Source organism: Blennius ocellaris, assembly GCF_963422515.1.
Source record: "Blennius ocellaris genome assembly, chromosome: 5".
Classification (NCBI taxonomy): domain Eukaryota; kingdom Metazoa; phylum Chordata; class Actinopteri; order Blenniiformes; family Blenniidae; genus Blennius; species Blennius ocellaris.
Genome location: NC_137654.1, coordinates 20843162 through 20915250, shown reverse-complemented (window position 1 = coordinate 20915250; position 72089 = coordinate 20843162). Strand labels below are relative to the sequence as shown.

Here is a 72089-nt window from a genome sequence, read left to right as displayed (position 1 = left end):
CTTTAGGCGTTATGCTGCACCAGCCGCATGATGATTTTTTTTTTTTTTTTTTTGCGCAGATGACACAAAATGGAGAGAAGATGGAGCCACAGTATGGTGGATAGCTGGAGGATGCCAGCAACGACGAGAGTAAGACACTTGAACAAAGGATTTTCAGTCCAAGCCGGCATGGAATTATCAGTATAGGCTATATTTGGACAGAGGACGCATCTCCTGTAGCAGCTTGGGCTATTACATTTTTCACATTTCTGGCAGCAGGGAGCCACACAGACGCGCAGGCCTGACAAGCATTAGTGGATAAACGCAGGAAGCTCGTTTTGAGATGCAGATTGAGACGGGAGGGCATTAGTTCAAGCAATACGCAATGCTTGTTAAAATAGTTAATAATTGCATTTGTTTTGAGGGGGAGAAAGAGCGCATTTGCGATTCTATAGGCTCAGTTAACGAGAGCTGGGCTGCGGTTTCACTCTAAACACCGCTGACTGTTCCTCCTCTCAATCTCTTTGTTCAGCCAACAGTGGGAGGTATACACACAAGCCACGGAGGAAGGCAGAAACATTTCAGAAATCCACTGACATTTTCTTCCGGGATAGAAATCGATATATTCCTGAAGGATTTCACGAGCAGGTTGTTTAACCCTATGCTAGGGATACATGCAGATATCTGGCAACCTTAAAATGTCTTTATTGTTTAAGAAAAAGGTCACAAAGCAAACTAATAGTTTCAACAGAGCTTGTAGACAGCACGTAAAACGAATCAATCAGCTTGCCTGAACCCATGATCAGTTAAGGGAATTTGTTTATTTATTTATTTATTAATTTATTAATTTATTTCGCACATGTAGAAAATACAAACAGCAATTGCACACCTTTCAATCTACAACCACATAAATTAGCAATAATTTCTAACAACGTATTATAAATAATAGAAATTCGTTATGTTGATTAAAAAGTTAGTAGTTCAGACAAAACATTTCAATGCAATAATGCAAACAGAAAAAAAGGGGGAATGCAAATATGGATGCGGGTTTTTATTGATCAGTTCTTTGCTAGTACATCATTTACATGCTGCAATAGCATGTGGTGACAGTGCTGCTCATCCAGGATAATAGGCCACAGGCTTTGAAATTATACTGGGGAACACAGTCACTGTAGCCTTTCACAGACTGGAAGAAATAGCGTGTGAGAAACATGTTTCGATTCTTATAAGAAAAAACAAAAACATGCATTTCACAATATGGGCCTGTTCCAAAATGGACTGATGAGTTTGAAGGGTTAATGAATTTGGAAAAGTCTGATCAGAAAACTCATATTTAGAAATGGACGTCTGACTTTAGTTTTTACAGTACACGTAACCATAGGTTATGTGTAAAAGGCAAATGAGCTCTATGCTTGTTTCTCGTCATGCCATTGAACTTTATGTATAGTGCGTATAAAACATAACTCCATTCACAGTCGCAGCAAATCTTAACTGGACAGTGGAGCCTGTTTGTGCACCTCGTTATTGACCAGAAATCTGAGATACATTTTAAGCCTCGTTCAACAGATACACCTCCATCACTGCAGGTAAAAGCGTCAAGGTGCAGCCAGTGAAACGATGCCGGAGCTCCCATGGTTGCGTTTGGTTTCTTCTGCTTGCTGGCGACGTTGCATGCGTTGGTGAATTCCGGCCGTCAGGTACAACCAGCTTATTATCTGAAGGCATAAACAGGAATCTTCACCGATGCATGCATGACGCGCTGCAAAAAGTCGGGTCGGTGGTTTCAAGGACATTTGGGGCTGATGAGGATTTGATTTTAATGTGTGTGTGTGAGGGGGGGGGGGGGCAGAAGCTTGGGCCCCGGGCCATGACGTCATTGTGCGCCCATGTAATCCTCTTGCGCTGAAGTCCAATCAGCAGAGACTCGCAATTGTCTAGGATGGGAAGAGAGGGGCGCTCTAATCCGGGAGACAGTGGATCACAGTGCCCGGGAGAGAGAGAGAGAGGGAGAGAGAGAGAGGGGGGAGAGCGAAAGAGGGGGCATGCATCCAGGGCTGGATTGTGCCTGAAATGGGTCAGATTAAAAAGACACGATCCGAAAAGGAACCGACTGCTTGGTGGGGAGGGAGAGAGAGAGAGAGAGAGAGAGAGAGAGAGAGAGAGAGAGAGAGAGAGAGAGAGAGAGAGAGAGAGAGAGAGAGAGAGAGAGAAGACATTTGTGGAGACGAAGAAGCCATTTTCCCAACCGCAAAGGAGAGAGAGAAAACGCCTCCCGGCTGCTCCTGCTTTAGGGATCCGCTAGAGAGCTGTAGATGAACGACGCGGGGGGGGGTGGGGGTGGGGGGTTCAAGATATTCTGTAGTCTGATGTAGGAGCTCGTCTTCTGTAGTTTGTCAGCTCGGTGAAAGGAGAGAGGAAGCATCGCGCGTTTTGTCCGAGGGCGTTGATCGTGGACAAGTCAAGGAACTGCATTCAAGCCAAGTAAACTGGAACATACAGTACTCTTCGCAGTGGGATGTATGGCTTCACGCAAATAGCCCTCTGACATATCATCATCATTGCTTTTCTGTGTGTCACCGTTGTCTCTGTGCTTTGGGTAAGGCTACTGTCAATGGAGCGGTTTTGAGTCAGGACAAAGCGAGAGGCTGCGTAGCTCGAGCTGTCATTTGTGAGCGGTAACCTGCCAGCAGATGCGCAAAGACGCACAGCCAACGGCTTGCATCTTTCTGAAAAAAAGTGACATGTCGGGGTGCATCTGGCGGTATTTTGGTTTTAAGTCGTTTGATAAAGAGTCTCATTCATTTGGGGTTTGGTGCCGAGCTGTGGCGCAGTGATATCAATGTTGCGTGGAATTCAAAGAGGCGCACGAGACGAGTGAGGCGGCGCGCGTAATTGCTGGTGTAGGCTTTTCAATCGGCTTTAGGTTTGAGTGTCCAACGACATGCAGGTGTGTGTGTGTGTGTGTGTGTGTGTGTGTGTGTGTGTGTGTGGGTGTATGTGTGTGTGCGTGTGTGTGTGCGTGCGTGATTGTGTTACAAATCAGCTTTAGTTTTGTTTGCGCATGTGTGTGTGCGTTCGCTCGATCGCGCGCACGAAACGGGAGCCGCACTTGAATCGCAGTCTTGCGGTCCTGCGTCCTGTTTGGAGGAAGATGCTCAAGGCTTTGAGCGTGTGGAAGTCAGACAAGGTGCTCGCTTTTGCATCGTTTTTCACCCATCAGTCTGGTGAAAAGGCGTCTATTACTACAAAAAAAAAAGGGGTTGTCACTCTGCGTGTTCACAGCGGACCTTGATTTAATGTCCATACAATTAAGGCACGCGGTGAATGCCAAGAGAGGAATCTACACATCAACATCACGCTTTGCATTTTACCCCTTCGTCGTCTCATCAGGCCGCAGGCTTTTGTTTGACCCTGAATGCTAAAAAAAAAAAAAAAAAAAATTCAGGCCCAGGCTGCCAACCAGGATGGATCTGACTACCGTACTGTCACTCAGCCTCGCGCGTGCGCGTATCGACATGCGTGCGTGGAAATGTGTGCATGTGTATGGCTTTGACTATATGGACGCAGTGCGTAATTTAATAGGCTATCATGGTGTAACATGAGTTTACTCCATTCCTGAGGCGTCTGTCGTTGGATTTTAAATGGTTTGAATGTAAAATGTATCACGCAGATACCGACAGGTTTACAAAAAAAAAAAAAAAAAAAAAAAAAAAACATTAAAAAAACCCAATTGATCTGTGTAAAGCGGGGTCAGTGGCCCACTTCGTTGTTTCCACAGGTACAGACGGGGATATCCAAAAAAATATCAAGGCATCTTGAATTTATCTTTTTTATTTTGTGATCATGCGAAAGTTCTCGTTATTGAACAGCACATGGATCAATTCTTGTCAAAATCGATGGATTGGCAATCAAACGGTGAACATATTGATACCAGTCATAGGAGGTGTGCGTATTACATTTTTAAATGAATAAATAACGCTTGTATTTTACCATGCATAGCACATTAAGGCTCCACCTGAAGTATATAGGCTGCTGGTGCACCTGCCGCAGAAACATCAGACCGTTTGAATGTGTGTGATGCTGAAAATGTTCACCGCTTTTGGAGCTCCCACCACTAAATCCTAGTATGAAATGTGTGCGACAGTTTTCTGTGGCGTGTCGACGCCCCACTGTGCCAACTGAAAATGTCCCACACAACGACAAAGAGGCCATCATCAACGTGCAGCGGGATTAATTCACAGGTGCAGCTTCGCTCGAAACTTAGTGAATTCTGTTGTGAAAGTGGGCCACCAGTTCCAGTCCAGCACACCTTCACTGTGCGGCCCACACCTCGGAGAGGAGCCTTCCAGGAATACAAACTGACGGTGGCTGCAGTGTTTATTCAGACGGAGTCAGCATATAGAAATCTAAGCGATCCAATGCCACCTGCAGGCGTCTCTCTCACAGCGCATTACGAGACCACTCGAGGCCCCACAAAGCAAGGCTGCTGGGCTGAGTTCGATCATATCACACAAAATAAGAGTGTCATTATTTGGATTTGCTCAAATTAGATTTTTTTAAATGTATTTATTTGACGTTACAAAGTTCAAAGTCTTGTGTCTTGTGTGTGGAGAGCATTTATACGTTGAGTTGAGAAGAGTCGTTTGAGAGATGCATATTAGGTTTTTAAGAAAAAAAGTATTGAATTAGAATTAAACTATTATGATACATAAATAAAATGATTTTTAAATTGGCCAAAAAAAAAAAGCCCATTTTCATTGATTCACTTATATTACTTGGATAAAGCAACTACAATGTTTGGGCTCTTGGAAACTTGAATGGCGTAAACAAATATCCTCAGGATATTCCATCTCAGCTATAGTTTTGAGTACTTACTTATTTAGGCATGTTTTCCCCTCTTTCATTGATATAAAGCTTGACTGTGATAAGTTTTGTAAAGTTTTTTTTCCCCCTCAGTTTGATGTATGTCTTTTGATTTGTCAAATAAAGTCTAACCTACACTGAGCTTTCTATTCGTTCTTGTGATTATTTGCTGTACAAGGAACTGTACACGATAAAGCCACCTTTGCACGATGACAAGTATTAATGTATTTGATCACGATCATTTCAAAAGAGTAGAAGATTTAGAACTGAGCGCCAATGTTGAATTGCAGATTTGCAGCAGGGAAGAATCATGCTGTGACCTGGAGACGAGCCATTTAAAGAAATGTGTAACACAAAAAGATCATGACATCCAATAACATGGTGATCTCCAGATTCACTTTAAAATGAGTTGTTTTTGCGTATGACCTCCTTTTGTGAGATCATCCCAACAGCAGCTCGCATGAATCAGCACCATGGAGAGCTCCTGCCAAGGAAGTCAAAAGAAAACCCAGTGCTGGTTCTGAAAACAATTCCACTCATTTACTTCATTAACTGAAGAGCAATTTTTCTGCTCTAGAACTCAAAGGTATGGGGGGAAAAAAAATCCTAAACACAAATCTTAAGACCACCTTTCTTCTAAATGCATATTAAATTCCCTCCAAAGGAGTTCAGGTATTTACTTGCCTGTGCCATATTTACAGCTGCTGTCAGGTTTGTGAAAAGAAAAATCCACTGTAGGAAAAAAACCTTCCGAGTGACATTTGAGCTCTGCTGAGCTTCCCCTCAGTGTGTGAGGGCGTTTCAAGTGTTTCTTTAGTCACTATAGAAAAATTCATGACATCGAGACAAAGCAATTTCTGAATGGACAGTTTATTAAGGCTTGATTTCTTCTATAGAGAAAAACCAAGATAGGTCTCTTGAACAAGATACGCCCACTATAGCTGTTGCCTATAAGATAATCAAAAAGGTTATTTATTATTTCATGTTCACTGATCCTTTTTGTGGAGTTGATAAATATACTTTCATGGCTATCTGGACATCGCTCTCGCGGCACACACCTTCGGTTATCGTCAACGTGCACGTATAAGCCCCCCCCCCCCAACTACAATCACACCACGTCATGCTTCCTGAGACAGAGTCGGCTGTGGCTGCGACACAAGTCTTCGGTGACATCCTTCGGCTTCTCGCCTCCTCCTGACAGAGCGGCGGCGAAGGCAAACGTGTGAAGGGCGTTCACCTTATTGCTCGGATCAACCTAGCTATTGATTAGTGCAGGTAAAAAGGAGATGAATAAGAAAGGCTGTAGTTCTAGAGGTTAGTTCTTTAGATTGCAGAGGGTGTGTGTGTGTGCATGTGTGTGTGTGTGTACACTGGCCAGGTTAAAACACACAGCTGCTTCACACGTACAAGTGCATCCTCACTCGAACCAACAACGTCCTCAAAGTGCAGCATTTCTGCCATTTCAGTGTCATAAATCTCAGACAAGAGCCAGCAGATCATAATGCGCATTCATTTCCTTAAACAATACAAAAAAAAAACTGAACTGTTCGGGCCACGTTATTGAATACAGGAGCAAGTGACAATATCATCCTTTTTGATTCAAATCGTCCAAAACGAACTCAACTGGAATCCGCTTATTAGGAGGCCACATCAAATTAAAACTCTTACTTAGGGGGAAAATAACACATTGAAATTGAAAGAGGCAGCCATGTCTGATAGCAGCATTCATTTCTGCATCCACAAAACACTGAAGGGACAACCTCAAAACTTGTCAAGAGGAGAAAACCTGCTGATCTCAACAAAAAAAAAAAGTATCCGATTTGATTCTGAACGTCACATTGTTTTTATAACGGGTCACCGAATGACAGCGCTCCAGCTGAAAGACAAACCGCAGGGAGGAGAATCGCTTCACCATGCATGGCCACTCACAACTATTAAAGATTTCATCTTTTTTTTTTTTTCCTTTTAAAATAACCAATCTTTTTTTTTTTCTGTTAACATACCTCAAAGTATTTTACTGTATCAGAATCAATGGTTTCAGTCTAGAACAAACTTTAGTTGCGACAACCAAAAAACACACAGAAACCACATTTCATTCATATTTTTTCTTACTTGATATTAAATCAGTTACATTAATTTTTAGGTTATACATTTTTAGGCTTTCTCCATGAATATATAGGCTCCTACGTTAAAGCTTAGCATTACGACCAACATGATAGACTTAGCAAAACCAAATTCAAGGGGGGAAAAAACAAAAGAAAACAAAGACGAGGATTAAGACAGAATGACGGTGAATGGACAAACGTGAACCCCCCCCCCCCCCCCTTTTTTTTTTTGTGGAACAAAAATAACTTCAAGCAACAATTCATTCAATGTAGCAGTTACATCACTATATAATTCTCATAAAGCAATTTAAAATGGTGGATGCGACAATTCTCTCAGACTGGGCTGTGTACACAAACAGAATCTCCTGTCGAAACACAGAAAAGACCCCTTCCAGACGAACATCCAAACGAAAGCAAAGCGGAGGGGGTGTGAAAAGGTGTCAATAGTACAATTTTTGATTTTAATGGTGAGAGTTCTGGTTGTGGAGGACACATCCGTTATTTCTTTCCCAGAGGCCTTTGCAATTCCTCCTCTGAAATGTCTCGAGTCCTGTGTGACTTCACACTATCCCTGATTTCTCCAGCAGTGTCACTGTTTGAGCAGTTCTTTTGAGAAGTCACCAATAATTAGAAGAAAGAAAAAAAACAAAACAAAACAAAACAAAAAAACAACAAAACAAAACATTAAGGCTCCAGAAAACAGGATTTCTGAAATGAAAATTGTCAGTAGTAAGCCAAAAAATAGAGATTTTGTCGATTTGAATGAAAAATAGATAAACCATTGAAGTTTTGTTATCAGGCAGTTCCAAGTCTGACATTGCCTTTGGGATCCTCCAACCCTGTTGGCACAGTTAAACCTCTGAAGCATGGCAATGTTGCCCCCAAATGGACAAATAGGGGCAGGACACATCCGTTCCTGATTGTACTGAAATATAAAGTGGCAGGTTTTTTTTTTGTGTTTTGTTTCCTCCATGGTGCAGTCAAACCCTGATTCGATTGGAAAGAGGAGGGGGGGTGAGGGCAAGAGACAGAAAAACCAGTCTGGTGAGAGAGAGAGATGATGGAACGGGAAGGAAAATAGATAAAAAAAAAAAAAAAAAAAAAAAAACGAAATAAAAGACTGAACTTCAAGAGTGTGGCTGCAGCTAGGTAATACATTAAATCAGCTTGTTATCCCTGCACAAGAAGTGGTGGCGGTGGTACATGGGGCAAAAAAAGCACAAGTCTCGACAATGGCAGAGATTCACCGGGATTAAATAGAAAAAAAAAGAGAGAGAAAGAGAGAGAAGGGCTTGGTTGCATTTTCATAATCTTCTGTCTTTTAAATCAAGTCCTAGTGTAACTGTTGATCAAGCCAAGGATAAATGTCTTCTATTGTTTATTCCTGTTTTGGCGCTCCTGTTTGGAAAGGGAACAACAACACAAAATAAATCAATTAGACATGAAAAAGATGTGTGCACTTTGTTTCTTCTTCTTTTGAGAGAGAATCTAAAGCAACTATCAGCAAAGAAAACATCGAGACAGAAGTGAATGACACTAACAAGAAAACATGAACTGTGGTTACCTGATCCAACCGGGAGCGGTTCTGTATCTGTGGAGGTTCAAAGGTCTGTCAAGAAGAGCAAAGAGCAGCAATCAAATTAAAACCGCATCAACCTCAGTGAGGTGGATTATTTCCGTCACAAGATCACGTTTTCACAAATACCACCAGATTAAAACATAAACCAGAACTTAATGACACAGATTGTGCTAAGGGTACAATTTGCCAGTAAAACTGCAAAACACAAACCTTCACATCCATCATCATTGACTTTTTTTTTTTTTTTTTTTTGAGCTACTCTACTTATTCCTCTTGCATATCAACATTGTGATTGGAAGACAAACCAAACCTATTTCATACTACGGTTATCATCAACACAAGGCCAACCAAAGACAATTCCACTTTACTGAAGGTAAAACATGGAGGCGGTTTCACACACCTTGCGCACCTCCTCCTCCTCCTCCTGCCTCTTCTCGTAATGGGAGAAATCATCAAAGATGGAGGTGGTGTGTTTGTAGGTGGTGATGATCTTGAGCACCTGCTTGGCCTTCTCCAGAGGAACCTCCTGGGTGTCGCGGGAGTTGGTCACTGGCTTGTTGTCGTTGTTCTCCAGGCGGATGTGGCGCAGCTGGCTATTAGGCACGTCCTTAACAAACAACCAGTCCACGTCAAACTTGCCCTTCCACTTGTCCTGCGCCCAAACGCCGGCGCTGGTCCCATAGTCCACTGGTGAGCGCATCTCTGCAACGCCGCAGAAATGCCCGCTGCCGTTGACGCTGAACAGCAGGTACACGGGACCTTTGCCGTTCATGGCCCGGAAGGCCGAGTCCAGCCGCTTGTTGCCGTGCTCTGTGCTGCACCAGATGGAGTACTTGATAGAACGATGAATATCGTCCTCGGAGTAACTCTTAATGATGAAAACGCGTCCATTCTTCAGGTTCCATTCAAAGTCCTTGGGGTTGTAGCTATGGGAGGCACGCAGCTTGTCTAGCACCGGGTGGGACTCCCCACCGGGTCCCTGGTTGGCGGATGGATGGGGGCCGTTGTTTCCACCACCAACCATGCCCATCATACCACTGCCGTCATGGCACAGACCGCCCTGCCCATAGCCTTGGTTGCGGTTGCGAGGGGCAACCCAGCGGGTCTGGGGTTGTGGGGGCTGGGTGTGGTTTTGATAGGGTTGAAGTTGCGGCTGGTGGTGCTGGTGATGGGGGGGCTGGGGCTGTAAGGCCATAGGTTGCATTTGGGCTTGCACCAAAGATTGGGGAGGTGGCTGCATGGGTCCTTGCTGCATGGCGGCTTGAGGTGGCATGGCATGAGGCAGGCCGAGAGGCTGCTGCTGTTGCTGCAGTGGAGCTGTGGCTACTTTCGTTACTGGGCCCTTGTCCCAGGTCCCTATGTTCATATTGTGTTTAATGGGCGGTGGGGGAAGGGCCCCACCTGGATTGGGCATCCCGGGCTTCACCTTAGACTTCAGTTGCTGTGGCTTGGCAGGCTTGCTGGCGATGGCAGCCCAGGAGGCGGGTTTGGGCGGGGGCATTCCAATAGGCGTGCCTCCATTTCCAGCGGCTGCCACCGCAGGTCCGCCGATCACAGACCCCACAGCCTTGACCACGGACCCCTGGCCGCCGACGTCCCCACCGATCTTCAAGCCGACCATCCCCTGCTCCAAGCTGTTCATACCAGGGGCTTTGTTCAGGGTGTCGCTGTGAAAGCCCGTCTGACCATCAGGCACCAGAGTGCCCCCCAGGGAGCTGGGAGGATAGCTATAGCTGCCACCGTAGGCTGAACTTTGAGTCTGCTGGCCCTGAGAGCCACTCGTGCCCCAAGCAGAGAAGGCAGGGTTTTCAGGGAAAAAGTTAAACCTATGGGGGTAGATACTGCTTCCAAGGCCCCCTGGCTGGCCAAACACTGTGTCCGGCATGAAGTGATGGTCTCCATTACTCAAGGGTCCATAGGGGGTGAGGTATGGAATAGGGGGGTCTCCACCTGTGGACCAGGGAGCTTCACTGAGGGGGTACGGAAATCCAATTGAAGGGGCGTAATAGCTGGAAATGTAGGGATCGGTGATGGACTGGTAGCTGTTGTTCTATATGAATGAAAGTAAGCAGAGTTACAACAACAGCAAGTAAAAAAAAAAAATCATTCTCCTGTCAAACTACTTCATAACTTTTTGACAACAAGCAATGTGCAACAAGCCAGGACTTTTCAGCCTCATTAGGAAAACTAAACTTGATATGAAGTTTTCCAGATACTTGTAACAGTTGCAAGTCATAATATGTTTTAGCATTTTCAAAAGTTCTCCTCTACAACTAAGTCACTTCGACACCTGCACTTATAATAATACGTGGCCTGTCTTTTCAATTTTGGTCAACCCAATGAACTCTCACATATTGACGCAGATATTTGCCCTTCTCAGATCAGACATTCCCATGTCTTCAGCCCTACTAAAACATGCAACATGGTCTTTCAAAGGTTATTTCCTGAGGCAGGTAAGAGTTTTTCTCATCAGTTTACAATACCATCCAGTACAATGCAAAGAAACTTTCTAAACAATACTGTTTGTGCAACAGCTTGTGGTCAGTCATGTCAATTTGTGCCAATGACATTTGATCGTTTAAATGATTCTGTACATATTTGTAATAAAATGACGTTTTATAATGCACTGTGTGGGATATTACCTGAGTTGATTGACCAGTGAGGTATGGCTCAAAGTCATTGTCATGGACAGTCTCTTTCTGATGCAATGAACCATTTTGCACTGGAAAAAACAAAAGTACATTTACATTAAAAAAAAAAAAACATTTACCTGTAAGTGAGAGAAAGAATGACAGGTTATAAATCAATTATAAATCAAGTTTCTCCACATGGAAGATTCACAGATACTTGTATGATTGGTTGAAGCTGTTCAAGTATTTAAAATGCATCTCATTGTTTAATGACACTCCTATAACCGTGCGATACAGAGACACATCGACTATTGAAGTTTAAAGTCGGTCTCCACACAAACATGAAAACCAACTATAAGAGTCTATCCTGTGGCCGCTGTCTGTCACTCCATCCTCTGACCACCGCAGAGCACCCTCAGATAAATAGAAAAATCACATATCTGATGTATATTTACATAATTCACAATTATGGCATAGCATAAGAGCATAATTCGAGCAACCTTCTTTCCTGTTTATAAGGAAATATCAAAGAATCCCAGACATCCAAGTGCCCCAAAACATCACGCGAACATCAAGGAGCCACTCTCAGACCAAACCAGATATCATGACTCCGGGTGGTCTGACAGGGTCTCATCCTGACCAGGAGGCAATCTGATGAGAAGGACCACCTCAACTGGCTCCTCTTAATGTGGAGAGCTGCTTGTATCCATAATCTCCCCCTTTCGGTCATGGTTCAGGAGCAGAGGTGAGTATGGGGAAGGAGATCAGCAGGTAAACACCTCCTGATCATGATTGCTCCTCCCATCACTCTTAAACAGAGCCCCGATGGTGATAAGACGTCAGCTGTTGCACTTCAAATGCTTGACCAATAGAAAACATTGAGCTCATCATGAAACAAAAATTCCAGAGGACTGCAGAGCTGCTGGAGACCTGCCTCTCACACCCGCCGCCCTGTCTGCTTTCGTCCCTATAGCACACAACTCTAATGATTGAGAGTCCGGCGCTGCCACAACACTTCAAGTGATCTGCATGTTTCAGAAGTTTTAGATAGATGTTTTACTCAGGGAGCCACAACAGTGAGCAAACCTTCAGATACAAGCTGCAAAATGTGTGTAAAATATCTCAGTGCATCATCTGACATGTCTAAGTACAATAACAGGTTAATAAGCATTGCAAATCATTGTAGCACATGCTTTCATGCACCACAGTTGCAACATTTTGGATTGTGGTTATTTTCCAAAAATATGAGGGACCGTGCCAGTAGTGTATGATTGCATGTCTGAGAAACAGCTTTGCCTAACAGCATATTGTTACATTGGACAGGGTGTTTGCTATTGCATTAGAATAGTGTGCTTTACACGGACCTGAATGCAGTTCATTGCAATACTAATGAAAGGCTGAATGAATGCAAACTTGTGGGTTCTTTTCAGTAATATCATACAGATCTATATATAAAAGACAATGTTTATTTGACTTAGAGATGTACAAAGACACTGCGCAGACCTCTGAGTATGTGAGATGGCCTCAATCATCTGACTGACAGTCCAAAACGAGCACTTTGTGTCATCTCAATCCAATCATTTTTATTTAGATAATGTGGCCCCCAATTAAACTCAAAACCAAGATATTGATCCAGAACTCACCTTTAGACGCTTGTCCTTTTGATCTCTGGATCATGGTGAACCACAGCAGAGAGAAGAGAGAGAAAACAGGGTTATTTTCTTTTCTCAGTTTGAAATCTCTCCTGTAGGCAGAGATTGAGTACAATCCGCGTATGTCTATTTACTGCCTCGGAGTTAAGACATGGGACTACTTCCTTAAAGGAGGCAACGCAAAACATTTACGTGACGTCACACTGAAAGTTAAATGCACAAAACCTTTACGACACAGCCCCAGTTCTTCTGATTTCTTTCGTGTAGGAGTCTGATTACAGCAGAAGTCATGGTACTTAGTTTTAGTTTATAGGCTATTGCTAGCATGAAGTTTGCTAACCAACGTAGCCTGTGGGAAATGGCTTTCCTCACCCCCAAGATGGCTCAGGAAGCTTCAAACTTCATTTATATTTTTTTCTCAACAAGCATCAGACACGTCGATATATCCAGACTTTGTAACACTGACAAAGTCAGTGAACACACAAGTTAGCTTTGTGTTAACTAGCATTAGGTTTCACGTTTTGAGCAGCAGGCTGGGGCTTTTTCCCCTTAAAACATCCGTCAAAAAATACACGCTTCACGTTGAAGACGGGTTTGACAACAGACCCTCGCCAAATACACAAATGTCACCCTTCACTCATGCCGATAAAAGCAGTTAATAAACGAACCGAATGCGGCTAAACTCGCCAGCGACGCGCAACCCGGCTACATGCTAACGTGGCTAGCTCGCACTTCCGAGGAATAGCCGGAGCCCCAGTGAGCCGTTAGCGGGCAGCTGGCGAGGCGAAGCGTCCTTCCTACCTGAGGGTCAATGCTTGTGGCAGACATAATTCATTAAGCAAGTCCCTGGATTTTCACAGAGCCCGAGCTTGTGACTGAATTTTCCAGCCCGGTGGTTTTGAGAGCAAGTTCACGGCTCAGTCCCAGTTAGCTCAGTGGGCTAGCTGTGCCGCTTAGCGTGTGTGGCTACTGGCTAGCAGCAGCAGCAGCAGCAGGCTCAGCTGGAGATTTTCCGCTCTGAGGACGGATCCCAACTTCCAAAATTCACCACAGACAGTCACGGTACTGAGTCCCAAAGCAGCCGAGGTCCACGAGCAGGTTCTTGTAACTAGTTGAGTCCTACGTGTCGACGATTGTGGACCTTTCAGGTCTTTCTGCTGTCGGTCGCCTCTTACTTTGGCTTTTTTTTTTCTTTTTTTTTATTCCACACACACACAGAGCGAGAGAGAGAGAGAGAGAGAGAGCGAGAGAGAGAGAGAGAGAGAGAGAGAGAGAGAGATTTTTATTTTACAAAACTACTTTATTTACATTTCATATTCTGTCCAACCATTTAAAGAATAGAAATAGACAGGCAGAAAGAGAAATAACAGAGATACATTTTTTTTTTAAAGTAAATTGCTTAATCAACTAAGAATCCCAACAGCACTGAAGATGGTCCAAAATGTTTTTGAATTGAACATTTTTTTGTGGCTGGTCTGTTTATATGACTGGTATTGAAATATTTCCAGTTACACACGAACAGGACATAGTTTTCAATTGTATCTGGGTTTTTTTTCTACACCAGAGACTTCCTGTCTGGAGTTTGCATGTTCCATTTTTTGTGTTTGTGTCTGTTTGGGTTTTCTCTTGCTATTCTGGCTTCCTCTCACAGTCCACAGACATGCTGCTTCGGTTGAGTGAATTCAGGTCTCTGAATCGTGTGTGTGTGTACATGTAATTCTACAGTGCCTTTTGTTTCTTGCTTGATTCCTTTGTGAAGCAGGTACATAAGGAAACATTTGGAAGATGACATTGACAGTAGTAACAGCTGTGATACTGAGGAGTCATAAAGAATGATTTCTAATCACTGGTGGTGAATGTAGTGCACATATTGCACATGATATTGAACTTAGCACCACTTCAGTTCTTGAACATAATATTGCACCTAAATTAAACTCACTTCTGCTCATAAGAGGAGGAGGAACTTATTAAGTCTGGCAGCCTCTAGTGTAAACGACTTCCAGTGCATTGTATATTGCTCCTCACAGGTCTTTGTCCAATACCAATCTTACGCTAACACGACTCCAGTGTGGTATGTAGGAGGGAAAATAATCGACCATAAAACTGAGTAGTTTCATCTGCGTGCTCCACTTTGATATATTCATCGCCAGCAAATGTGCAGCATCATAATAAAGGATTTATTTTGCAGATGAGCTCTTGGACTTTGTTCAGCTGTCTTCTGCTCCACTTTTGAAGCACAGACGATCACTTTACCAACACCAAGTGATCAAACATTTACTGCTTCCCAAAAGTCTCCTGTGTCTCATAGAATGTGTTTGCAGTCCAACAGATTGTCTCGAATTAAGGTTCAACGGATTGTCTCAAATTAAGGTTTATTTGAGTTTAAGAAAAGAAAAAATGGACATAATCAACGAACAGTGAACTAATGAAAAGAACCGTGTGAATGTAATATAAAATTATATAGAAACAGAATGTTGTTTATACAGTAACTGCCATATAGTATTTAGGAAATACTCCTGTCTGTGCAGTCCTACATTGGATGATAATTGATAGATGGAAATTCATGCATGCAACGAGCATGCAAGATAAATTACCTTCTTCCCATTTAGTTTTCAATTTAGATGTATTTATATCACTAATTACATCATGGTCTTGATGTACTGAACCCTTGCAACACCATGTTATATAATAACTCCACAAAATGTAATACATTGTCACTTCATTATGTAATAGCTCCCACATTTTGTAATATTCTGCCACATTTTGTAGTAAATAGCCTGAATGCAATGTGTGACAACCATCATTCATTCATAGAAATTAATACACATTAGAATTTTACCTTCTTTAATTCATCCATTACATGCCTTCCAACATTGATAATACTACCTCAACTCAGTATGAAACACTTAGCATATTAGTCACTGGTCAAAACTACAGCAGGTATCATTGTATTCCTAAATTTAATAGAAACTTCATAGAGACTCAGCTTCATCTCTCTCTCGCTCTCTCTCTCTCTCCCTCTCTCCCTCTCCCTCCCCCTCTCTCTCTCTCTCCCTCTCTCTCTCTCTCTCTCTCTCTCCCTCCCTCTCTCTCTCTCTCTATCTCTCTCTCTCTCTAATAATACTGTCAGTGTTAGTCCAAGTCCAGACTTTGAGCTGTGATGTGAGGTCTTGAAAAAGATTGGATGTCTCAGTCATGTGGATCCACTAAAGATAGCAAGTAGAGTAAGTAAGCATCAATATTTAAAAAAGAAAAAAGAAAAGAAAAGAAATGGTTTACTCTTCCATGTCTCCAAACTGGTGAGGTCAGTGTGATGTTGGTCCTGTACTTCGTCGGCTCCCGTTGGCTTTGAAAGGAATTTATTTTTCAGGTCCAGTCTCGTGGAGTTGGATGTTTGGAGCTGTCCAGGATTTGTTGAACCGTTGTATTGGCCATTGTGTTGCTAATTCAGCTCCCTTGGCGTGATGAAAAATGTGTGTATTGCTCACCTGTTCATTGATCAGGTGAGCAATGATCAATAATCAGGTTTAAAGAAGAAAAGGTCTAGAATGCATCAACACATGAAAAAGATTGTTTGTTGAATTTTATGAATGAAGACATTGGTTTTGTTTAGTTATTACATTGAGCAACACATGATACTGTTTTCATCATAAAGGGGAGTTTTTTTTAATACCGGTGACAAAATTCCAGAAAAATTGACTTGATTGACTGTTGGGTATTGACTGGGTGTTTAGATGGTAAAGAAGGGAAAGAACAGGACATGAGTGAAGACTGGTCATCTGTCTCCCTGGACTCATTATTTCAGGGATTTGAATGATGTTCAGCTGCCATTTTACATAGAATCTGTCTATATTTGCCCCCCTGGATAACTCCATAACATTTGACAGCAATATCACAAGCATAGACAAAGATATAACCTGAACTATAAATATGTCAACAATGTGCTGGCTTCTGCATGTTTGATTGTTTTATATGTAACATTTACATTATGGGGGGGCGTTTATATTTTCCCTTTTGATTAGTTTCTGATTCAACTTCAAGTCTACAACCTGCAATCGCTTATGTCTTATTGACTGAAATTTAACCTAATTTAACTGAATACTTGGCCATTGTAGAACTTCTGCATATTGTAGTAAACAGTGGGAGTGAGTTTTATATTACATTGCGTCATTTTAAATGGGGGTGCCATCTTTTCCTTTGTACTTGTTATCATTTTAAGCAATAAGTAAGACTACTCAACTGATCATTTGTTGCATTTAGCCAGTGAAAACCTTGATTTAATTGATACATGTCATGTTGAATAGATCTATTTTTATTCATATATTCTTTTCTCGACGAAAGTTTATCTAGTGAACATTTGTTGTAATCTAATGGGTTCCTGGTGGAAACATGCAACATAATCTATGGTATCTTTATGTTTTATAGGTTAGATTTTTTTTTTTGCTCAGTTGTAAGCTTTATATTACACCCCTGTGCTTAAGGCTTGTTTTGTGAACACAATAAAACCTTTTAATAGTCATATTAGTTGCTAGGCAACATGATCAACATGTGAGGCTGGTTCCCAGGAGGCGGAGCGACATGGCATGTTCACCCTGTCATTCATTCAAGCATCAATGAGCACACGTTCTGGCATTTGTGGGATTTTCTGGAAAGCAGTCTCCCGTAGGCTGCTGTGCAGGCCCCCGCAGCTCATCATATTATTTCAGCCAGTGTGCTGCACTTACCTTCAGTGTGCGCTCCACTATGGACCGCAAAAGGGATGACTGGCACAGGACAAGAAGCGGAAGGAAAAACTTCATGCTGCAGAATGATGGATGACAGGAGAACTATGCTGCACATCCTTGAGGAGCCGGGGATGCGAAGGGAAGGGGAAAGGCTTCGAACTTTTTATAACTGGCCAGCAGATGCACCTGTCACATCTGGAGACCTGGCGAAGGCAGGCTTCTTCTATCTTGGGCCGGATGATAAAGTTCAGTGTTTCTGCTGTGGAGGGATTTTACGATGCTGGGTACACGGGGACAACCCGGCAGCTGAGCATAAGAGGCATTTTCCTGCTTGCAGTTTCATTCTGGGTCGAGCTGTGGGAAATATTCCACTCCAAGTTGGCTCATCCGACTCTGTGGATGGCCAGCTGTTGAGTCAGCTCCAGAGAATGACGATGGAGGACCAGGGAACTGCCGGACAAGCTGTGTACCCAGAAATGGAGGGAGAGGACTCTCGGCTCACCACTTTCCACAACTGGCCAAGCGAGGCCTCGGTTCAGCCAGATGTTCTCGCCAGAGCAGGATTCTTTTACACAGGTACTCAATGACTTACTACAAAGCCTAGGAATGTTTCCATTAAAATCCTTTTAAATGTTTATAATATACATATCAATACCATGGGGATGTTTCTGTGTAATTTTCAGCTTTAACCCAGGCACTGGCAGAGTGACCCCCTCTGTGTGAGAGAGTTCATGATACAATTGTCCTGCTGAGTCATGATAATGTGGACAGAACAAGCTGGACAAAGCTGGGGTTGCTAAAGAAGTAGAGCTCTACAGCTTCACAGAGGCGAAGCACAACACTGTGGAAAAACAACTTGAAAATAATGTGGTGGCAATATTGCAGTGACTTTGCAACTTGTGTCAGTCTTGTCATTAATATATGTGAAAATCGCTTTTGAGACAGGAAGTCTCGAGCTCTCCTTTGAAGAAAACAAACATTTTGTTTGTGGAAACAATGTGATTTTAAACTATACAAGCATTCGGGCTAATTATAGACATGATATTATGCATTTGTAAAGCTTAGAAATATGTGGATCAGGTGACTAGACTATGTAGATCAAAAGTTTCTTGTGATTTGTTGGTGACCCCTCTCAAAATGACTCCTGAGAGTATTTTCATTTAATATGCTCCCTAACAATGACTCTGACATTCTGCCCTCTGTGAAAAAAGCTTTGTCTCACCATTGCTGTCATTTTTACAGGTTTGCAGCTTGCGCATGCGATCGATTCCCTGTCCAGTGTCACTCACATAACCACATGATGTGTTTGCATTTAGGACAACACCGGGTTGCGAAGAGACTTTCTGTGTTTACCCGTAAAGCTGCAAAGATTGAGTGGATCTGGATCATTAGACCCTTTTCATGGTATATATTTTCGTTTTTTTATATCCCAGGTCATGGAGACAACGTCAAGTGCTTCTACTGTGATGGAGGACTGAGGAACTGGGAGACGGGCGATGACCCCTGGCAGGAACATGCCAAATGGTTTCCACGGTAACACCAGTTTGACTGCGGATATAAAGACATACGTTGAATGCATAATTTGCCGTTTAAATATCAAGATTTCCTTACATATTGCTGTGCTGTGCAAATGTTTCACACTGTTAATTTTATTGGTTATGCAACCCAATCCGGAATCCGTTCTGCATTGCTTTACAATGGCCTCATAAAGAAGGATCTGTAGTGACAAGAAGTACAGAGATTGCTTTGACAAATGGTCCCAGCAGAGCCCTGATCTTAACATTATGGAGACATAAAGCATAAAAGCACCTGAGATAGCTTAACTTCCAAAAGTGGATGTCAAGGTATATGGTTATAATCTATGTAAATATTAAGCTGGCAGCTCGGTTGAGTAGTGGTTAGCACTGTTGCCTCACTTTTAGTTGCACTCTGGTTCAAGATTGATCTTGATGCCCCTGTCCCTAGGGCTGCTTGGTTTAGGGGTCTCAAACTCAGATCCTGGAGGGCCGCAGCCCCTGCATGTTTTCAATGTCTCCCTGGTTCAGCACAGCTGATTGCAATGAGCAGCTCATTGTCTGGCTTTGTGCTGGAAGTGGTGATAAACTGCCAGGACATTTAGGTGCGCTGAAGAAGGGAGACCTGGAAAACATGCAGAGCTGCGGCCCTCCAGGATCTAAGCTTGAGGCCTCTGGTTTAGGCATTGTTCTTATATCTGGATTTGCTGCAGCTGCCCTCCTAGTTTGGGAGTCATCCCCTGGAGAGCTCCGACTACTACTGGAACCGCGTCTGTTTTAAAATGTGCTTTTGATGTGTTTTTACTTTACAGATGTGAGTTTCTAATTCAGTCCAGAGGGCAGGAGTACATCAGCAACATCCAAGATGCCCATTTCCATCTGGGTGAGACTGTGGTGAGAACATTTTCCTTTCCTATCTGTCAATAAATATTTGGAGTGTCAGAAGCATTATAGCAGAACAACATTAATGGACCATTTGTTATTGCTGCATTTAAATCATTCATAAGGCCAACAATGGTCATTTTAAAATATCATTACTTTTTCCAGGGAGGATCACAGACCCCTACAGGCAGAGATATCGCTTCCAGAAATGGTAAGTCATCTAAAACTGAAACAAGACGGAAAATACTCATTATAGACCAAGAACCTCAACAAACAATCCCTACAAAACACATGTGAATGACAATGTACCAGCTTCCTGCTTTGATGCTAGTGATTATCTCTGTATATCCTGTACTGCAAAGAATCTGAGTGTCACCATTTTTTTCTTGCTTGTTCACACAAAGGAGGAAAAAGAAGAGCAAACAATTGGAGTTGCACTGCAGGTTGCTCAAAGGGGAAAAGATAAAGGATCAAGCATCTGATTGAATTATCCTGAGCTCAGCCACTGTTGCTGAGAATCAGCATGGATAGATGGACGGATTCCTTACATGGACACCATTTAAAATTCCACATAAGCTGACGAGCAGACAGTATTTTGTAGAAAGAAGGTTCATTTATTTGCTCTTCAAGACAGCTAAAATTAAATTACTGGTTGTTCAATTACCTGAGCTAATGTTTGCTTCAGGATCGCAGTAATTAGGGAGCACTATGGAAATCATTTCACTATTTCTCATGCTTGCAGGGCAGCCACGAGAGGGCAATTATTCCGTGCGGTGAAGGGGATATAGATATATTTATTCTCAGCAGACACAGACTGAAGGTCTGTGGTTTAAAAACTTAATGTGTTGCCCTACATTGAACTACTTAACTGCAGTTTGTATAATGCAGTCGTTTGGACAGTGTGAAACTACACTGTACGGTGACATCTACTGGTGGGTCAGTAGACTTACCCTCCTCCTTTCTCCTCAGATATGGTGGGAGGTCTGGCAGCTTCGTCTGCAATGCTCTCTCCTGTGGTGCAAACTGTGCTCCAGATGGGCTTTGAACCCAACCTGGTGGAGAGTCTGGTCCAGACCAAGTACCTCCTGACCGGCCAGCATTACACGTCTGTATCTGACCTGGTTACAGACGTGCTGCAAGCTGAAGAGGAGGACAGACAGAGAGGGCCGCAGAGCAGAGGTAACAGCCAGTGCAGTGAAGCACACTCTGGTGGATGTCCACTGTTTTGATTGGCAGATGCGATGCAGCTGCACAGCCTCCCTCCTCCTGCCCTGATGGTTTAATATTAGTGCTTGTTTGGTGCAGGTTCACTACTTCATTTTTCATTGCTCTCAGCACATCTTCCATAGTGATGCATACACATCTACACTACTTAGAGTTATGAGGTCTATTTTCTAGATCTTTGTCCTAATTTTGGTAACTATTGGAATGAAGACTTTGTCGAGGCTTTCACACTGCATGTATCACATTAAAAAGTAACACATTAGAAGATTTGTTAAAAGAAATTATGCCACATCTGTAAAAAATTTAATTATTTTACTTGTGTGAACTGTAGTTGAAGATTCACGAGTTTATTTCAGACCTGTCAGAGACAGTTAGCCATGTCAGTGCTTTGTTGCGTGTTCTGTTTTTCTTTTCAAAGCTTTAATCATCTATTAAGTTTTAATATTGCTTTCAATTCCTAGATATTCTGCTTAGAGTTTCATTACACAGTTCATAAATGTGCCATTCAGGTGAACTGGTGTCCTGTAGCTGTATGTGTTAGATGAAGTATTGCAGAAGATTAATGGATAGATAAAACACAAAGTCCACACTTGTTCCTCAGTGACCATTGACAGTAATAGATGTTTGTGAACTATTTTCTGAAATATGGTAAATAATACCTGCTGACACAGTACACCACTGAATGGTACAGGACCCTTCCAATTTCAAATTCTGATCACCTCTTTTTTTATTTAAAATTCAACCCCAACACAACATGAAAATGCCCAAGCACCCAACCACTCATTTATAATTATGTAGAATACAGCCATATGTGAGATACATGCCTAGTCTTGTTAGAGTGCACAACAATTACCATTAATCCATATGTCAATGTATCACAATGTAAATCTTTATAATTAATATTGCCCATTGCTTCATCATGTTTGCGCACCTCAGAGTCTGAGACGAGGCCGGGTTCCGGTGCAGCAAATGTGAGGACACCAGCATCCATCAGAGAGAGAGGTCAGTTCTCAACATTTACTTGATTTTCCTGAAAAAAATCCAATTTTGCACCTATAATAGTCTTTTTATGGGAGTAGCTTGTGGAATTGGTCTCATACAATTGCTTAGGCACCAATCAGGTGTCAGTCACTATCTCTTTTGTAGAGTTTGTGAATGCATGTCCATTATTTCTCTGCGTGTGCTTTCTCTCACAGTGAAAGACCCCAGTCCAGAGGAGCTGCTGAGGCAGCTGCAGGAGGAGAGGACCTGTAAAGTCTGCATGGACAAGCAGGTGTCCATCGTCTTCATCCCCTGTGGTCACCTCGTGGTTTGTGGCGATTGTGCCGCCAGCCTGCGTCACTGCCCCATCTGCAGAGCTGTCATCAGAGGCAGTGTGCGGGCTTTTATGTCATGAGGGCTGCAGTGAAAAGCCTGTGCAGGTGTTGAACGAGTGGCCTCGACTTTTCCTCTACTCCACCCCCCCCCCCCCCCCCCCCCCCCCCATGCCCATAAGAATAAAGAGTGGCGGTGGCTTGTTTTTCTGAGCTTACAGATCTTTTCCTAAAATAAACATTTGAACCTGTTCCAACACTTATTCATATTCTCCCAACTGATTGAGACACGGGGTCATTAAAAGAGCACATTCTTTTATTAACAAACACCTATTTACATGAACACAAAGCACAGTTTTGGATAAATAGGATTACACAATCAGGTCACGTTGGGTTGAAGCCACACCAGATGCAAAACAAAACAAAACAAAAAACTATTTTCAACATTATATAAAGATTATCTACAAGAGGTGGGATATTTTCAGTGGAGATTAGCACATAAACAAGCATGATAGGTCTCAACTAATATCAGTCAGTAAAAGCCTGTATTGCACTGAGAGGAAGACTAGTTGTTGTTTTTTTTGTTTTGTTGTGTTGTTCTTCATAAAGACTTTAGTAGTATATAACTACTACTGCTGATTATGTTACATCATGAGGTGCTTTGTGTATCTGCTCACCCACATACCAACTATAGTGTGTAAAATCTAAATTAAAAAGACAATAGTGACGTAAATTATTGCATCCCTCCAATAGAGGCGACAAATCCAATCAAAGTGGCTTCCTCTGTTCACAGCCAGCAGAAGTGGTCGTATGATTTTTATTTATAACTGTTTACAGGCTGTCTATCTGGCAGTGAAGTATTTTTATACCAAAGAGGAATCAGACACGCACTCTGAATATTTATCGGTGCTGACAATGGACAAACAGATCCCCCCAAAATTAAGAGAAGAATACAGTCCTTCCGAGAAGTATTGTAACTCAACAGAAAACATTCCATTACAAATTTTAGACACGACTTCAGCGAGTTAAATAGTAAACCTTAAACTTAACAGAACTGACAGAGGAAACAGAAATAAAGAAACGAACTTGTGAGCAAGGCAAGAAGACATTTAGGAGGGATCAAACATGCTGCAGACACTCGGAAGCCTCGCAACTTGTACATGAACACTTTAAACACCAGGGGGCAGTAGTGATTCACACACACACACACACACACACACACACACACACACACACACACACACACACACACACACACACACACACACACACACACACACACACACACACACACACACACACACACACACACACACACACACACACACACACAGTAAGGCAACAGGGGATCTGGCAATGTCTGACTTTGTCCTGATAGACCACGAGTGATCAAAAAAAGTGCAGCCAATCAGTAAAAGCGAAATGACCCATGTGTGCGCACTTCAGCGTGAATAAAAAAAAGGTTCGAACAAAGCATCTCTTTCATTTCTTTGAGTTTCTGCAGCTCTCACACAGCTGGTTAAAGATGCCGCTTTGCTCTTATATGACTTACACATAGCAACATGCAATAAAACAATCACAACTATCACCATGAAGAAACTCCAGCTGTTTAACTGAGTGGAAACAAGGCTCTGCTTTACCATACCCAACAAGCCATGTGCGATATGAACAATAAAGGCGTTTCTATTGTTTAATTCTAGTTGAAAATAACATTTACTTAAATGTGTGTAATGAGCACCTTTACCAGATCTGTCAGCAAACTGCAAAAAGCTAAAGTGAAAGCAAAGCTGAACACAAAACGTTTCAGAAATACTGACTGTTGTTTGCGGATAAAGTCACAATAACAAGAATAACTAAATTAAGACTTGCATGCCATTCCGGGTGTCTAAACACTTCTTACAGGCTCTTTTGCATCCTTGATAGTTCACATTTCAAACTAGGTTAAAAAAAAAAAAACTCCCTCTCCTCCCTCTAGCTTCATTATTTACATTTTCTATTTTTGACGGATGCCCCTGTAGATTTGGTGCTGCGGTCCCTCCCCAGCCTCCACCTCTCCCCTCCCCTGCCTCTTCCTGCACCGCTCCTGTATTTATGCTCACAGATCCCGGCCCTAAGTAAACAGGCGGCACACAATAGCTCATTCCACAGGCTCAGCTGTAAATCAGCCCTCCGGCCAAGATTTGAGCCAAACCTGTAATAATATGCTAAATCACTGTGTCCTCTAAGACGCAGCACCACAGACCGGGAACGCCGGGCAGTCCCTGATTACAAACACAAACAATATATTACCTGTACATGTTCGATACAGTCACAGTCCTGGGGGCTATTAGTGGTGCAGGCCACTGGGACCTCAGCAGAGAGCCCAACACAAAGTACTGATACTTTCCTATACACACAAATATCCCTAAATACACATTTGGTTACACTGTAATTCCCCTCTTCCGTAACCTCAGCACAATGGACCCTTGTTGAGAAATGTTGGCTTTTTCTGGGCAGCACACCAGTAAATGACATGTTTAAAGTAGAGGAATCAGAAAAAAGGGGAACGTCTTGTGTGCGGCCGTGCACAGGGAGGTTTGTGTCAGAAACAGCCATCTCGCATTCATGGGAATTTGCTGTATCGCCGCCCTGCTGGATCTTATTTACGTAGACCTGGAGAGAACGGAAACACAGGAAGAGAAGGCAGAGGATCAGCAGTTGTTGAGAAACTTTTGTCAGTACACACACACACACACACGCACGCACACACACACACACACACACACACACACACACACACACACACACACACACACACACACACACACACACACACACACACACACACACACACACACACACACACACACACACCTTTGGAAGCATTTATTCAGGATATGAGCCCTGGTAGATTGGGGAGACAAAAACTTCCTCCCATTAGAGACGGAGCTGATTAAACTGTCAAGAAGCTAATAAAATATTCATTTCATGTTGGCAGAGAATTATTACATGACTTTCCCTGCTTATTGTTATTAACTTCTCTGCACAACCTAATTGATTCGTCCAGTTTTAGAGTGAATCTTCTTTTCATGTGATCCTGCCAATAACTGTTTGTGGCATGAACACACATACAGCAGTCTGACAGGATGTCTCAGGCAGTAGCTTCTTCTCAAGACATGACTTAAATCTCCAGTTTCCTCTCCCATAAATCCCCTTCTGGACCAAATCTGCTCTCCAGTCCTGTGTTGTATGCACACTTTACATATTGCCCCAAAGGAAGTAATTTTAAACCCCAAAAAGGAATAAAGCAGCCATTCCTGGTCACAATGACTAATTAATTCTTTTTTTTTTCAGTGTTTCAGGTGGTATTTTCTGATATCTTATGTTTTTGTTTTTTGGGTGTGCGTTTTTTTTAAGCCAGTTTTAGCATTAAACCCACCGAGAGTGACTCTCTGGTTAACTAAGCACATAACTAACTCCTGCTAAATTGAATATCTTTTACACAATAATAAGTGTGCTAAATTTAGATATAAAGTGACCCATGTAGGCAGTGAGCAGGTCTTTGAGGTTTAGCTCATCTTTTCACTAAGTGACAGATTTGTCATCTCAGTATTTCTTGTCACACCAAGAGCAAACATTTTGAAAGGTAAGCTCAGCTCCTCTCTATGCCACCTGATTAAATTGATCTATAATTATGTGATTAAAAGACGCAATACAAATCATCAGTGTTGTTATTGGTCGCAGAGCAGAGACAGAAAGACACAGGGATGACAGCACACTCATACTTACAGGTACATGGGCTTTAAGAGGAGATGAGATGGTTTCTCATTGACATGGTAGAGTGGAAATGGGTCAAATCCACCAATAAAATCAACTGAAAAGAAAATAAAACGACAGACTATAACAAAGTAAATAAAACGACATGCGTGATAAAACAAACAGTGAAACAACTTGAGTGAGGAATGAGATGAAAACAAAGGACAGAGTGTGAACAGATGCAGCGGGGACGTTAAAGCTGGGCAGCTTGCCAAGAATAGTGCAAGTTAATGTCTTTTTTTTCCATTTTAACTTTGACAAGGTCCACAAATAAAGAGAAGAAGAAAAAAAAAACACTGATCTGTATTTAAACTTTTTTTTTTTTTTTGCCTCATCGGTGCATCTGCTGGAGCCAAAGAGAAGGAATAGCCTTCAGAAACAGAGGTGACCTCCAGCCGCCACTCGGCCCTCCCTGTTTGTTTTCTCACGAAGAGTTCAGGCTCTCGACGAGGTGCGAGATGAGCAAACGAGTGTTGCGTCAGCCGGGAGAGAGATGGGCACGAAGGCCCCAAAGTGATGCAGGGAGATTTATTTCGATGAAGGAAAAGGATGACGACTTCTGAGGTGGACACTCAAAGGCTGGGAGGGGGAGAGGGGAGGAAGAGGGGGAGGCGGTCTGACTGGCGGTGGGGGAGTGACGAGATTAACTGCAAGGAGTTTGTGTGGGGGAAAAAGAAAAAACCCAGCATGTTTTGGAAGCTGTGAGTCTTCTGTATCAGGACAGGAAAAATACAAGCTGTAGACTGAACCTGAATCACAAAACAAACAGAGCGTTCTGGATGGAGAGAATAAGAAAAGAAAAAGGAGAAAACCACACACTCAGTCCAGCCCTGGAAACTACTGTACAGCTAAATCAGGTCCTGATAGCAGGAGACAGACAGACAGACACACACACACACACACACACACACACACACACACACACACACACACACACACACACACACACACACACACACACACACACACACACACACACACACACACACACACACACACACACACACACACACGCACTTTCTCATTACAGGCAGGTTTGAATTCTTCCCCCTGTTATGATAAACCGTGCCGAGGAATACAGTTGGAGGAGGAAGTGTGTGAGTTTCTACATCCATCTATCATCCAGTCAGTCTAACACGTCATGACAGCTGCCGTGTGGGCTGCAGTGGAATTAGAAATAGTTCACTTTTACAGTTTTGAAACTTTCAGGTTTGTTCACCGCAACAACAAAACCCAGCAATCATTTTAGGGATTAAAAAAAACACATTTAGATTTTTTTTTTTGCGATTTTAAGCGACCACCTCCCCATGCTTTCACCTGTGTCTACCTGCGGTGTGTATATAACCTTGTCTTGTGAGTCTGTTCCAGTTTATTTTGTTCCCTGCTTCAATCATACCAGCATTTTTCCCCACTCAGTTTTTCCTTCGTGTTTTGACCCTTTTCTGGATTCCCTCCCGTGCTTCTCTTTTGTACCTGTGCTGAGGATTACTGTCTGCTCACGCTTCAACCCCTCCCCCTGTCTGAATTTTAAAACCAGCTCTGTTTGTGAGCTGTGTACTGGAGTCCCCAGTTCTGTTACAGTGTTCTACTTACAGGGATTATATTATTAGTGATAAATGCCACGTCAATATTGCACATGTCAATCAGCCAAAAAAGTTATCATATTATTTAGAACTGCTTTACTTTTCCCACTGGGAGGAGCTTCAAGATCTGTGAACGTTATCAGAATACAGCAGGTGCTCAAGGCAGATGGATGGATGGGTCATTAAATTCAGACTCTTCATGTGCAGCTTCAGCGCTTCATAAAGTTTTGAGCCTCACAAATATTTCCTTCTGCTGTGTTTGGAAGATGTCTGCAACAGCAGCTCTGCTCTTTTCTGTATTTTAAACTGCAGACACACAATTTTCCTTCTGATAAAATTCTCCTCAGGTCATTTTCTTTGTCTCCAGTTTATGGATGATTGCATACGGACAAACAACTGCTCTTCTCAAACATTTCTTCAGAGTCCTACCAGAGCTGATTAAACCATTGGATACCAGCTTCCTCTTTACAACCAAGTGGGCTTCACCGTCGTCTTTTGGTGGGTAACAACATAAAATGAAGGAAAATCTGTGACAATCGTGCTCCATCAGATCAGGTGTGATAACTTGTGCACATTAAAAAAAAAAAAAAAACTTGCTTTAAAACATCAAGGCACGTTGGATTACTTGAAATGTCTCACTACAATTTACTCCAGTTTTCTATGAATGCTTCAAACTGAAGCAATCTATCTCAAAACATTCATAATTTGCATGTGAAAAAGCTTCTGTGGGGGAACTGGAGGTAGACGGTGATACTTGATGGACAAATCTATTGTTTTACGATACCAAGTACATTTTTTTTTTTTTTTTGAAAACTGTGACACGAACTGCAACTGTGAACACGTGAGACCTGCCGAGGAGTGGAAGCTGATTTTCAGCGGCTGACTGACACGTGATTCTCTGAAGGTGAAAGAGGCGAGATCAGTTTCTCTGCAGCAGAGTGAGAGAGCTGATTTCACCCCCGTGAGTACAGATGAAAGAAATGAAAGGTATGTAGGTCAGTAGTTAAGGCATCTGTGTGATGCCTCTAAACGAGCCGGAGTAATGTAAGGCGATTACATTGCAGTTCAAGTGGAAACGGGCTCAGCGTCGACGAGCACCGAACCACGAGGGCCTGTGACAGTGTGAAGCAGTGCTGCACTGTGTGTGAATGTGTGCGTGTGAGAGTGTGGTGGGCGACCTGATACTGAAATGAACGTACGAACAAAGATAAATGGGGGGGAAAATAGACCAAAATAGACCAAAAGGGAAGAAATGGTAAGCGGTGAGAATAAAACGAAGGCGAGACAGAGTGAGGACAAAAACAGTGAGCACGATAAGGACAGCAGACAGATAATGCTGGGTGACAGAGTCTGTACTGCTGGAAGAAATGAACAACTCTGACAAGACAAGCCTCCCCCCCCCCCCCCCTCGCTTTCTCTCTCCCCCTCTAAGTTGGCACGTCCGCTCCTCTACTCTCCTCTACTCTCACACACCATTACACAGCGATCATCATGGCGATACAGGCTACTCATTTGCTTTAAGGGCCAGTTGAGCTGTTTTCTGCTCAGTTATTCTGCATATAAAAAAGTGTGTGGACGTGTGATTGAAAGTGCATTCAAACTAAATCGTCCATGCAGGAAGAACAAATCCACAAAGTCTGAAAAACTTTGTTTGCACTGGCAATGTTGGCTTGTCATTCAACATCAAGTGAACCTTAATTGAGCTGTCAGTTATGTTGTGTCCAGGGCCGCCCCGCGGCGAGGTGGTTAGCAGTGTGATTTTGAGCTCAGTGTTTGCATGAACAATGTGTTTTCTGGAGGTGGCAAGTAAAAGAATAAAGTTATGTTTGTCCAAGATAGGGCTGCACTATCGATATACCATCCTTGCAATATCTACAACAACATCATATATGTGTTGGTCTAGTTTCAGCCACTCATATCTTGAGCGTTTTACTGCATATTGTGCAGCCCTGGTCAAAAGCATTTCATAAATCCTGAGAATCTACATTTAGATCACTTTAGAGTTCTGGCCAGTCACACAACAGTTGTGAGGAGACACATGAAGAAGGGGTCAAGCAGAAACAACGATGTTAAACTTCTGGTGGACCAAAGTTTAATAAAGTTTCATGAAGAATCATAAATACTGCACGATAGGGACTCCTTCATTTTAGAAATGGCTTCACTGCCTGATTGGGGTCGCTGTCATTCTGTAGAAAGAATTGTAGACTAATCATACGGTCATAGTGTAGCGTAATCTACTTTCCAGCATTGGTGCGGAGGGAATTTTATTGTGCTACATTTTAATCATAATGTCTATATTAATCATAATTAACTTTCTTCTGTGTTAAGCTTAGTTCCTGTGGGAAACTGCTTTATGTGTCTGCCTCTTGACGTTGTACTTTTGTACTCTGGGGAAGTCGTACCTGGCACTGCTATATCCCTCATTAACACTAACTGACTTACAGAGATTTTTCTGGGTTTCTCCTAATTGTCCAGCCATGGAGCGTTATCTGTGTACACCTCCCATCTAAACTTGTCATGCACTGCTGTGTGTGTGAAGTTCGTCTCAACACCAGAGAAGCTACACAACAATCTTCACACCACTTACGCTGTTGAATTCATAACCAACTTGATTATCAGTCCCAAACCTCTACAACTTTTATTCACTGGTCCGTGCTGACATGAAGGTTTGTAACATTCACAAACCTTTCAGCAAAAACAACCTGCACTTTGTCAGACCTACTGATATAAAATCGCTCCAAACCACCAGCAGCCACTTTCATGCTGTTTCTTTGGCTGGCCACCAGTTTTCCTGTGCCTCGGCAAAAGGGCTTTGTTAGCGCATGTGGAAAAATTCTTTATCCTGCAAAACATGTGACCTTCCTGATGCAGAGTGACCGTCCTTTGTTGGGGTATGACGTTCACACTTGTTATGATGGAAACTTTTCATTTTGCAACCCCTGCAATTTCTAATGTGACAAATTGCAGGGGTTTATTTTGGTGTGTATGTATTTTGGGTTGTGTGACTGGGAACCTAAGATTTACTGAGTGAACCCAATAGAATATCTGAACGAAACTGTGATGATAACAAAATGTACATTAACTACTTTTATTGAGCTACTTCAGTTTGAGCATCCTGATATTGTTTAAGCTGGTTCACTGTTTTGACCAACTGGGACTGTTTAACAACAGACCAATAACTGATTTCACGAATGTATTGTATTTTTAGACATTTGACAAAGTGCTTGCTGCCAGAAGAGTTGGTATTAAATGCAGAGTCATTAGATTATACTGTAGAAAGTCACCTTCAGTAAGTTATTCATAATTCTGATGATACATTACTGCAATTTGTTCTCATGAAAACCCGCAGTTCAAACATGTCAGAATTCTAAAGAGCTACACCATATTTTTACAAAATAAATGCTTAGATTTTAGGATACAATTCTTCCATTTGGCATTGATCACTCACAGTTGGTGTGGAGGAGCGAGGCATAACAATAAATATACAAAACAGCCTAAATGTTTTGCACAGTTATGGCAGAGAAGCGCTTTCGTGTGCTTTTTTTGACCTTTTCACTCTCTTTTAGAACCTGAGGATATACTGCCACCTGCACCTCCTGCATCTATCCATCCATCCCTCCGGTCTCCGTCTGCGGTGGAGGATTTTCTGGGGATGTGACTCAGCACAGAGGGCGGCAGCATAATTAGCAGACAAGCTAAAGCAAGCTTATCCCAGAGCTGGGCGGCTAACTCCATGACCTACTTTACAAAGAGGCTTTTCCCCACCACTCACTCTGCCGGTGCGCCTGCTCACCGCAGATAACTGTAAGAAATTCATACACACAAAGACACACAAAGACACACACACACACATGCACACAGTTATTCAACACACACACACATAAGTGCACATGCACGCGCGTGCGCACACACACACTCAGAAGAAGTGAAGAACACACAATGGGTAAAATAACAAGCATCATATACCATCAGCTCAGGGCCTGACTTGGCTTTCAAGTTTGAGTGTGTGCGTGCGTGCGTGCGTGCGTGCGTGCGTGCGTGCGTGCGTGCGTGCGTGCGTGCGTGTGTGTGTGTGTGTGTGTGTGCGTGCGTGTGTGTGTGTGTGTGTGTGTGTGTGTGTGTGTGTGTGTGTGTGTGTGTGTGTGTGTGCGTGCGTGCGTGCGTGCGTGCGTGCGTGCGTGCGTGCGTGCGTGCGCGTGCATGCAGACGTATTTTCTTTTGTGGAGACCTACAATTGCTTTGCATACTCACAATAGGAGGGTTTATTGTGCAAACAAAATTAAGCATCCATGAAGTATTATTTGTCTGGAGAAGGTTTTCGAGTTGGTGAGTTAAGTAACAGGTGACTATATATGATGTGATGACATGTCTTCAAGTTTGGTTATATCTAGTGTCAGGATAAGGTTTAGTGGAAGTCTATAGAACATGAATAAGCTGATAAAGTCTCCAGAAAGGAGGAAGAAACAGGTGTACGTGCGTGATTGCGTGCGTGCGTGCGTACCTGCGTGCGTTCGTACGTGCGTATATTTGATTCTTTACGCAAGCCTGAGCACTCAAATCTAACCCAGTCCTCTCCCTGGAGAGTGAGAGAGTGCTCGTCGTGAGAGGAATTCCTGTCTTATCTTCTTATTCGTGAAAAGCTCATCTTGTCTTGTGTTGTTTGTTCCCGCATATTGCTTCGTCTCCTTTTTCCGCTCTTGACTTGCTCCTGATAAACACCTCCCTCCTGTACTCCTCCTATCATCTTTCCCTCTCTCCTTCCCTTCTTCCATCTCTCCTGAGGCTTCTTTTTATCCTTCTTTTCTCAGTGAGGCGCAATCAGCTGTGGAAGTTATTGACCAGCAGGTTGCTTAATGAGGCTGATACAACGAGTGACCAGAGACCCCTAACTTCTTACAAGCACACCTCATTAATGCTCAAAAGCAGGAGATGCTGAGCGATACAGGGAGTGAGAGAACGGATTTCTTAAATGCACCAAAATTGGATTGTGAGTCATAATTATTCCATGTTCTTCTGAAGAAACCAGGAATTGAAATGAAGCCAACGAGGAAAAAAGTACACAGAAGGTAAAAGTTCTGAGTAGGAGGAGAGATGCTGAGCATGGAGCTGAGTGCAGAAACCTGCTTTAATCTACACATCAAATGAAAGGAGAAAATGAGAGCAGAAAAGTGCATTTGCTGGGTTTTTGTGTGCACGTCTGCGCACCTGTGATTAAATGAACAGTGCGTGCGTGCGTGCGTGCGTGCGTGTTTGTGTAGGCACAGGGCTGATTACAATAACAAAGACCTTGGACTTGGAAGCAATGTAGCAGCGTTTCGCTTTGGCACAACGTGAATCACAGAAAAACTACTAGATTATTAAAACCAATAAAACTCACACTATGTTCTCATTTCACGCCAATGCTTTTTTTTCTTTAACAGCAACAAATAAAAAATTTTAAAAAAAAGCTTCCTTGTTGCCTTGTAGTTATTTTCGGTCTGGACAGTGTGGTTTAAAAAAAAAAAAAAAAAAAAAAAACACCATCTCGGCCTGCAGTAATCAAAGGGAGCAACTGCGGCTTAGAGGTCACAGAAATCAAAAGGATGACAAGAAAGTTGTTCTGTAAGAGGGTTTTTTTTTCCCGGCAACCTGGCTGAAATAGTACTGGCTTCCAGGGATTCCTTCAGGCAAGCTGGTGATTAAGCGGTACAATCGGGGGCTGTGGGGGTGGAGCAGTTGGGTGGTGATGCTAACCACTCACAGCCACTGAGTCTCTGGTATGTGACCACCTAAGCACTGCCTGGGTCTGTGTAAGACTTGTCTACAGGAACACACACCGAAACCACATCAAAGGTCCCACAAACTACAAGAGTCTGCTGTTTAAGATGAAATTAGTGCGTCGAGCCGCTGTTTTCAGATCAAATTAGAGCTGAGATGTCTACAAAAGGGACATCAAAACAGTCCAGAGTACAGATACTTGGCGATTATGAGACTCACTGTAGAAGTGAGAAGTCCTTACAGCCCAGAGTAGACTGCTTACCCTCAGCTGACTGTTTGACATCCAAGCTTTCATCATCTATTGCGCTTCAAACACTACACTAAAACATTTTCAAAGGCAGAATCTGATGCGTGTGGGCATGGCTGTGCATCCTGGAGAGTTACTGCTGTGCTAATCAGATATTTATGACTCCCACTGACCCTCAGATCAAATGTTTCCTGACCTCTGATTGGCTAACCTCCAGCAGCACCTCTGACCTCTGACCTGCTGCCTATGAGGTCACAGCAGCTGGGTCATTTATCACAACTGTCCATCTACACTTTCCTCATCGTCTCCGATGTCTCATGTCTTGGTTCCCTGCTGTCTTTTCCCACACCCTTTACTCCCTGAAAAAGTCCATGAGTGCAGTTGAATTCTTGCACTGACGTGACTTCAAGTTAAAGGTCTAACACAGACAACACAATATTCACAATACCAAGGGACCGTCGACACCATGAAAACGGTTAATGTTAACGTGTTGTTTTTGGCCTATCGTCCACATGAGGCATTGTTTTAGAAGTGTGATAACAGTTTTTTTTTAACACGGATCCACATTGGGGAAATTTTAAGACGCCGTTCACAAAGTCGGCAAAAACGATCATCTGTGGAAAAAAGATCACGCAATCGCCCTCCTCTTCCGCAATGTCATCAAATAACCACAACAATCACAGACTACAAGCTCCTGTCGAGCTGCATAAGCTTGACGCTAACAGCAGGAAGAGTGTGGCCATAGACCTGTAGAACAAGAATTATATAGAGGTTTACAAGCAGGAATCTACTTCTAGAGTTCTATGTGCTTTGTCTTCTTCTGCATTTTTGATGTGATTGGTAAGTCACAGCTCCCCTAAAGGCCTGGCATGTGTACTACATGTCCTAAAGGCTCGTGTTGAGCCGTGTTCATAGTGAGGTGTGGACGGAGGTCTTTTTGCAGAAGGCTGTGGATGTACCCTAAGATACCAGATATGTCACTGACTGGCAACTGAAGTCTAATCTTGCTCCTGGTTGTAGCACTTGGTAATCAAGCGTAGGTGCACTAGTGCAAACACAGCAAGGACTCACACAGCATGAAGCCACTTCACACGAAGGCTCTACATGTTTGATTTGCTTCAATGTATGTGTGTGTGTGTGTGTGTGTGTGTGTGTGTGTGTGTGTGTGTGTGTGTGTGTGTGTGTGTGTGTGTGTGTGTGTGTGTGTGTGTGTGTGTGTGTGTGTGTGTGTGTGTGTGTGTGTGTGTGTGTGTGTGCAAAAGAGTGATGGAGATGCATGGAAGACCCACCCTAACCAGGCAGCAGGCAGCTGCAGTATGAACACAAAGAGCTCAAGGAGGAGAGAAAGTGAGAAAAGCAGAAGCTATGGTACTTAAAAAAAAAGAAGAAAAAAAGCAAATAACAGGTTCATGAAAACAGCAAAAGACCACACATAACGTGAGGAGGAGAGACCAGGCGACACGTGTGGACGTGAAAGGGAAAGGAAAGAATGGGATGAAGGAGGTGTGGAGAGGGAACACATGGCTCCTTTGGTTCTGGGGGGACAGAAAGTGAGAGGACCCAGCTGGTGTGGGGGAGGAATGAGGGAGGGTGGGGAGAGCCAGAGCAGTGAGAGTGGGGTGGGATAGGGAAGGAGGAGGATGAGGAAACATGTAGCTGTATTATCCTCATCTCTGGTATTTTTCTTTTCCACTGTGTGAGAGGGTTTGGCTGTGAATCACTTATTGTTGCGAGGCTCCTTTTAAAGAACAAGTGTTTTTTTTTGTGTGTGTGTGTGTGTGTGTGTGTGTGTGTGTGTGTGTGTGTGTGTGTGTGTGTGTGTGTGTGTGTGTGTGTGTGTGTGTGTGTGTGTGTGTGTGTGTGTGTGTGTGTGTGTGTGTGTTGTGTCACTCACAGCTGTCCTCCTCTTCAGTGATAGCGCTGACAACGTAACAGGCGTATACGAAGCCCAGGAGCTGTGAACACACAAACAAACAAGAGAGGTTAGACTCTGCAGAGCCAGCAGTGTGTGTGTGTGTGTGTGTGTGTGTGTGTGTGTGTGTGTGTGTGTGTGTGTGTGTGTGTGTGTGTGTGTGTGTGTGTGTGTGTGTGTGTGTGTGTGTGTGTGTGTGTGTGTGTGTGTGCGCACGCGCACACCCATTTAAACAGCTGGGTGTTATCTTCCATGGATAAAATCATGATAAATTGTGTGTGTTCTCGAGGATCCTCCAGTGGGTGGACAACTCAAAACAAGAGCTGAAAAGACCACGTTACTGACATATAAAACTGCCAGCAAGTTTTATTAATCAAATGAGCATTTAAATACATTAATAAGCAAAAATCATTGTGTCTGCTGTGTTTTATAACATTTTGAGATAGTGTTGGACTGTTACGGTAATTGTTTTACAGTATTCTAAAATGGCACTGTTTATTATAATTGTTTCCCAGAGAACTTCTGGGAGGATGTGAATCCTCCACCTGAAAGCATCACAGTGAAGCTAATGGACACACTCTATTAGAGAGATATCTTCCAGGGTCTGTTAAAGAGGCCAGAAGGTGTCTTAATAAAGTTTTCCTGAACATGTGCAAATCTAATTTCAACATCCACGGAGTAAAAGTTGTTAAAGCTGATCTCTGACTTCTGCCACAAGCTCTACAGGTCTGTGTAACAAAGTTTTGAAATGTTATCCACATCATGGCACTGTTTTCAAGAAATATGCAGCAATTTCCAGCAGAATAACCTCTACAAAGTTAATTTTGTTTTCTTTTTTTTTATTTCAAACATGCCCAAAACCAAATATCAAACTCAACCAAAAATATCTCACCATGCAAACAGTGCACAAGTAACAGCAGAACAATATCATCTGGTTGCATGTCCGAAAAGGAGTGAGAAGAAATGTAACTTATTAAATCCCACGTTTTCTCTATGAATAATATATAATTTATTTGGCTTCCATTGATTTAACAAGCTTATGTTACATGTTAGAAATGATCTATTGTCAACTTTTAAGTTGACGTTGATCTTACATGTACTGCTGAAGCTAAATACAATGGATAATTCCTTAAAGGATGGGACACAAAAATAATACAATTATTATCCTTCTTCTTCTTATAATTATTATGATTATTATTATGATTATTATTATGATTATGATCATTACTATTATTATTATCCTTCTTATTCTTCTTCTTCTAATTATAATTGTTTTTTAATCAAATGTGTGGCACAAATAAACAATTTCCATTTACAATTTGACTCATGACAAGAAGTGTCAAAATCTATTTTCAAATTTCATTTCAGGGGCGTTAACTTCAAATCCCTGACAATGATGCTTTGAAATGACTGGATATGTGTTTCTTTACTGTAATAAATTGCCTTCCAGGTTGATATGAGTTCTGGCTTTCTTCACAAACACACTACAAAGAGGACTTTGAGAATACGAGCCGCACACATGTGAGCAAACAGCAGTGAGAGTAGCTCCTGGAAGTGGCAGATGGCTGTCATGGACTCAGAGACAGACACGGCGAGTCTCTCCATCCATCCATCATCTGGCACTCTGCCATGCCAATTAAAACAGCGGCGGGCACGCTGCCCTCCTCTGATGCTGGGTTCACAAACACAGAACCCGGGGGGAAATGGCTGTGTGTGTGATGATGACTATTTATGTTACACCCAGTCGTTCTGTACCTTAACTTGGCCGATGTAATTATAGATGGAACAAAGATAACACGCGCCACTGGCCTTTCTTCTCACTCATTTGGGGCTCATTCCATTTTCCATGTCTGCATTGCCTGCTGCTTTTGTTAAAGTTGGTCCAGATGTACGTATACAAGGAGTCCAAATCAGGATCTTAAATGCAGGTGTGAGGTCTTATATATATATATATATATAATTTTTAAAAAAAAGACAGTGATTCTCTGTGTGTGTAGGAAAGATAAGATATAAAACTGCTGTTTTGTTTTTTTTCTTCAGTCTGGGATCTAATTGCTGGTCTCACCCCATCCATTACAGTGGCAGTGAAATGGAGGTGAATTAGCATAAGTATAAAGCCAATGTCAAACACAAGATGGTGTTAACAGCAGGGGGCACACCCTTTTTTTCAATTGTATTGTGTCACTGGGGGCATCCATGTGTGTTTTTCTATTCTAGCAGAAGTGTGTGCTTGCATGAGTTAATATTCATGCACGTTTGTTTAATTTTCATGAAGGCGTCTGGTTTCTGCAGTCCGTGGCCGTGTCAAACAGTGCTGTCAAAATATTACACTGTTTGTGTTACAATGGGTCAAAATGGTTATTAAACATCAACTTTTAGTGGCAAAATGAGGTTTGGGGCTGCCAGAATAAAAAAAAGTTTCATGTGATGACTCATACACATTGTCGAGTGATAGAAACCATTCACTGCATATTGGCTGTTCAGTTACATAATAATAGTATTCAGTTACTCAATATGGCTTCCGGGGTGTTGTCTCCAACTCTGTGTTAACAAGGACAACTAAACTTTTCTGAAACCCTGAGAACTACACTTGCATAGGTATTTGTTCATTTGCACATGTCTGAGTAGATGGAGTAACAATGGAGGAATCCAGAGTCCTTGTGCTGCTCCAGATTTACTATAAAAGCATCTGGATCACATGTGGAGACTCATTTCTTATTCACACTAGAAAATGAAGGACAGTTTCATGGCCTTGATGTTAGAGAAGTGGATTTGGGATTGGAATAACATGGGTTTGAATCCCACACCTGACAGGTTACCATTGTGGGTCACCTGAGTATGACCCTTGACCCTCATGATCTGTGTGCACCGTGGCAGCCCACCACTCCTTGCACATGTGGATGGATTAAATTCAAAGAAGGATCAATACAATCTGCTGTCTTTTATAAAGGAGCTTGTGTGTGATTTGCTGCATCCCAAAAAAAACAGCACCAACTAGTGTCCTGACGTGAAATAACAGCATTGTCCGTGTTTCTGGTTTTTCTGTTGCCATCGGAATGCAAAACTTTTCTGGAACGAAAACTCAAATGGCGCCTCATTTCATTTTTGTTTGTCTGCCTGTTTACAGACAACAAAGTGAACCAGTGTGCAAGAAAACAAATCTTTGATCACAGCTTTTCTGTGAGCCTGTGAGTTTTCTGTGATTGCTGCACCACTGCACCCAGCTGACCCCCTGGTGAAGACAGCTACACACGGACAAGTCAACAATCCAATTCGGGGGAAACAGAGAGAAACAGACACTCACATTCACATCTATGAGCAATTTAGTCGTTAACCAACCTTAAATACAGAACACGCAAACTCTGCACAGAAAGGCAACAAGCCCAACCAAGACCAGAAAGTGGCAGACAGCGAACCACTACACCTCGAACTCGTCAGGTTAATAGCTGACTGTGACAGGCTGAATGTGTGAATGTGTTATTTTTCTCTGTGACAGTGTGACCTTTTCAAGGGGAACTTGTTTATTTGCTGCCATATGACAACATGACTTTACTTCGGCAAATCTAATTCAGAACAGCTTCCTGGTGGATTACATTGCACTGTGAACAAGATAATTCTACTGTTTACCTGTGCTCATCAAACAGTATGGAATAAGCCTTTTAAAATGATCCTCCAAATTATCGTACAATGATGTGCAGACCCACGGGAACACAACAATTCGGTGGCATCTTCTGTTAGCGGTTGTAGCTTTATTGGTAGAGTTGGCTGGTGTCCTGATCCCAAGGTGAGTTTTTTAATTTCCACTTCTGCCTGTGCATGTGTTTAAGTATCTTTGTGTGGGACAACAGAGCTTAAGTTTCTGCTCGACATTAGACAACCGCCGTCACCCCTCGCTGCATGACTGGGCGAATGTGACTGCTCACGAACAGTATAACAAAACAAAACGCACCATGTAAGTAAAGTTTAAGTTCAATTTTTTACACACACAGTGACAACATGGTGCTTCAAGAGGTCAAACGTCATACAGAATAAGTATGGTGCAGTCAAGTGTTCAGCCATTAAAGTGACTGACAGCCACAAAGTTCTAACACTACCAGTTATGGCTGATCTTAAACCATTCTGTCTTCCACTCCTCTTTTACATTCACTTCCATAATTTACTGTGATGTACATGGAGCTAATAAGATCAGAGGGGTGAACACTTGGTGGCTTTTTGCTGGAGGCGGCAGCCAATATAGGTCAGTGTCCTCAATAACAACTGACAATTCCACTTATGCATGGTTGCATATTAAGTGTCCTTAAACAGAGCTAATAAAATGCCTGCCCGTCTCTCACACACCCTCTCCCAGCTTCCTCCGCTGATGTCCTCCTGTCACTTCAAGAGTTCAGGGATCATTTTAGAAATTAATGTCATATTAATTAAGCTCGTAAAGCCCCGCGTGTCCTCTGTGACTGGATCTCTGTCTGTCCGTTAGGACGTGCCACTCTAAAGGGAACTTCTTTCGCCTGCCAATCATCTGCAGTTCTCCTTGTACTCTCCACTTCACCTCTTTTTCTTTATGTTGGCTACTTTTTCCACTGCTGGTGTCCAGGTCAATGTCACTTTGGAATATGCAAATCTACTCTGCCACCTTAAGTGTTGCACATGTTACTGACAATCAGTCTGATTAGTGCGTGATTAGTTTCTACTTTATTAAATAAAGAAATTACTTCACGAGTTACATCAATTAAAAAGAGAACTTATAACTTGGGAAAGTATCTCTTGTGTGTTAATGGTCCAACCAGACATCATTCATGTTGCTTCCTAGAGGACTGAGGCCCATTTTTATGTCGCGACAGAAAACTTTCAACGCGTTTTGGGGGTTAATTTACACTACAGCAGTGCTAGTGTAAAGCCAGTGCGGAAAATGCAACTTCTTTGAAAACACACTGACTCTTTCTCCATGTAAACTGGGAGAAAGGCAATTATTTTTTTTGAAACGTTGCTACTGCACATGTGCATCAGGTAGTAAGTAATGTTTCAATCAATGGACAGTAACAACAAGGGTGGACTCCACCTTGTCATGACTCCCAATCCATAGTCTTCTTGGAGTTGGTAGTTTTGTAGTTGAGTCGCCAGTAATAGCAATCCAACTTTGTCGTATGGCCATATGAATGTCTGCATTGTCGCTGAAAATGTCATGTAAAGTTCGTTCAGGTGTTCCTCCTTCAGGCAACAGGAGTTTAGAGAAATAGTAACAAAGTTGATCTTCACTGTAGACAATAGTTTATGGTAATGATAATGTTATATTGAGCATTGTATATTGTAGTATTTCACTCTTATACTATCTTATAAATATATTGTCTCACATTAGTATCACCTACAGTCCTTATAACGTCCAACAGTAGGTAAATTAAAGTAAAGGCTAAAAACACAATTGGAAGACAACCTTCTGTAAACAATCCAGGTTAGGCTCTCCGTTCATAGATATTATTAATGCAATTTGCATCTAAAATAGGTCTGTTCAAACTCAACCAGCAGAAGGAAAAAAAAAAAAAAAAGACATGAAAAGTAGCACAGTTCTGCGGGAAAACCTAAGACTTCAATACCCTGAAAGTGACACAGACAAGGACAGCAACTCTGCAACTGTTCACATAATTTTATAATGTCTTGTTCTATCTCTGAAAACCTCAGAGGGCCGAGATTTTATAGTGTTTTCAGTGAGAAACACTCTTCTCTTTATGGCTCATACTTCCTCTCACAGCGCTCAGAAATAAGTAAGAAAGAAGCAAACTGGACACAAAACTTTAGTGCTTGATTCAGGAGAATGGCAATAGAGCCCTATTTTACCAGGAAGTGTCGCTTACTATTGACTGTACAGCAGAAGAAATTCTATTCAGATGAAGGGGCGTGTGTATGTGTAAATGACCTGCTGCTGCTGAGCTACTGCTTGTATTTGCATAGGCTAATGAAGGTCAGGCTTATTTCGAGTGTGTTGGTCCAGAAAGAAACATAAGAACCTTTGACAACACATTCACACTGCACATCAGAGCTGAAGAAAGTACTTCATGATCGGGACTTACAACTTATTCTGAGACAAATGAGGGACCCAATGTTCCTGCAGAGCTCATGAAAATGTCGACGAAATTTAATCATAAGACAATGATAAAAATGTTCAACCTGATTATACGAATATATAAAATAGAAAATGTGAGGTTAACTGCACACAGGCAAAGGTCTTATCGTGCTAAATAACCACCAAAGATGTTTCCTTTTAGTCGGGAACCAAGTGGCAGATTGACCATTCAACCAGCAATCAATGTCACTGAAATACTACAAATGTAGAAGATTCACAAGTTTCAGCTTAAAAGTACAAACCAATATCTTCTCAATATTCACATCATATTCCAATGTTAATTCACAACAAAGGGAGATTAATAGATTGCTCAAAATATATGAAATATTAATGACACTCGTTATTAGTGGCAGCTGGAGATAATCTTTAAGTCTTCCATTTGTTTGTGCTTTCGGCAGTTTGTGTTCTTATACAGGTGGAGAGTGACTGGTGCAGACCAGTGCAGTGATGGATATCTGCATCGACCTACAAGGTAATTAACACACTATTGATTGTGGCTCACTGTCAGGAGAAAACTCACCAAGTGCACTATAATGGAAGGAATTTACAGGCAACATACACAAGATGGAATAGAGGAGGAGGAACAGAAGGAGGAGGAGGAAGGAGGCGGAATGGAGAGAGAAAGGTGGTGCAGATGTCCTGTAGGTTAATTACACGAGACGCTCAGCCCGACAATAAGGAGCAAGCTTTGCTGCAGGATATTAGGTGTGTGTGTGTGTGTGTGTGTGTGTGTGTGTGTGTGTGTGTGTGTGTGTGTGTGTGTGTGTGTGTGTGTGTGTGTGTGTGTGTGTGTGTGTGTGTGTGTGTGTGTGTGTGTGTGTTCCTATGTCAGCACGCAGCTGCATGTGTAATGACAAACCATGATGAGGTTCAGACTACAGAGACCACATCCACCTGTTCTTTACCACCCCCACCCTCCTGTCCAAGTGTGAGCGAACGCACACACACACACACACACACACACACACACACACACACACACACACACGCACACACACACACACACACACACACACACACACACACACACACAAGGCACCACGTGGGGCCGTTAAGAGTCTGTAGTGCTGATTTGCATCTTCTGCATAAAGTAACCGCAGACAGCAGCATGCTAATGTCACACAAACACAAGAGGTAGGCCTCTGCATGAAGAAAGAAAAACGCAGCTTGATTTTCACACACATAAACAAAACATGAGGTCTGACTGAGTGGAAGTGTCAGAAATTGGAAACTAACGAAGACAAAGCAAGAAAGGAAATAAAGCACTGAACAATAAGTGAACATCACGTTTAGTGTAAGGTTTTTACATTTTGATTCAAGCCCCCTCCATTAATGACATGAACACTGAGGTGTTTTGCCCATTTGCCATGAAAAAAGGCACCCGTTTTGCAATCCATGTGGCAAATAGCCCATCACAGTTCATTACAATAGTAATAAATTGTGTATGCAATGAGTCAACCATGTTTTACAACTTGTTACAGAAATCTATCATCTTTAATGTATACATTCATGTTACAAGAGAATTTTAATTGAGTTTTGCACTTTTACAAAGAAATATTATTGTTTCTTTCTCTGTAATTATCCAAATCTATTTGTATTTGACCTACACAAGCTGGGAGCAGTGGATTGCTGTGGTGCAGCTCCTGGGGATTTGATGGAGGTCTTGTGCATTTCTCAGGGACTCACAGTAGAAACCTGTCAGTAGGAGGATTTGAATCTGCAAACCTTTTGGATACAAGCTTCTGTCACCTCGAGGCCGCCACTGCTCCACAAAAGGGAAATGTATTCAGCAGATGATGTTTACCACAGCTTTCGGTTTAAATACATGAAATAGTGTTGGTTTTTTTGTTTATTTGACTTGTGGCATTATAAATTATCAGGTTTATAAAAGGGTTAAAAGCTTGTTTTTCACCTCCAATCTCTGTTCAATTCTCTCGTCTTATAACTTTTTGTAAGGCCTTTAAAAAGACCAAATATTAGATTAAAACTAATCTAAGGAAAATCCATGTCCCTGCAACACAGATTAACAATTAAAGCTGTTGGCCGAGACAGACTTTGAAGTGCAATGGCGGCCAGTCTTGTCTTTATGATTACTACTGAGAGTAGCCTGGCACAGTGTTCAGTGGTCCAACAGAGACCAATTCTCCACTCTGGTGTCGGAGTCTTTCTCTTCTCCTCCCTGTTTTTGGCAGCAGCAGCCGAATGCCCTAATAACTGCTCACTACAGCATCATAAGTCTTTAATCCCGGGATCTTTATAATCCTCTGAAGCAGATGCTGTAAAACTTGCGGTGCAGAGGCAGAGCAGTTAGCACGCAGTGTCTGTGCTGACACACTGCAGAGGAGCTTCATGCTATAAGCGGACAATGCATGGCCGCATCGTGACTCCAGACAAATTAATGGAGGCACATTAAACATCCCCCAGGTGGGTTTAGCATGCAGCAGACGTGCAAACGGACAACAGATCCATCTCCGGTTGTAATAGTTTTTAAACTAATGGATTCGCAGACAGGATCTCTGATCTCTTGAGTAGATGATAGATGGAGTCCAGCTGTTTTCATGCTGCTGAGCAAAGTGAACCTGAACAACCGCAAGACACACACATAGAGACATGGCTGGCAAACGCACGTCAGAGCAGTCATCACAGAGGGGGGGGTACTCTCACCAGTGGAGCTGATGGTACCCCTCCCATCAACCGGGGGTTTGTTTCCCTCTCTCATGTTACCCTGGCATCTGGTGTTAAACCAGCAGCGCTTCAACGTGAACATCAGGCCGACACAACAAAGTCATCTAAACTCCAGAGGAAGCAGGAGGAGGAACAAAAGTGACAGTGAGAGACAAAAGCAGAGCAGGAAAAAAAGAATCAAAAATAATGCACAGTCATTTTGAAAGAAGTTCATAGACATCAAGGTCAAATGCTGTGAGATCCAGGCAGGAAAAGGGGGGGGGGGCAACATGAAAATAGAGGAAGTGAGTGATGGAACGAGACGATGACGCAGGGTGCCATTTTTCCTGTTATCAACTTCCAGCCGATGCAGGTTTCCAGGGAATGGAGATGCAACAGAAGAAAGCAAAGAAAGCACTGCCTGTGGCAGCAATAACCCACGTCAAATGATATCATATCAGTGTGTGTGTGTGTGTGTGTGTGTGTGTGTGTGTGCGTGCGTGCGTGCGTGCGTGCGTGCGTGTGTGTGTGTGGGAGCACTTTTGCGAGGCTGTTTTATGACAAGCTCAGCAGCTCTGACAACCCCTTGACATCTTTCAATACTCCTTTCACTGTGTAAGAGTTATGTCTACAGATGTAACCTGAATATCACGTCTCACAGCACGTTTTGTGTTCTCCGGAACATTTCTTCCAAACTACACTTCATCTCACTAGAGATGTTTTCTCAGACTCCTCTACTGTTTTATTTAACACTGAAGGCAGTGCTCAGGTGCAAAAAGAGAAAGGCAGGAAGGAGGTAGAGAGAGACAGAGACAAAGGGATGGATGGACACACAGCGCGAGAGAGAGAGAGAGAGAGAGGTGAATTTTACTCCCACTGCATTGACAATATAATTTGTCATTATTACGACAACAGTAAAGAAACAGTCATATGGATTCAGTTAAGGAAAGAGGGAATTGTACAGGAGGAGCACAACATCCCCGCCAGTGATAAATGAATAATACATTATCCCCATTTGAACAGGTTGTCTCTACTTCAAGCTCATCCTTTAAATTGTGAAGTTACTTTTGGGTGGAATCTTGCCTGCAGCAGCAATAAGCAACACAACACACTGCCTTCGACAGATCGAAAGCCTCACTTCTGAATTGTTTCCTTCAAGCTCACGACAAATCCGAGCAGATAAATGGCCGTGATGCTTCCATTACTGGCCAATGGATCCACATTTTTCATCTTAATGAAACATGCTCCACAGAGTCCAAACTAAATATTTAATGGGCTCTCGCTACGACCTTGAAACCCTCAAACAAAGACAAAGGGACACTCTTTCTTTCATAATTTTTTTCAAAAAGTCTTCTCTTTGATGTGTGGCTGTTCTCTTCTCAGAGAAAGCAAAAACCATAAGCACAATGGCTTTTTAAAGGACTTCATCTGCCAGAGAGGAGTCGAGGATTCAGGAAAAGTTATGCCACTCCGGACACCAGGATTTTAGCACCAATTTCACTGCTTCTCCAGGAAACTGCTCTCAGGGAGCTGCAGTTGAACGCTTGGTTGGCCAATACCATGTAAAACTTCTGGCAAAGAGGCAGCGTGTCACACAGAGAGGAGTCAGAGTCCAAGTGTGGAAAGGAATAAGCCATTTCAATGCCTATAGCGCGAAGGCTAATGAGGCTCAGAGAGAGCAGCGCCCATGAAGTGAGGTCAGCCATTTTATTACTTCTCTCCACGGGGGTGCTGGGATGAATGGTACAATCCACTGCTCCTCCACACTGAGTCCCTCAGCCAGCCTCTAATATGCTGTGGAGTTAACAGTGTTCTCCCAGGTGTAAATTATTCCAAGATTAGATGGTAAGAATAAAAAGCCTCCGCAGGTAGATGGTTGGAGGCTGATAAAGCCGCTCTCTCTATCTGTGTGTCCCCTACTGCCACCATTAACCACTCCACGTGTGCAGTGGAGACACTGGCTGTGAAACACAGAGGTGCGTGTGTATCACAGTCGAGTCAAAGTGTAAGTGAATGTTGGAGTGAGTAAATGTGTGCCATTGTGCATGACTGAACCCGAGTACCTGCTGCGTTGGCAGCCAACACTGTGCTGGCACCAGTCCAAGGGGAGGTGAGCCGGTCATGCATGGGTTTGTGCAAATGTGCACGCTGGCAGGATGCAAGTTTCTGATGTATCGATACCGAGCCGTATGAAGAGGACAAAAACAGCCCTTTCAGTGCAACTTGTTAACAGCTGGCGGGTCGGAGCGTGAGCGAGACAAAACAACAGATCAATTTTTCATTCAGCGAGCGGGGCAGAGGAAGGGAGGCTCCGAAACACAAAATAACAGTGGAACTGCGATGAGGAAAGCGCTTGAATGGAAACAAAAACATCATCTTCCTTTCCATCGTGTTGCTCTCTCTCGTCCATAAATCCCACAGCCTGTAATATGGAGACTTTCTGGGATGTGGCGAACAGACTATACTCACAGAGCAGGTTTTTCACTGCTTTATTACCCTCAAAGCACTTTACACTACCACTAACATTCACACAATTACACACAGATGGCTTCCGAGGTGCTATGTAACAGTAGTAACTTTGGGCTCAGAGGTCCCCCCCCCCAAGAACAGGTTGGCACATTTATCAGCAGTGATGTAGATCCAACTACCAACCTCGGAATAGAAGGACACCCTGTAAACCTGAACCGCACCCGACTGAGGTTATTAACTTATACTCACAGCAATCAGGATCTGCGTGCTGCTGTGCATGACCTCGATGTACTGGTAGTCCATGAGGCAGCCCATGACGGTGATGTAGGAGTGACTCTCTGTGGTGCGGACCCCCGGAGCCTGAGGCATCTCCCTCCTCACACAGCCGGGCCCGTGCTCGCTCCACCAGGAGTGATGGGCCGAGATGTTGAACGTCAGCAGGTCGCTGTCCTGCAAGATGCAGAAAAGAAAGACACCATTAATAATCAAACAGCAACAACATCTCATTTATATGACGTCGTTTTTGAGTTTCAAATAGATTTCATACAACTTTCGGATGACGAGCAGACGATCTGATTGATGGAAAATCCATCCATCGATAAAACTTCTATACTGCGTCATCCGACCTTATAGTCACAGGACCTGGAGCCAGCTCAGGTGAAGGAAGATTTCACCCCTGACTTCACAAGGCAAACGCACTCACATTCACACCTCCACACTTTACAGACCACAACTGATCTCGAATGTAGCATTTTGGACTGTGAGAGGTAAGCAGGGAAAACATGCAAACATTACATAGAAATCCATGTAAATCGGAAGTCAAACTAAGAAATTATTGCTTTGAGGCCAGAAGCTACTGCGCCGCCGTGCAAGATTTTGAGTGACAAGGAGCATAACTGTGAAAACTTACAGCCAAAGTTGCCTCATCCATGCTGGCACCCACAGCTAAAGATGTACCATGGTTTCTCAAAGTGTGAACAATATGCCAGGAGTTGGCAGGTGATTAATTCTGAGGAAATTTTGTCATCTGGCGTGATGGTAGAAAGACGATTCAACCAACTTGAGGCATTAAGGTTTTGGAATCAGGAAACTGTATAAATGTAAGAGAAATATTTAACAAAAATCCCACATGCCAACCTCAGAGTGGCTGCAGAGTTAAACTCAGAGAGTAATTAGGATGCATACTGGATAAAGGCCTCCAACATATAAGCATTCTGCACCATGCCCAGCATCAAGGCCCACAACATCTTAGTATTTATGCATGGAGCCCTGCAGAAGTGAAACAACAAACACTGTCACCAGTGTCATGGTGTCAGCGTCAATAAAAAAAAAAGAAAAATCACATTGTCTTATATAAGCACAAACAGCAGCTATTATTTCAGATTCAGCATTTTATAGATTTCTGTGGTGTTTAAACTGTGAAGAAACTACAAATTTAATTGAATCAGATACATACGCGCCTCCTCAAAACACTGCACTAATTGCTTCAGGTGATTTGCAGACTTCACAGTCAACGTTGAATAAATAAAATCTGAGTTAAGTTCCTGTCTGACATTTTTTAGGTGTGTTTTTTTTTTTTTCTTCTGCTGCAGGCGCTACAAATGAAATGTCATTAGTTTATATTGTTTTGGGCTGAAGGCAGAAATCTCAAGAGAGAGATATCTGGAAATAAGGGAAGACAAAATAATAATAAAAAAAAAAAACCTTTTGGATTTGAACAAAACATTTGTTGAATGTATTATTAATAGTGGAAAAAACGATCAGGATGAATTTAAAACAGAAGCACAGATCCGGGGAGTCTGGGAATCCCATCCAATCCAATAAAACTTCCGATTCGGAGTGAATTTGGACCTATTCTTCCATCTACTGCCACTTCACATCCTCCATTATGTACATTGAAGAAATTAAGCATCAAATATGTATATTTATGTGCAACTCTGGCAAACTACGGCGGTGTTCAATTTGCTCACAACCACATGAGCCCACCCACACAGACACTCACGCCAATCAATACCCCAATAGAGCAATCTACCCCTGCATCTGCCCCTTAGTGACAAGACATGCATTATTAAAAGAGCCGAGTGCTGTCAGGAAATATCTCTAATTCCAATCAACGCGCAGTCGCATCAGCAACACATAGATGAAAACACTGTCAGTGGCTCACAACAACAGATCTGTGCAGACAGATTGACGCCCTGGACAGTATATCAACATTTGATCGCCTGCCCTTGTTCGCCATCTTTCTGTCACTTTCTCTCACGTGGCCACAAAAACACGGGTGGCTGAAGGTCAACAGGTAGGACCGTGAAGACTAATGACTTGACAGATGCAACTGATTGATCCTCCGAGCTGAGGAAACCGTCTCTATCCAGGCTGCGTCCCCACTCATGGCTGCAGTGCGTCAGCAGTCGATACTGAAGAGGCTTTTGGCAACTTACTGTCAGGACTGTGTTTGTTCTGCTCCCAGCCAGCCCAAAGCACACATCCTGTCATATCATAGATTCAAGGTTAGTCTACTCACTGCAAACTCTTTTCTTTGACAAAATTCAATACTTATTGAAAGGAAATCCAGTTTGTGTACTCCAGAGAGACACATATATGATGCTAAACATCAATAACTACAATCTAGTTTTCAAGGATTTTAAGTTTCCAAAATACAGTAATTGTATTTGTGTGCTTACACAGGGGAGGAAATCTGAGCGTCTCAGTGGATAATGAAGACTTTACTGATTGATGAGACTTCACTTCATTTCACATAGATGTGCACGTGTAGTGGTTGTGTATTGATCACACTTTAACGAGCACCTGAAAGCATCACTCAAAGCCGTCACCTATGAAGCAGCATTTTAACTTTATGGCTTATTATTTTCAGAAATACATTTCCTAAAATTGTATTTCTGAAGACCGCATTTAAGCCGGTGCAAGGTTGAGTTTGCGCTCTGGGCAGCTGCAAATGTTTATGTTTTTGTGTCAAATATACTTAAAATCTTATGTTTGTATGTTAAATATACTTAATAATCCTTCAGAATGTGTCAAATATACTTTGAAATCCAATCCTTCAAATCAATAATGCTGAAAAAAATAGTCGTGGATGAGTTGTCCAGGTTCAAAGTTTCATAGACGAGTTGTCGGTTCACTGTGCAAACCACCACTTCAGTCCCAGGCGGCATTTTCTTAGTCAATGGCCGTTTTTTTTTTAATTTCCACTGCCACCTATGATCATGTTAACTTCTTTCTTGTTTCTGGGAACGTTATACTCTGGGTCATTGTTTTATTAAATTGTGCTTGTTGGATATGTTTGCTAGGTCAGTTAGAATGAAGATTTAGCAGGTATTTACAGGTTTTTTTCCCCCACTTTTTTAACTCAGGGAACTTGGTAGGGATGTCCCAGACTCAGAGTCTTCATGTCTGCAGCGACTGTGTGCAGAGAGAGTGAATCAATGAATGAATGACCACAGACTGTTTAAAACAGAGGTGTGTGCATGTCAGCAGGGGGTCCGTCTGTCAGTCTGTCCTGCACCGTGGGGGAGGGGATAAGGGATCAATAGGAGGTGACAGAGCATGTGGCATATGCCTCTGACAACCTGCCCTCACACACACGCGCACACACACACACACACACACGCACAGTCCAGGCCTGTCAACATCGGTCAGCCACACAGAATTAGCTGACTGCGTGTTATGATGAAAATGTGTTGAGGACTTCCCAGAAAGCTGTGTGTCAAGTTTGGTCGTGCATGTCTGTCTGGGGTGTGGGTGCATGTGTGTGCGCTCCATTAGCCAGCTCTCCTCCTGGCCACCATATGCAGAGCTGGAAGCCCAGGCTGGCTCCATCTGTCGGGTTAATGCCCAGCCTCAGCCCCGAGCAGCTGGCCCCTACAAGCCTCATTATTCTATCAGAAACACACACACACACACACATGCTCAGAGTGGACGCACAGACATAAGCGGTGACTGACAGACACACTTGATGGAGCCAAGGACTATCACACAATGACAAAGTCACCGTGCCCGGGAAGGTGTTTGAGAAACTCATTTTGGCTGTCGGAGCAGGTGTAAGATGAACGTGGCCTACATGAATACATTATTGTCAACGTTCAGGAAAGCAACTGGGCCAGAGAACTGCCAATGAGGAGGAGAGGAGAGTTGAGGGGAGATATACTCTGATATGGAAAATGGAAATATTTGAATAACAGCATCATGTAGCATCTTTTCCCCCAGGCGCTCGCTGTCCTTTGAGATGGCCTCGAGCTCCTCCACATCCCGAACTTCACTTGTAAAGAATGTGTATAGAAATGATACTGATGGAAGAAGTAATGGTGAAGACGCAGTGAAGAAAGAAAAATGTTGGCAGAAGGAGAGAGAGAAGATAAATCTACTGATTCCAGGGAAGACACAACACAAACCCTCGCTTTTGTCTGGTTGAACAGGCATATGATCTACTTGTTTACCTATTACATATATATATTTCTACTTGAAACTCAGTAAGGAGGTAACTCTACCCCACAGGTCCAGGGAAATGTAGCAAGCAAACATTTAAAAACATGCACACTCCGGCCGGGTTTTTATTCCCCATGTGTTCATTTCCTGCAGATTACTCTAAGCAAACACACACACAGACTTGTGGGTCTATCTTTGAAGAGCCTTTCAAATGACAAACACACTCCCCAGACTCTCACTCTAACCTTTACTTTCCCAACTTGTTTGACCTGAACCCCAATATAACCTCAACCAAACTGTGACCTTTGCAGTAAAATAGTCTGCAGTGATTGGATTAACTGCCTCCTGATGACAATGTTTGTTGCATTTTGTTCTCTGTCTCTGTCTCTGTCCTCTTTTTCTCTCTGTAAATCTGGTGCTGCAGAAAATCTCCCTCTCTATAGCTCTGGTTCTAAAGCTTAGGGGGTTATACCTAATAGTTCAATGCTGTATTCAAACTATGCTGCCAATATCACACATTCATTACACACTGCAGGCCTTGAGGTTTTTGGTGCAAGCGGAAAGAACCTAATGGTAGTGCATCATATCTAATTAGAGCTCAAATATACATTCAGAGTCAATGAAGCTCAGGAAACTTAAGCTACTCCTTTATATTTTACCCTTAAAGTTTGTATTTTACAGTGTGGTGTAGTGAGAACGCAACCCTGGGATGAGATTAGACAATAGATTAAACATTTACAGGCGAAAGAAATACTCAGCTCAGGTTTTTTTGTGGAGGGGGAAAAGGAAGAATAATGTGCTTTATCTACCTTAATCTGTCCCTGCTCTGCTAAGAACTAGATATGTTCTTATTCCTTCCCATTCTGCTTGTAAGGTGTAGCTAGAGAGAAGATGGTTTGCAGTGAAAACGGTTCACACGGGAATAAAATATTTTAGGTATCACAAAATAGTAAAAGAAAAAAAGAAAATTACTGAAAGTGAAGGTGTGCAAACTGCTACAAGCCAGACACGTCTGTAAAGCAGAGAGTTGCTCTCTTTAGTTTAATGTGGCTGCTGAGAATAAAACAAGTGCCGTAGATCCACACCCATCACATCCTGTGACCATTAGCCCTCTGCAGCCTACTCCATCTTGTCTTATCAACACCATCAACACCAGATGCAGCCATTAAACAGCTGAACACATGCAAAACGAGTCAATGAAGGGAAAAAGAAAAGTGAGATTGTCTGCATACCAGACTACAGCTGCAAAACTATTTAGCATCCTGAAAAATTATAAAACTTGTATGCTTAGCAGGTCTTCGTGAGACTAATATTGGCATAGTAATTGAACAAGTAGACATTTATGCTGTTGTTAAATGTGAATAATGGTCAGTTTTTCATATTCAAAATGTTAGTTGATGTCATATCATGAGACATTACTATAGATTTGATTATGTCAGGTTTTTGAGCAGTAACAAAAGTTAAAATATGAAATTAGCAAGAACACCACTTATCCATCCATCTATCTTCTGTAATTGCTCTGTTTAAATTGAGGGCGCAGGACACTGAAGCCTCATCCAGCTGACAGTTGGTAAACATTATCTAGTATGTAACACAATCAGACATACACTCGATGAGCAGCTTAGAGGAATAATTTACCCCAACATACATGAGTCTGTATCATGGGAGGAAGGCGGAATGCAATGAAAAAAAAAATCCTGCATGCATAGGTAGAATATGCAGACATGCATATTAGTTGTCCACATGAGTTTATTAGATACAGAGCACAAAATTGGAACATTCCCTTGAACTTAAGTGCAGGCCGGTCTAATGAGAACCAGAGACACCCACAGTGTTGGTGGTACAGTTATTGGACAAAGGATTCAAACTCAGGCTTTACTCTCCACAACCTTAGAAAGAGACAGAACATCCATCGCAGTACAAAGCCACTTGAGTCAGCAGATGCACGGCGAGCGATTCATAACAGCAGACGAAAACTTCTCACCTTTGACAGACCTCCTACGTCCAGGTAGAAACAGATGACGAAGACGTTCCAGGCTACCCAGAGAGCGGCCCACACTGTGTACTGAAGGGCAAACACACAGATTAGCTGCATGGAAACCTCTACAAAACACGACATCTACAGTGATTAAAAAGCCACAGTTGGTGAATAAGGTCCCAAAGTAAAGACAGTGGCTTCCACCCCCGCATGCCAACATTCACACAACATTCACACAAATACATTTGTATGTAAGACTTCGCTTTTTAAAAGCCGTCGTTAAGTTGAGGAAGTTTATTTTTGCCCTGAGGGAGCTGCAGGTTTGTAAACGTCTGAGGCCGAATGAAGTTCACGACTCCGCCGTTTATAAAATTGTACAGTCAGACAGCTGTTGACAGATGCAGAGGGGTAGTCAGAGGGAGTCAGTGACACTCGTCTGAGGCAAGGTTGTGAAATCCTCTGACTCACAATGACCTGTGTGTTTAAAATGTCAGACAAAGAAGAGCGGTGAAAGCATACAAGTTGTATCATGAAAGTTCTTCGCTTGACGTCTGTTTTCTACTCGACATGTAACAATTGCTCTACTTCCCTTCCCTCCTCTCCTCTCCTCCCTTTGCTTCCTGCTTCCTGTTTCCACATCTTATCCTCGGCGGCTCCTGTTTATCCTTCTTTATCTCCCTCGTCTCTCTTTATTTACTCACATCTATCTTGCTCTCTTTACCTCTTTCGCGCTCCCCCAATCTTTTCCTGTCATTAGCATTACCATCTGTGCCTCCGCTAATGCCGCTCTAAAATAGCTTTTAATGCCTCAGATGAGCGTTATGGTGTCAAATAAAAACTGAAATGAGTTAAAGCACCTTTACAGAGCCTCTTAGTGGGACTTTTTAACTGAGTGGAGAACAACAGGCAGCACATGCTTTGCATTGTGCTTGAAAGAATGACCTTCTCTGTCCAAAAACCTGAAGCCAAATATAAATCTGATGAGCTTCTTAGCCCCCCCCCCCCCCCCCCCCCCCCCAACATCCCACCCCTTTTAATTAGGCCTAATTACCAAGGGATTAGAGTGATTTGAGGGTGTCGCACAATGCACAAAAGAGTGCGGCACAGTTTTGCAATGAGAAAGGCAACAACATGTTTGATCTACAATATATGAGAGCTAATGCAAACTGATGTGACACTCCTCGACAAAAATGAACAGGATTAAGTGGCAGGCTGTGCAGAGTTTCAAGGGATCTGCAAGTCAAATGTAATTTGAGTCACTCACCACAATGATGTATCGTGGCCGGTACTGGATGGTGCCAAAGAGGCCAAGGATGACAATGATGATGTGGAAGAAGTTGGCAAGGATGGGGGCCCACTGGTAACCGAGGAAGTCAAAGACCTGCCGTTCTAAAGCCAATACCTGGAAGGCAGGGAAAGGAAAATGTCAGATTTTATCACACTAACAGGATGTCTTTTACAACAGTAACCTGCTGGGAGTTTTCACTTTATGCCTTTCTGCTAAAATCGTGGAACAAAGTTCTGATACTATTATAAACACCACTTGTTGATACAAACTAGTTTAGAGAAGACAATGTATCTTCACACTGTAGCCGACTATATCGAACCACTCAACATGAGCAGCTCAAGTATTTAGCCTCTGACGGTGGGAGTGCCCGGAGGTGAGTTTCACAAAATAAACAACGACAGATTTATCGATTCATCCCCTGCTGAGCTAAAGAGGAGCTCACTATTTCCAACCGCCCTGCCAGCGGCTGCCAGGAAGGAGAAAGATCTGGGAACTTTATGGGTGGTGAGGGTCTTCCTTAATAATACCACCGCAGTGAGCTCAGACACTTATTACAACACAGGCTTTACAAAACAGCGCGCACACACACACACACACACACACACACGCACACACAAGCACAGTTAAACCCATCACAATAAAAAGAAATTCCAGTCTTCACTCCCTCTTCACTAATGCTTTCAGGCCACTACTTCATACACAAGACTTAATTTAATATTGATATCCTTTTTATTTGACCATAATTCATTAAATACATTCCCCATCTTTCTTCTCTGCCCATCCTTTGTTTTGTTTTTTTACTTGTGGTGCTTTAAATGCTTCACACAAAGTAATTTGAACCTTACTGTGAGTTCCTATTTGCATCAACTCAATTAGCATGCCATTTGGGGGGAATGTTATGTGTGTGTGTGTATGTGTGTTGTGTGTGTGTGTGTGTGTGTGTGGGTGGGGTGGAGGGGGGGGGGGGGGGGGGGGGCTTTAATTAAAATTCCATTGCCAATTCCATTCCATTCTCTGTGTGTGTGTGTGTGTGTGTGTGTGTGTGTGTGTGTGTGTGTGTGTGTGTGTGTGTGTGTGTGTGTGTGTGTGTGTGTGTCTGAAGCAACGATGTGTTTCTCTGTGTGTTGACATGTCATTTACAGCCAAGCGCGTGAAGATGGATGAGGAAGGAAGAAAATCTCGCCTCTGCCGCAATGATAGGAGCACACCATGAGCACATCCATGCAGACACACACACACACACACACACACACACACACACACACACACACACACACACACACACACACACACACACACACACACACACACACACACACGCTCTCAGTTCACGGTGGTGGCTGCGCTTCCGAATGTAATGGAAATGTTACCAGCAACTTGCTGTGACATTGTGACAGGCAGGGCAGGGAGATGATCAAAATACTGAGTGATAATTAAAAATGAACACTTTGAGAGATCGTGAGAGCAAGAACTCCAGAGGCCGAGCGTGAAGCAACAATGGGGGGGTGAATGAACTGTGACATGCACCGGGCTTTATCACACCAATATCAAGAAATATCTCTGCAACTGAAAGATAAAGCCATTTACCGCGGTGGAGGCAGCAGAAAAACATGTCTGAGGAACCAAACTGAGATCGATGGGTAGAAAATTATGGAAAACTTAAAGAATTATGACAGAGAGGAGGAAAAAAATGTAAGGATACATCACAAGCGACATATCTTACCAGGAATCCATTGAGTCTCCTCCCTCCTAATAAATACTGTGAAAGAGAGAGGACTGGAGGAAGAGAACCATACATCTTCTGATCAACTCTGGGCGAGAGAGCTCAATAAAAGTGATGCAGGAGGATGCTGGCAGAAACGAGGTGTGCATGCGGCGGTCCATTTGGGTGTTTTGTTTACAGGCCTGACACTATTTGTGGAATAACTGCTGAGCTCGGACTTTGAGATGAGTTTCTTAATCACAATATTTACTCTCTGTGAGGATAATGATAATGATTATATATATTTGACTGCTCCCTTTTTAGCGCGGTGGACACACCAAGTCATTCCCACTTGCCGTGGATTCCCTTTATGCCACGACACTTGAACCAGGGTCCATCAAAGTCAGGGTGAAGACTTCTGTCTATATGTCACTAGGAGGAGACATTAATGACCCTAAATGTGTCTCTAATTTCCCCACAATTTGAATTTACTTCTCATAAACGGTTTGGTTGTTACTGTATAAACTGTCACCTGATCAAATCAATTAAATTGTGACCCCACTGAGGCCCAGAACGACACACATCTGGCTTTAACCTCTGCAACACTACTTCAATTAAGACTTCCATCTACTGAAATGAGTCATAATTTGATATTCACCAAAATGCACTGCGCCTACTAATGCCTTTTCCTGTTTTTAGCATTTTAATCTACTATTTGTCTACAGCCCTCACTTAAGTGGGAACCCTCTAATACTGTAGACTTATTCAACAGATTCTTCCCATACTCGTATGATACTGCCTATCCACACTGGATGCTAACAATAATTTGACTGGGGGCAAAGAAAAGGAAACGATTGGGAAAAACATATTCTGGAAATAGTTTAAAGGAGAGAAGCTGCATGTCCTCTGGTAATCATGGTGGGGGGGAAAGGAGATCCATTAAACAGGTTTTATTCTATTTGGCTCCATAAATGCAAAAAGCTTCAGGGCCTTGTGTGGGTGAACTTAGCACAATTTCCTCATTATAATAAAGCATGAAACTGTGAAGATGTTAGTGGTGCAACCTATGATTTTGTGCATCGAGCAATAAACAAAACTTTAACTGAGACTTTCAGATTATTTGTGATAATCTTTAACGTGAATGTTGAATTTGTGACACGTTAATAATTTCCATTTTAAAGACTTAGTGTCCATCTGAAACAGCAGCGGACAACACACATGTGAATACTACTGCAGTCCCAGTACAAGATAACGGCCATAGTAATTAATATGAGCCTTCTATCCGGCACACATATTTTATTCTGTGATGTGACATCCAAAGCCCTGGACTACTGGCAGGAAATATTTCCAATCAAGCTTGCTGTCAGTGTGTGTGTGTGTGTGTGTGTGTGTGTGTGTGTGTGTGTGTGTGTGTGTGTGTGTGTGTGTGTGTGTGTGTGTGTGTGTGTGTGTGTGTGTGTGTGTGTGTGTGCATGCGTGTGCGTGTGCGTGTGCGTGCTTGTGTGAGCGCATGTACACATGTTCCCCCATCTACAATGCTGCAGTAAGCCCATCACGGACACAGCTAACTCAATAATCCAGCAAGATGACAACAATCAATCAAGGAAAAGAGAGGCTCGTGGGCACACACACACACACACACACACACACACACAAACACACGCACACACACAATCGCACAAACACAAAACCCATGTGGCACAATTAGCCCACAATTCATAGGAAGCAGGTTACTGGAGAGTGGGGTGGAATTTGATCAAAAGATACCGACGCTCTTCCAGGAATTGAGAGCTGGCTACGTAACGACCCGTAAAAGCCTCCCACCGACCTCCTGCGAACACAAATGACTCCCTGTAGGGTGACGGAATCTCTTAGTGTGTATTTTGGTTTCGGGTGTGTGTGTCTATGTGGAGTAGCATGTTGCCCACACATACCACTCCTCCCACCATAAATACTGAGCAATTAGGGGATGGGGATGGCAGCAGGATGCAACAAGCCCCCTCAAAGATCTACTGCAGCCCATCCTTCGCGCTTTCGTTTCACTCTCACTTAATCTCTATTTTAACTCTCTCGAACCATCATTTACTCTGTGCTTCAGCCATCAGAGTCCAGATTAGGACCTCAGTCCTGCTGCCTTTTTTCCAGTACAGAGTCTCTGGGCGCGTGCACAAATACCAAATAGCTACAGAAACAATGCACCCCCCCCCCCCTCCCACGAAAGTCCTCCCTTTCTAAAAGTGATAACAGTGAAAATCAAAGCCCCAAAACATTTCAGTCATCTCTACTGTCACCAAGTCACATGTCACCATGAAGACGAAGAAGTAAGCAGTTCATAGCAGAGACGAGAAGATCAGAGGGAACATGTCTGACGGAGAGAGAACGTTTGATCTGCGTGGTGTGAGAGCTAATTAAGACGTGCATGTGTGCTCAAGATAAGTGTCTGAAAATGTATGAAAAACACTTTGTTTACAAAGCATCTAACCGTGACTTCAGACAGAAACATGTGGCAGGCTGTGTGGACAGTTGTTTGACTACTAACTGGATGGCAATGCCACGAGAGAGAGGACCTGATGGACCCCCTGCAGTGAGAGAACAGAGGTGACTGGTGGACCCCCCCCCCCCCCACACACACACACACACACACACACAAACACACACACACAGACACCACACCACCCCTTATTTCCACAGCTTTAGCCTGCAGATACAATAAATCACACCAGTGTTTCTCTGTGTGTGTGTCCTCTGTGAAATGTCCTCTGATAGCATGTTGCTGGTCCTGTCATCAAAATACGTGTGTGTGTGTGTGTGCGTGTGTGCGTGCGTGTGTGCGCCCGTGCGTGTGCGTGTTAATCTATATGACTTTAGGCTGCATGAATCAGTCTCCTCGGTGTACAGGCGAATAACTCTGACTCACACCCAGAGGAGCTGAGGGATGAACTGAAAACAGCTCCTACATTTTCCTTTATCTCCCAGTTATTTGTCTCCAAATTTCACAAGTGGGTTGATTTTAGTTGAGAAAGACATTATCCAATAAAGCCTCGCCTGATAAAACAAGACTCACAGGGGCAATTTGTAATTCAGTAACCAAATGATGAGCACCGTTTCATGCGTGTCCTGCCCTCTAACGGGTACTTTACTGCCTGCTGGGAGTCACTGGGAATAAAGACAGACAAGTCAGAGCGAAACCTGGCACATTACAAAAGTCAGCCATCTCTGATTCATGCCTTTCACTGCCTTATTGTTTTTTTTCTTTCAATTTTCCACTCAGAAAGTGATATAACCTCATAGTTACTCCGGTACGCTGAGTACCGGCACAGCCCTGTGAATCCGTGGTATTAATTTGGGCACTAAAATCCCCCCTAGGGTAACATTACACACACCTGACCACTCAGAAGTCAGTGAACACAGAAAATATTGAAAAATCTTTCAGTAGCACAAAACCTGATTATTGTTTGAGACTCTTGTTTTTACATTTTACTTATGAAATGGCTTGCAGGGGGTTCAGAGTCCTCTCCTCGGTTAACCTCTCCTCAGTTTCTTGCTTTGTTTTGCTACTTCCTAGAGGCCATGGGCTTAGGATTATGTTATTTATTTACAGACCCAACAAATGAACCAAAATAGCCTGATAGGGTTGTCTACATGATTACAGACAGCACCAAATGGATAAATGACAGTGTGACAATGTGACAACAGAAAGGTAAAATAAAATAAAAAAGTTAAACAACAAGTCATGCATGTATTGTGATCTCTTTCTGATGTATTGATTTAAATCCTACTGGGGGGACTGACGTACCCATTCGTAAGCCTCTGAATTTGGACAAATTCTGAACACCGAACAGCACTTTGTCCACTTCAGTATCTCTATTGCCAAGTAAAAACTTAAACTTTCACTGTGTTTTAGCTGTTAATTTACATGAAAACCACATTTTGAGTCAATGAAAATAAATTTTTTTGAAAACCACTCCCAGAGTGCAATGTTTCCCGAACCTGTCTCCGTCACAGTGTAAACGGGAAAACACAATGTTTTTCTGAAGCACATGTACACTACGGTCACAATTCATAATTGTTCTGCCATAAAAAGAACAGTGGATGACCCCCATAGTGTAAATTTACAACACTATCATCTATATAAGTGAAGATGCATTTAAAGTGGGCCAACAATAAGAAGAAAGCCAGTTTAAAGGAGCGTCAATGTTTAATTTTCATTGTTCATGCATGCAGGGAGGTTCTATAGTTTCTGATGTTTCTGTGTGTCAAAAAAAAACAAAAAACAGTTGATCACTGATGTTCGAACAGAGCCTTCAATGTGAGAGGAAATGAGAGAACATGCAAACTCAGACTTGAATCGCTTTCCCATTGTGAGGCGACAGTGGAGACCACGACACCACATCTCTACCTCATGCAAAAATTATGTTGTCTGGTCAAACAAAGTTAAAAAATCTTTCTTTTCTTTTTTGTTTTTCTTCTATAAAACGACCCAGTACAAGCTTTGATTAAAAAAAAAAAAAAAAAAAAAAAGGCACACATGCTCTCAGAGCTGTTGTTTCTTCAAGGGAATGCTAAAATAGTTTATTCACAGAGAAAAATAAAGAGCAAGACAACAACAGAGAACAGCAGTGGCTGGCTGCTTTTAATGTGCCATGCTTTGCACAGGCTTGTTTTTTTTTTACTCTGACTCCCAGCAGGCAGTAAAGTACTTCTCCAGAACTTTCTCCAATCCAATTTTTTCCCGTCTTGTCTGGGTAAAGTTATTATACTATGCTGCCTGCCCGGTGCTTGTGTAACAGTATAACTAATGGTGCCAGTCTCAGTGTGGGTGCATGTGTGTGGCTTTCATTGGGCACGTGGAGAGTTTGGATAGATAGATAGCCCTTGGTGGTGCCTGGTCGACCAGAGTTAAGGCAGGGATTAGCAGGCAGGGTGCTTCCATAAGCCACTTTCTTCTCCTCTGTTTGAAATATGGTCTTCACAGCGAAACACAGCGCCTCGTCCCTTTAAGTGCCACTCGGCTTGGGGTGGCGGCGCTAAACAGAGGACGAGGTAAGTGCTGGTGGTGGCTTGTTTTTTGATGAAGTGGCCATTTAAAGCTTATATGACACAAATAGTGCATTATTTAAGATGAAATATGCTTGGCTTTAAGAGCCCTTAGCGCTAATAACATGCTAATCTGTCATTGCTATTGGGAACACACAAATCCGCGCCACTGAAAGAAACACCATATAAGCCATCGCTTTGAACGAACTCTCCCTCCGGACTCCCAACAAATTACTTTAAACTTTTCACTTTTGTGGCGTGTCTGAGATGGAATGTTCTCTCTGTCACAGCTGCTTTGAGATCAAGCCTTTAAACATCCTCTAGACGGGAGTCAACAATCTTCTTCAGCTCAATGTAAGTGAGTGCAGCCGAGTTTAATCGGTTGGGTGGAATGAAGCCCCCTGGTCTCAGTGTGAGCTTATGTTCAGGCTCAGTCCCATCTGGCCTGTCCGATCTTCATCTCCAGCCCCCTATCTGCTCTCCAGGTACGTTGCCTCACTTTGCTTTGTTGGTGCCTGTTTATTTGCTTCACTGTCAATTATTTATTTCCACTCTTGGAAAAGTTATAGATGGATGTTGATGATGACAGTGAATCTCAGTAGAATTCCATTGAATCAATACTAAGCTGTCAAAAAAAAACAAAAAAACCTGTGTATCGAACAAATCAAGGAAAACCTTGGCAGTTCTACAGCCATACACACCCTACATGGATGTATTTGACCTACTGTGGTTATTCGGGTCCTGGACATAAGTCCAACCTGCTGAAAACTGTTTTATTTCTGTCTCAGTACAAACATTAAAAAAAAAAATGTTCCAGCCTGCATACCAGGCTGCTGGCTGGAGGTGTGTTTTTGTAATTCAATCACACGCGCATACTTATATATTCAGTGGTCCTTCTTCATCAGACCACTAAGTATCTGGAGCATGTAAGAAATGTAAGAAATGTGTGTCCCCTGATCCAGATGATGGTGAAGTAAGTTCTGCACTTTTTCACCAAACGGAGAACAGAACAATCAGCACCTGATTTACTTGACAAACTATTGACTGCAGCCATAATGCATATGTCGACTCCTCAGCATTTCAGAAAAGTTACAGTGTATTTTCCCCACACAGACATGGAGATTTCATGAACCTTCTGTCAGCTGAGGAGCCTCGGTGTTGCTGACCACTTTTCCTGACACGCAGTCCTGCAGGCGCACGTCCTGCAGCCTGACAGTCAGGCAGTCAACAAATATGACGTAAAAAAAATAAAAAATCTGAGAACATCATGGTGAGTCATCTTTTCTTCAATCAGATCCAATTGCACACCCGCCGTGTCTTGATGAAGCAGATGAATTGTGTTGTGAGTGTTAAACTCTTAATTAATCATAATTGACGATGATTCATTATTGTTGAAGCGACAGTTCAGGCTGTGTTTGTGGCAGCTTTCAGTGTTGTACTAAATAAATAAACTTGGCAGCATTTGATCTGACTGTTTTCCCTATCACCAATTAATGGATGAATTTGGTCTGCATTTACAGGATTTTAGCTCAATAATTAACAGTGACTTGACTAAGCTGAATTTACTGAGACTTTCACTTAAATCTGTCTTCAGGGACAGCAAACAACCTTCCTCACATGGCTGCCATGACTTAAAATGTTCAAATCACTCAATCTACCTCCCCTCTCTTATCTGCCTTCCACCATTTTGCCTTCGGCCAACAACTTTATCTGCAGAGGTGGCAGCAAATGTTCAATCATTAGAGGTTAATTGAAAATTTGCGACATCATCGAAAAAGAAAAAACTGCAGCAGGGCTGGATGTTATGACTCAATTCTAGCAGATTAATGTTAGGGTTAGGGTTAGGGTTAGGGTTAGGGTTAAATATAATTGAGTATATAATGAGTTTGTGTGTTTTTCTATTGTGGCTCCAAACCTTATGCTTGATGTGTGTTGGAAGCAAGAGAAAGCAGCCACTGTGTCACATACAAATCTGTGGAAACTAATTATATCAGGAAACATTCAAAAAAGATTATCTACATTGAATATAAAACACAAAAGAACACACACATATAGATACTTGTATTTTGAAGATAAGCAGATGTTAGCGAGCAAAATCGAGGGATAAAAACACAATCGAATGGAAGAAACCTTATAAAATGAGAAGAGAGCTCAAACCAGTCAATATTCTCTCCATTTCTGCTTCATCATGTCCCAGATTTAACAAAAAGCTGTTTAGGTTTTGCCCCAATTAACAAGTAGGCAATTTAGCTGCGACAGAGAGAATTTTCATCAAAAATATGCAGTCAAGAACGACAAACAGCTGCCAGCAGCTTTCACCCTCCAGCCCTACTTTCCATAATTGAGCCAGTAATGTTGCTCTTTTCATCATAACACCATCACTCTTCATATTTCATGCACTCCAGAGAAAGTTACGCCGCACGCATCCCCGTGTCCACCCATTTGATCGCAACAATTAGGAGGAAAAACATCCGTAAAGCCATCAACTGCTTGTAGAACAAGGACTGAATGTCAAAAACCGAGAGGGGAAATGTGAGTGAGATGAATATGCATCACAGCCATTCAACTGTGCGCGATCTGTCAAGATAGTCATCCCAGCTGCGGCGCTCCCAAAGCAATTTATTCCATGCCACACTATAACAAATGACACCACTGGAACCGCTGGAATGGAAAGAAAGAAATGGGCTTGCAAATAGTTTGAGTTTTATCTCCATTATAGCTTAATATTGCAATGTCACTGATGTGGAACACACACAGACACACTAACACACTTACACGTGCATGGCTGCGTACATGCACCCGCTCACATTTGCCAGGCCCAAGGTTTTCACTATAACCACATAATTAATGGCCTGTTAAATTGAAGACATTAAAATGGTGAACAGTTATAAAAGGGGCCACCGGGGACGAACAGGAGATGGGATTTTCATGAACGCACATATTATTATAAACCAACATGCACATGGCCTGGACAATGACTGTGGGGAAGGTGAAAAAGAGAAAAGGTAAGGTCACCACCTCTTTGTCAGTTGGCATGAAACCTGGCTGCTTTAATCCGTGCGTGCAGCCAAAAAAAGTGAAACGATCAAGTCGGTGGCAAACAAATGGCCCAGTGGTATCGGGCTGAATGCAGACTGAATGCAGTGCTGCGTTTTGGGCGGGTCAATTGTGTGGTGTGGTTAAAGGCTATATATGTCAGCCCAGCTATCTTTAGAGTGACAGTTGTCCTGAGAACAGGATGTGAGCGGAGCCCCATGTCTTCAGCATCTGTCGAGGAAGCGTGCTACACAGATTTTTTCATCATACATTTCAGTGTCTCCATTTTTGACAGGCAGTTTTTTTTTGTTTTTTTTTAATACCTGCAGGCATCTTATTGTATACATTAAGATTTCTGTGGCGATGCTGCGCCAGAAAGAGGAAAAAGAGGTGGGAAAGAACTAAAAAGAGACTGGCGAAGGGACGCGAAATGGAGAGATCTCGGGTCTCTGGGGCCGTGCTCTTAATTGCCCCAAAATAAGAGGTCAACGTGCCACCCACCCATCAACCCCATGTTTCTCTTTGCCCTTCTGTCTGTATCTCCCCCAAATCTCCAGTGACTGCAGCCCCGTTGATAAATCAGATAGTCATCAATAATTCAAACATATTCCAACCTGCCTTCGAGGGGTGGGAGGAAACTGGGAATGGGTTGGGTGTAGGGATGAGGTAAAGTAAAAAGATATAACACACAGCTTTGTAGTGTTTCGACGAGGAATCCCGAGTACACCGGTTACATTACACGAAAGTCAGAGATGTGAATGTGAATCTGTTGGAGTTTCTTCACCCTGTGACACAATGTTAAGCTGCTGTTTTATCCTTTTTTGTAAAGGAGGTAGTACGGTAGAATAGCAATCAGCACAGCTTGGTCAAGACCAGAATCAACATGCAAAAACACACTATGCTTAATTAAGATGGCCTACATGACCATCTAATAGAAAAGAATGTAACTTTACAGACGGAGTAGGACGGGATTGAGACCTTTATCTTATATTTTAGGAACCATCCACACTGTTGGCGAACCTAGAGTGTACGATCTCACATCTCTACCCTCTATCTCACATAAAATCAAAAGGGAGAAAGCAAAAAATTCCAACTTCATTGAATAAACTCTCCTTCACACGCACATGACCACCATTTCAACTCGGGAGATCATTATTGCTAATTGGTGTGAATGTGAGTGCGTGTGGTTGTCTGTCTCTCTGTGCTCGCCGTGTGATGGACTGGCGATCTGTCACCCATATTAGATTGGCTCCAGCAGCCCCGCGACCCTGAACAGGAGGAAGCAGTATAGAAGGTGGATGGATAATCGCCGCTAACAAAAATTCAATAGCGCCGAACCTTTTCAGGCCATTGACGCGCCGATCACTCTTTGCTGTTACAAAACCATGAGCAGGAGCTGACAGGAAACACTGAACTGATAGCAGTTTGATCAAGTGTGACTGGGATTTTACTTATAATGCACCATGCGGTTTAACTTCCCGGTGTGAAATACCTCCAAACAGCTGACACTTTGTTGCTAACAGCCTCCACCTTCCATTCAGCCAAAGGGCCGGGCTTATCGACACGCTGCTGACGCATGCCACAGCGTGCAAATGTAAATGTAAATATAGAACACAACTCAAGAGTATTATGGTCCAATATTCCATGTATTCATCATTCATTTGTAAAGCTTACATAATCATACACAACACTCATTAAAGTTGAAGTTTCATTGAGCACAACTCAACCCCCCCCCCCCCAAAAAAAAAAAAAAAAACTGGAAATAAATGACACGAGGTGGCCAGCACCAAGATTAGTATTCATGGACTAAACTTAGTTTATGGGGAGTCCAATCTCTGTTTTGCAAGCTGTGTCTAGTACACACAGACATTGCATTTTGTTTCTGCATGGATAATTCAGATAGGGATGCTATCTTAGTCTGTCCCCATCTGTGCAAGCCAAAACAAATACTGGGGGGAAAAAAAAAGTGTTTGTACCCGCAGTGATATGAATCACCGTTCAGAAAAGGCTTATGAAAACTTAATAGTGGGCCTAAGAGGAGCAGAGACAAAGAGAAGGAAACAGAGATAAAGAAGCTGTGACTGTCCAACCGATCCCCGCTGGACGACCTCCTCCATCAACTTGGCAGTGCCAGGGAAATCCAGTTCATCATCGCTGATCACACACGACTTTAAGTTACACATACACACACACACACACACACACACACACACACACACACACACACATACACACACACTCAACAAAATACCCACCACGCGACGTAATGAGCAGATGTCTGTAGCGTCTGTAATTGCTTTAATTGACACAGTCGAGCTCTTGCCAGCAACAGCTTATATATTTCTCCAGTTACCATATTCCTGATGCATCTCCTCACCTGGGAACTGGCAAGACATGAGTTGTTGTTTTTTTTTTTTGTTTGTTTTTTTTATAGTGGCAGTTACCCTCACCGCCTGGTGTCGTGGCCTGATAGCATTCAGAGTTTTATGGCGATGCAATTCACTCCAGCTGCTGTAATTATTCTTAATTACAGCTGTGTGATGCATTAATATGGCCGTGCGCGTGTGTGTGTGCATGTGTGTGTGTGCGTGTTCGGAGCGGGGGGGGAAACAGTAGGTTGACAGACATCCAACAACTCTGAACTTATGAATATTCACCAGGAAATTTGAATTTTAGTGCTCTAATAGAGGAAATGAGATAGTGGAATCTCGGGGAAGAAAACATCTCCAATTCTTTGTAATATGTAGGAGATGACGTGACGCCTGCCAAGGGATAATGTCTCGCCTTCAGAGATAAAACTCTTCAGGATGTGGCGTTCCGCTTTCCTGCTGAAACTTTCTTGGAAGCACTTTGGTTGAACTCGGTGTTGTTCTCTGAAGCCTTCACTACAAAGTTAGTTTATTCTGTCGTCAAACACATTAAAAAAAAGAAAAATGGGCAGTGTGATGCAAGATATTAAAGTCACACACACACACTCACATATTGCTTCTGGGCAGTCTGGTTGGTAGTTTTTACAGGTGAAGATGAGGTGAAACCTGCAGATTTCTCTTGTGTCTGTGCTGAAGGCTGCTGCAGTGACAGCGGCGTGTCCTAAATATGCTCAAATCAAACCGCTCCCTCAGACACCGCTGATAGGTTTTTGTTCTCCTCGTCTGTGATCAGATGAAACACCTTCCAGCTCTTCCCTTTGTCTCTCTCGTCTTTGTCAAAGCTGCACATCCTCCACTTGTACAAAGGCTATAATCTTTACCAAGCATCGGACCTATAACTCATAGTTCAGAGGGCGCAGCTGTGCCGGTGGGTGTGTCTGAGTGTGGAGACGGCTGCATGAAATAGTGCCTGAGTGTATGTGAGGTCAGTGCTGCCAGAACAATTGCGGCCAGAGATTTCCGGGGTCGACGTTCTGCTTTGACTTCATTACCCTTGCTCAGTGTGATTATATGTGTCCGCCTGTCTGACCCTCCCTGAAAAACCACCATGACCACTCGGGAGGCCTCCTTCATCTATCAGCCACCAGCAGCCTCTACTGAGGACGACGTCTTGGTCACGGCCAGTCGCTGACATTACACACTGCATCTTGGACCGCGTCGTGTATCAGAGCGGTGGAAAGCCATCCATGCCAGGTCAGCATCGGGTCAACTCCTCAAACAAGCGACCCGTTGAGACAAAAGAAAAAAGAGCTTGCCTGTGTCTGCAAGAACAAACAAATCATTACACAGACAGGGCTTCCTGCCAGTGCTCGCTATTCTCTGGGGCTGATCGGGCTTCTGACAACCCTCCAGCCTCACTGTCTGGAACAGTTAGACTGAAAAGGAAAGAGGTAACGGAGGCGTTTCGATCAATACCGGCTCATTATCTGTTGCCTTCTGTCCCAGAGAGATGAGTCCCATTGCTCGGCCTGTTGATGAGGAGAGCGCACCACAATTCAATTAGGGGGATGGCCGAGATGCCAAAAGAGGTTTGATCAAAGCACTCTGCCCGGCTAATTAGCGCACGCAGCGGTTCAACGGGGGCTATTTTTACATCTGAGGAGCACGCCACGTTGTTTTGTTAATGGTAGTTTTACCCCGTAATGGACTGGGAATAACCTGGCTCATTGTCAATGCATAGGTTTCAGCCAGGAGAGAGTCGGGGTCCCTCGTGCTGCTCGGCACACACACATGTATATTAATGTGAGCAGACACTTGCGTATAGATACACACACAACCCCGATGACCTCTGGAAAGGTCAGGCAGGGTTTAGTGCAGCCCGCTCTTTGCAGGTTAAACTCATCAGCGTGTAGGTGTGTGTCTGTGTTTGTATGTGCTTTCCCTGGACAGGAAGTGTCAGGTCATGCAGAAGTAGTGCCAAGGGAGAGTAAAGCGGTTTCCACAAGTCTTCAGGGACTTTTTAGGCGGCCGGCTGACAGCTTTATCAACCTCGTAACAAATGGTCGACCTCGTTCTCTCTAATGAGGCAAAAAGGTTGGAAGTCGGCAAAAGAAAAACAGGTGTGTCGCTCAAGGAGGGTTCGTAACCATCCGCTCGGAAACCTGCCCGAGAAACCGAGTCAAGTGACCAACCAAGCGACCCATCGACTGTCGAAGCTCCCCAAACTTCACTCTCCGACTCAATCCTGCGAGACAAACAGGTGAGACACACTGACTCTATTAATTTCTGAAGATGAAGCGGGGAAAAGAACAGCGGGCTTCTGAGGCCGATAACAGCAGCAAGTAATTCAAATGACAGCACGAGAGAGAACTGAAGCTCAAGTCGATTAATCTTTTTTTTTTTTTCCTCCCTGAAAAATCATTAAAACTCAGTCAGAGATTCATTTCAAATGTAAATGAGCAGCTTCTTATATTTCTGAACATGAAACAAAACCACAGCCAGAAACCTGTGGACTGGTGTTAAAATGTTGGCGTGTAGATATACACCTTGACGGTATCAACGTCTTTACAACGTAATAATAGCTGAGGCCAAAAACATTGCCTTATTGTTTATTTTGTCTTTAAAAATCACTCCTTTGCATGATTCAATTTGTCTGAACTTTCCCATTCCGGTCTATGTCCGGGGGAAGATTTTACTGCTATCCTTTAGTTGTTAACAGTGGCATTTACTTGGGGGGAGCTTGTGGCGCGAGCAAGCTCTGTCTTAATACCCTCATAAATAACATTGTCACAGCCTGTCAAGTAAACTGTGCTCAGGGATAGTAGCAAAAAGACAAGCTCGGTGAGAAGCGTCGTCTGAGACTGCACAGTTACCATCAGTAAAATGTCACCACAGCATACAAGCCACTGATCTGAGACCAAAAGGCTCCAGCTCGACCCCAACCTCCGAGATCTGGTGTCTTCTCGCGGACAGTCTCGCAAAGACAAAGAGTTCTTCACGAGGACATTTCTGAAGCCTCGGGATCAGACAACTAACTTACCTGTGAACTGACGCCACAGTGATGAAAAGTTACCTACTGACTTGAAAACAAGCAGAGCTCTGTGGCATGGCTGTGAAAATATTTAAAGGTTGCATTGGACAGTAAAACCATCACATTGGTTAAACCACTATCTTTACTCCAGCAATATGGCCAGACATCACGCAGCTTGTTAGTTCAACACTGTCACCACAGGAGACTGTTGGTGCTGAGAAAAGTGGAATTCTTCAGACCACCATGTGTTTACTGTCAGGCTCAGACTCACTCAGCAAAAAATACACATTCTATGTGATTTCTAGTGAGAGCAGACTCCAAGTGTGTGTAAGGAGGGCACGAGATATAATTCAGCTTGATATACCTGACAGTATTACAGCGTGAGTTTTTGGAATTCTACCACTACTGCTTTAAGGTTTTCCTGTCCGGCGAAAAACCTTGGTTCGAAGCATTCTGTCGACGCTACAGCAGTGGTAGTAGAACTTGTGAAAGAGAAAGAGATCCACTCACCAGCTGTAAAGTGCAAATAAAGATGAGGGTGCATCGTCCGCTGCAGCAGCCCATTGTGTCAGCGGGGGGAAACGTGACTGAGAGGAGCAGAACGAGTCGGAGGGGCTTCACAGCATGCAGACCACACTCAGTCTTGATCGGAGCACCGGCGTCCCATCCTCCCGTCCAAGCTCCGGGCTCTCTCTCTCTCTCTCTCTCTCTCTCTCTCTCTCTCTCTCCCACACACCCTCAAACAGACAGACAGACACACACACACGCGGGCGCGCGGCTGGGTCCTGTAGGTGGCTGCTCCCGGTGCGAGTCTGTTACCAGTCCGGACGCACTCGAGGTGACTGGCTGGGAGGATGGCTGTGCGTAAAAAGGAGGAGGAGGAGGAGGAGGAGGAGGTGCGGGACTGACTGAGGGCGTCAACTGCTTTCTGGAGGCTGTCTGTGGTGTGGCAGTCCTGGAAATGTGTGCACTTTTTTTTTTTTTTGATCCAATATGTTTAAACAGAGGTAATTAACTCCGCGCCTTGCTGAATGAATACATGTCTATTAAGCCAATTTACAAGGTTGAGGCGTAATTAGATTTTACAGATAAAGCAATCAAGCCAGTTTGGGCAGATGTTTGTTTGCAGATGCTCCAGATTTTAATTTGGTGTTTGTCAAAAATTAATGTTGGCGTCTGGCTTGGTGATTACATTACACGTGCGCTCAAACTAGGGACACCGGATTTAAATCGCCGCTGTTCTCCTGCTGCACAACTGGCGCTATCTGCTGGTTATTTGAAGAAACGCACGCAAAAAGCTTCAATAAACCGCAACTGCAAATAATATAATATAATAATTGTGAAGTTCTTTCTTTTGTAAGTTATTTTTTTTTTCAGTCTTCATTTTTGATTTTCAAGACGTACAGGCTACAACGGCGATGAAAGTCAAATTAAAAAAACTACTTGGAATATTCCAGTTCATGCCTAATAAATCAGAAAAACGGAAGTTTAATTCATTATTATCTTTGAAATATGTTGGAGAGCAGGCTCTAACGACCGCGACGGATTAGCGAAGCCAGCTCGTAATTCTATGTATATGATGGGATTAAATGCAAATAAGAAATGTCTCCATGGGGATCAATTATGTTTGTTATATACTGTAGAATTGCAGTGCTGAATACGCAGTAATAAAGAATATTCTGCAAATATGTGTGTCACCTATTGTTTTGTTATGTTGATCACTCCAACCATTTTGGTAGCATTTACATCTAATTTGTTTATGTTGTTGTTGTTGGTGGTGGTGGTGGTGGTGGTGTTGGTGGTGGTGGTGGTGGTGGTGGTGGTGGTGGTGGTACTTTGTTGTCGCAACTTCCTTGCATTGCGTTTTGCTCTAACTCATTCTTTCTCTCCCCCTTGCTTGGGTCCTGCTCTCCAAACAGGCCCTTAAATCTCCATCTGCTGATAGCTACTGGTGGGTATGATTCATAATAGAAAAGATGTTAAAAGCAAGTCTCGCGCAGTCACTCTCCTCCTCCTCCTCCTCCTCCTTCTCCCCCTCCTCCTCCTCCGCCTCCTCCTCCTCCTCCTCCTCCCAGTTCATGGACGCAGGTCCCACCTCTCTCCTCAGCAGCTTGATGAATCTTTAACGCATCTGTGGGCTGAGTGGAGGAACACTTCACATCTCATTTCGTCACCGTCTTCCCCTTTAAAGCTGCTCCTCT

General features: G+C 43.0%; 3 protein-coding genes across 4 annotated transcripts; 1 reads left to right on the top strand and 2 right to left on the bottom strand.

The window, feature by feature from the left end:
• Nucleotides 1-7184: 7184 nt before the first annotated feature.
• LOC308130785 (YTH domain-containing family protein 1-like) lies at nt 7185-13993 on the bottom strand. Its single transcript, XM_080497239.1, has 6 exons — nt 13610-13993; nt 12800-12824; nt 11169-11248; nt 8927-10576; nt 8512-8556; nt 7185-8345 (listed from the first exon to the last, which is right to left on the bottom strand). Exons 1-6 carry the CDS (start codon nt 13634-13636, stop codon nt 8319-8321), a joined length of 1854 nt encoding a protein of 617 aa, XP_080353365.1. The 5' UTR covers nt 13637-13993; the 3' UTR covers nt 7185-8318.
• Nucleotides 13994-17615: 3622 nt separating this feature from the next.
• Nucleotides 17616-22548, top strand: birc7 (baculoviral IAP repeat containing 7; the record flags this gene model as incomplete). Its single annotated transcript, XM_080496137.1, has 7 exons — nt 17616-18108; nt 18966-19065; nt 19859-19940; nt 20094-20139; nt 20898-21107; nt 22089-22154; nt 22349-22548. The coding sequence occupies 7 exons, from the start codon at nt 17616-17618 to the stop codon at nt 22546-22548; spliced, it is 1197 nt and encodes a 398-aa protein (XP_080352263.1).
• A 2154-nt stretch (nt 22549-24702) lies between these two features.
• On the bottom strand, nt 24703-70523 carry nkain4 (sodium/potassium transporting ATPase interacting 4). 2 transcript variants are annotated; one of them, XM_080496688.1, is made up of 7 exons: nt 70399-70523; nt 54690-54827; nt 53432-53512; nt 47257-47457; nt 35742-35802; nt 26234-26318; nt 24703-25117 (listed from the first exon to the last, which is right to left on the bottom strand). In XM_080496688.1, the coding sequence occupies exons 1-7, from the start codon at nt 70450-70452 to the stop codon at nt 25108-25110; spliced, it is 630 nt and encodes a 209-aa protein (XP_080352814.1). In that variant the 5' UTR covers nt 70453-70523; the 3' UTR covers nt 24703-25107. The 2 variants fall into 2 exon arrangements, with proteins under 2 accessions (XP_080352814.1, XP_080352815.1); XM_080496689.1 differs by lacking the exon at nt 26234-26318.
• Between the last annotated feature and the right edge of the window lie 1566 nt (nt 70524-72089).

Coding starts and splice junctions, on each gene's coding strand:
- LOC308130785 (XM_080497239.1), bottom strand. CDS start 13,636: ATGTCTGCCACAAGCATTGACCCTCAG. Junction 10,577..11,168: donor TCACTGGTCAATCAACTCAG/GTAATATCCCAC, acceptor TCATTCATATAG/AACAACAGCTACCAGTCCAT. Junction 8,346..8,511: donor ACCGCTCCCGGTTGGATCAG/GTAACCACAGTT, acceptor CTTTCCAAACAG/GAGCGCCAAAACAGGAATAA.
- nkain4 (XM_080496688.1), bottom strand. CDS start 70,452: ATGGGCTGCTGCAGCGGACGATGCACCCTCATCTTTATTTGCACTTTA. Junction 54,828..70,398: donor TTATTTGCACTTTACAGCTG/GTGAGTGGATCT, acceptor CCTGCCTTCCAG/GTATTGGCTTTAGAACGGCA. Junction 53,513..54,689: donor GGCCACGATACATCATTGTG/GTGAGTGACTCA, acceptor TTTGCCCTTCAG/TACACAGTGTGGGCCGCTCT.